This window comes from Cornus florida, unplaced genomic scaffold (assembly GCF_030987335.1).
Source record: "Cornus florida cultivar Cherokee Brave unplaced genomic scaffold, ASM3098733v1 CherokeeBrave_3.0.0_Hap2_Chr07, whole genome shotgun sequence".
Taxonomy (NCBI): domain Eukaryota; kingdom Viridiplantae; phylum Streptophyta; class Magnoliopsida; order Cornales; family Cornaceae; genus Cornus; species Cornus florida.
The window spans coordinates 21220525-21292613 of record NW_026775577.1 but is presented as its reverse complement, the minus strand read 5'-3'; the positions used below and the strand labels follow the sequence as shown (position 1 = coordinate 21292613).

The following is a 72089-nucleotide window of genomic DNA, read 5'->3' as shown; positions in this document are numbered from 1 at the left end:
CAGACCCCACGGGAGCTTTGCAGCTTTACTATCCCATTTCAAGCAGCCAGGAAGCTTCAAAGGAACATGGCTAGAAATGAACTCAGAGAGAACAAAGACAAGTCAAATGTACCTGTTTCCACTAGTAGAACACCCTCCACCTCCTCCCTACCCCAGCAATCTTCCATATTTTTGAGTTTAGGGTATGATTCCATATTATCTGATCTGACTTAGATTATGATAAAATTCAAAGACAAGACAATAACAAAATCATGTAATTAATCCCAAATACTTAGGGGAAAGGGGTATTTTGGTAACATTGTTGAGTTCAGTATTTTTTAAGGTCCTTTTCTTAATCTCCTCTTTCTTCTTTGAACTCTAAATTAAATGAAATCTCTCTCTTGCAAAGTTTGGAAAGTTAAATTTATGATCTATAACATTGAAAAATTATGATCTATAACATTGAAAAATCCACCCTTTTTTTCTTCTTCTTTGAATTTTAGAAAATTTAAAAAATAAAAATAAATAAATTTGTATGCCTAACACTGATCCTAGTCTTTTGGTTAAAAAATCTACCCTTTTAAGTTTAAATTATGTTGCAAATTTCTCAATATTAATTTCTCTTTTATGGACTTCAAACCCCAAACAATGGTGAGAAACAAATAAGAGGGTGGTTTGATGATCTTTTAGAGTCACCATCTCAATAGAGGAACCCTTTCCATGTTTGGTTTCACTTTCCTGTGAAAAAACATAATAAAACCTATCAGTTTTCGGTAGTCTGGAAAATATATATAATAATTCTCAAAACCTTTAAATTTGGAATTAGTAGAATTTCTGCAAATGAGTATATGCATACACATATGCATATATATGTATCTATATGCGTATATATGTTGTGTATGCATAGATGAATGAGGATTAGAGGAGCCTACCTGATCAGGCATGAGGAACACGACGTTTCCCAAGACGATGACCGTCCCTGACTCATCGAGCGTCTTCGCAAACTCCAATCCCTGATCTGTATTCATACAACACTCTACACAGATCTGAACGAACTCTGCATACGATATGTAGCTCTTCCGAATCTGTCTCAGCTTCGACTTCACCATTTCCAGCTGCGACACTCTCAGCAACTTCCTCGCATCCTCCGCCGTCAGCTTCCCTTCCGTCGTCGACGGAGAACTCGGCAGCACGTCCAATCGGATTCGATCTCTGGCAATATCCATCAATCGCAGCTTCTCCAACAGCTTCTCGCCCGTCGGGAGCGACCGGAGCTCCGGCGATGTCGCCGCCGACTTATACATCGGCCGCCGTTGAAGGAATCGACGGAAAACACCGTCGTCTCCGGGATCTAGAGCGATTTTGGACGGATTAGGAGGCGTTAGGGCTTGTATTGCGGGTGCTAATGAGGACATGCGAGAGTTGAAGAGTCGATAAATTAGGGTTCTCTTCAGCGCCATTGATGAAAAACTGAAGGTCTAGAGAGAGAAACAAACAAAGAATTTGTAGAGAGAAGGGATTGTATTTGTTATTGGGAAGCTTATACGTCTGAAATCTGAATTGGTTTTGATGGTTATTTGGATCTCTATTTATAGGTCCCATTGCAGAGGAAGAGGAAAAAACTAATTTTAAAACTTTTTTAAGTTTTGATCAATTTCTAGCTACTCTAATCACCGTACACGTGTTCGGATTATGTGAACCCTTTTTCGGTGAAGGGATGATGTGAACTTTATGAGGGTTGGTCTTCTATAGATGAGGATTGTTAGCCCAAATTGAATTATTGGACTACTTTAATCCAATTCGAATCCACTTTCTTGGATTTGAGTACAGTTTTTTTTTTTTTTTTTTTTTTTAAAATTATATATATATATATATATATATATATATAATTAATTAAAATAAAATACTCCATACATAATTTATAAAGCCATATTAAATTACAAAATTACGACATGACCCTTGGGATGAAATAATAACAAAATTATCACTTAATATCATGAAAAGAGACAATCCCTTCAAGGCATCTCGGGTCACATATTGTACTTGAGATTGTATCTGTATGTTTATAGAGTAGTATAAGAGGCATAATATCATTATTTTCAAAAAAATAAGTAGAAAGAAAAAGTATATATCATGATTTATTTAGTTGACAAAAATAATAATAATAATAATAATAATAATAATAATAAAGGAAAATATTTTTTAAAAAATTGATATTTAAGAATTGTGTCTTTTTTTAGTTTTGGTCCTTGACAAATAAACTCAACAACTTATTTTGTATACACTGTACTTTTAAAAAGTGAATATTATTCCCAAATTTTTTTTTTTTTTTTTTTTTTTTTTTCCCGGAAGGTATATTATTCCCAAGTTTTATCTGCTGAGAGCAGTTGGTGAGAGTTGTGAGTAAATGTTGGCATGTACCTAGCGAGAAAATTGGTGTATATAGATAAGAGCTCCACCTAAAAATACCTGCGCCAGTTCATTTGGAGATTGGCTCCATACACAAAGCTCAGACTTGTTGGGTCGGTTTGACCCATTCTACTTTTTGGGTTGGGTTCAATGTTTCTTTGGGGTCCCAATAAAAGTACCTCAGTTTTTTACTAGATCCAAGTAATTCATAAATTACTAAATCTTCTTTACCTTATCCTAAAATAAATTAATTAAGATTCTTTGATGGTTTAAAATATTAAAAAAAAAAAAAAAAAAAAAAATTAACAAGCAAGTCAAAGAATAAAATAAATAATGCAAATAAATTTTTTATTTTTTTCATAACAACAATTTTAGATTATAAATTAATGGATATGAAAGTTTGAAGTCGACCTTTTTAAAATAACAGGTCAAGAACAATTCTATCGTTAAGTTACAAAGGCCTTGACAAGTAGGAATAATTAGAAGACAGGAACTAAATTAATATAATTGTTCCTTATGTTTGTGCCGTTGACAACTAAACGTGATTACTGAAAACAGATTTGATGCTTTAACAAATATGACGGTGTTTTTGTCACATAATCATAGACAAGGAAATGGGCTATTATTATATATAACTCTGGTCTCCTAAACTATACCCAATTTGTGGATAAGCATATCATACAACAATTGATTAATAAATTCATCCTTTTTAAAAAAAAATAAATACTTTCATCAATAATATAAATAATTAAACACAATGTCAATTAAATGGTATGACTATGCTAATAAGAATCTTAGGATTTTCTTAGTTTACCAAATCACAGATGTTAATTAAATCATTATCTTTAATTTAATAAGTGAGTATGTAAACCACCAGATTTAGTAATTAAAAAAAAATGTATTCATTTATTATTGGCTCACATCACCAGAATGTTGTATATCCACACTAGTGATGACATAAATATTATCCAAATTTCAAACCTAAAAGGATCTTTTCAAAATATACGTTCCGTTGTTTTTTTGTTTTTTTTTTATTTTGGTGGTAAAGCAAACACACACACTTTTTTTGTCCAAGCCCGAGCTCAAACCCCTCCCCTCTTCTTTGAAAATTAGAAGATTATACCATTAGGCCAAAGACCCTTTGGTAGATACGTTCCGTATCCTTTTTATTTTAAAATTTTCCTTTTAGTTGTGTTTGGTAGCAATATATATACACATACACACTTTAGTGGCAAGAGATTTTAACAGAATTTTAAATTTGGACTTTTTGCAAATAGGGGTAAAAAATCTATAAAAGAATTTTATTCATGAAAAATGCTTTATACATACACACACTAGTGATAGTGATGATTGGCAAAAGGATCCTTGTTATAGACACACTTTATTCATACACACACCTTATTGTTTAATGTTTCTCCCATATGTTGCTATGTCACTTTGTAAATGACTATTACCTATTGTGGTCCCATTAATAGTGGAACTTGGGAGGGATGGTATTGCTTGCACAAAGGGCTGCTCTCATACTGAGAAATAAAAGTAGCCTCTGCCCTAAAACTCAAAAATCCAATTTTATTTTATTTTATTTATTTTTTTAGAGCTAATTTTTTTTATTTTTTTTTATATATTGATTATAGTTAGTAGTAATGTCCTTAGAGTCATCATCTTAGTTATATATTCACTTGATGCATTTGACTGTTGAGCAATGTGAAAATGCATTCAAGATTGTTCGATTTTTTTCATCAGTTATGGAAGTCGAGCATTTAAAGAACATTCATGCGCGATGATGAAGATACAATGCTGCATTTTGAACCTTTGATCACTAGAAATGGCGATTGAGCCACACCTTTGTAGGTGGTGGTTCATGTTTTCAGTATAAACCTACTAAGATAGCAATATATAACCCATATAGAACCCAGTCAATTGTACCATTTAATTTCAAACGAGCCCGAAAATTAAGGTTTTAGAGCTCACATTGTCTAGTTCAAATCTCCACTTTACCTTCCAAATTAATGGTTCCATGTGAAATTCAAGACATTTCACTTAGACGCCCTCAAATTCTTTTTTTTTTTTGATCGAGCTAATTTCATTGTTAGGTCGCACAAGAGTCCACGATCATAAGTCCCAATTCTTGATTTTTCAAATTTCTATCTTCCTATTATTAATGTATCAAATTGATGATGATTATGATGAAATTCAAGTCATTTTTATATAAAAATATCTTTAATTTTTTTTCAACTAGGTTAAATGTACGCAACCTTTACCTCAACATGAAAAGACTTCTTTTTAATTTTGAACTCCTGACCTCCAAATCACAATAGAGCAACTTTAACAATTATATCATCAAAGTATCAAATTGATTTTATCTCAAATACCTTAAACTTCCCTACAAGTAGGCTACTTTTACCATGCAATCTTAAAATAAACTCTTGAGATCATCTGATTGTGGTGAATCATCAAAAAAAAAAGCTTTTAAAGGGTCCAAATTTGATCAAAATTTAATTTTATCACTTAATAAAAATGCAAAAATATAGATTAATATCTGCAAAGAAACTTGTATTAGGCGCAACAAAAAAGAAAAAGGAAATAAATAATTAAGAAGGGTGCAAAAATGGTACACCTTGAGGTGTGTGACACAATGGATTATGAAATTTTATTTTATTTTATTTTTTTTTTTGACACAATGGATTTTTTTTACTTTATAATGTTCACATATATATTCATTTATTCGAAAATTTCGACCCAAATCTTTTTATGATGAACTGAATTGTTAAATTTCAAGAAAAGACAGAAGCTTTTGAAATTGTAAAATGTTTATTTTACTCTTATAATGTTTTCGGTGTACATACTCGAAAGTAGGGCATTTAATCTAATTGTAAGGGGGAGGGGTTTGAACCCCCCAATGTGAAAAGAAAGAAAAAGTGTTAGCGGGGTGAATCTGTGACTTTCTTGCTAAGTTAAAAATAAAAGATAATAATAATAATAATAATAATTAAAAAAAAAAAAGTTAAAGGAAATTTTCGAATTCCATTTTTAATCCTAAATTTTTGTCATTCTTGGCACGAATTACACACCCACTTGAGAAAAAACAGAAAAATAAATAGGTTAAAAGGATAATTTTTTAACTCCAAATTCTTTTTCTTTCTTGACACAAAACACATTTATACACCCACTTAATCTTAATTATTAAATTTCAAGAAAGAAGGGATAAAAATAAAAATAAAAATAATTAGAGTGAGAAAAAAAGACACGTGCGTGAGTGAAAAACATACGTGCGTGAGTGAGTGTATTTAAAAAAAGATAAATGATATTGCATAGAGGAAATTGAGATTATTTTCTTGCTTGACACAAACTTTAGAACCTGTTTAGGATTGTTTCTCTCCTATTAGAAAGCACTTTTACTTTGAAAAATTGCTGTGAGATGTGTTTGGTGACAAAAATAAATGTGGTTAGATAGTAGAAATTTCATAAAAAAAAGTGTGTTTACTTGAAGCTACAAATCGTAGCTTTTAAAATTGTGTTTTAAGTATACATAGATTTTTTATGATAAATATATTGTTTTAGACAATTTAATCCCTCTTTACTTTTTATAAATACAATTTTGTTCCTAGTGTTAAAAGAATATACAAATATTATGCAAACCAAATTGTGTTGTCGGATCTATTGTTGTTATCATACCTTTCCCTTTAAGAAACCTATATATTAGAAATCCAATATCTCCTTCCTTTTAAGGGAAAAATTTTGGATTTCACTCTTAGATTAACTTTATTTAAAACTAAACTCACATAAAACTACAATTAGTATATTCATGAAAAAAATCAAGCTATAATTAGTAAAATTAAATTTTGATCTTGAATCTTATACAATTTAAATACGAGTGTTGATGTGCTAAGTGAGAATTTATATTATATAGAACTAAAACAAAATATACATTTTTAGCAATTTTATCGCAGTTCTACCACTAAAAGTGCTTTTATGATTTTAACGGCAATCTCAAACAAACACTTAATTATCCATTCTTGAGAAATTTTTCACTACACCAACCAAACAATATGAATTGTTAACCCTTCCCTTCCCTTTCCCTTTCCCTTTCCCTTTCCGTTTCCTGTAGTAATTAGTTGTCCTTTCTTTTCTTTCCCATTTACCAAACATACTAGCTAAATAGGGCATTGCCTCAAACCCTTCTTTCGCGAGTTTCGTCTCTCAATCGCAAAGGAGAATAGCCAGGTACTCTTCTTCTTCTTCGTCTTCTGTGAAGTCTCATTTGTCTTCTTCTCTTTTCATCCTTCTTCGTTGAACTCTCGTCTTCTCTACATTCCTTTATTTTTTATTTTTGTAAATATATATATCTATATATATATATATATAGGAGTGTACGCGCTTGTGCTTGACTTCTTAATATAGGTTCTGCAGAGGAAATAATGATAGTAATTGTATTCATATACTTCTTGTCTGAAGAACCACAATCCTGATAATTAATTTAATTCTAATAATCTATTTTTTGGTAATTCCTGATGTGTTGAAATTGCGTTTCTCCATCAATTTCTTTGTTGCTGCAGATTTAATTTCTTTCTAGCTAAAACTGTGTGGTTGGGCTGGTTGAATTTATGATTTTATAGTCCCTTTAGAGTCTGTCAACTAGTTAATGGTCAGATTGCTTTAATGGACCAAGAGAAATTAAGCTTGATATATTTATATGGAAATGTATTCTGTACACACCATATATATATATGTATGGGTATATATGTGCTAGTGTAATCAATATATCTATTATTCGCTTTTCATTGAAGAGAGTGAATAACTCTTAACGGTTGCTAGTAATTTTGAATCAATCAACCAAGTTTACTATATTGTTTTCCACTGAGTTGGATTTTTCTGCGTGGAAAACAATCATACAGATGGCGCTGCCGGGCAGTTTTGGGAGCAGCAACTGGCGAAGCACTGAAAGTTGCTAAGAATTTTGCAGAGAGAGCGATCAACTTCGATGAGAAACTCCAAGGAGTCCAATCCCGAGTGAGTGCTGTTAGAGAAATTTTTTGGACGGGGAATCGAATCCTCAAAATCTGAAACTGTTTCAGACCTATCTGCAAGCTCTGCAGATTAGGGATGACAAGAAGATGTTAGCGAAATTGGATGAAATTGGCAAAGGATTCGAACCAGTTTTTGGTCTGAATACGAGGGTTCCCGTGCATTCAGAACTTCTGCGACCCCACAGTCGTATTCAGATCACAAACTGGTTCGAATGCTATACCAATTTCCTCCAATTTCGCAAAAATCTTATTGTTATCCCTAATCTGCAGAGCTTGCACATAGGTCTGAAACAGTTTCACCTGGGAATCCTTCATTTTTTTCACCTTCTTCGAATTGGAAGCCTTCTCAAACATATTCCAACCCGGGGCTTCAGAGCACTTGCGAATAAGCTCATCCGCCTCTTCCAATTGATCGATCAACATTTTGGTTTCCTTACTCGGAGGGTTCAATTCCCCATCCAAAACCTCAATCTCACGGTTCTCTAACAGCATTCACTCGAGATTGCACTCCTTATCCAGCAATTCAATTGTTTCAAGAGGTGTTCCCCCTTGAAGAAGCGTATCCAATTGGAAGAATGGCTTGTCACCTGCTTTCAGATCGATGTGCAATCTACGTTGACAAGAGCTAGCATGGTTACTGACCTGAAACTGAATGAAATAGATGAAATGATTGGAAGAATGTCCGAGTGTAACTCCGATAGTTCGGAATTTTCTAGTTGGATTAGATATGCCTCTTCAAGAATTGAAGATGAAGTTGCTAAACAATGATGAACAGGTGATCGTGCTTTCGGCTCCTGGAGGATGTGGGAAGACTAGGTTGGCAAAAAGGCTCTGTCATGATGTCAAAATTAAAGGTATTGATATAGAAATTATCTTTTCTTCTTCGCTTAATTTACAGATAGGGAAATGCATTGATGTGCCCTGTATATCAAGTTGAATCATGGTAATGCCTAAATTCAGCTAAAGGCCTTTTAAATTTTGTGTCATAACTGATGATCATTTCTTTTGGAAGTTTGGTAGTGTAATTCAGTGGTTGCATAGAGTTATGCAATGGAAAAATTCGGTTCCAGTTCTAAAAATTTAAAAACTGTTGATTACAGTTCTGTTCTCGGTTTGGAATCCAAAAATGAACAAACTAAATCGAACCACTAGTAATAAATATGTGTGTGTATATATGGATATATATATTTTTCCAAACCTTAGAAAACTATCAACCAAATGCATTTGTGGAATTATGTTCTATTTTTCAGTTCTACTCTCAAAGAAATGAAGTAAGTAGACCCATAGTTTCTGCTAGAACATTCCGAACTCCTAACCCATTTGAAAATGCCCTGCTTGGACAGGAAAATGCCCTGCTTGACCAAAATGATCCTTTCAATTTAGAAGTTTGAATGTTTAGCATTTAATTGAACAAGTAGTGCTTCCGTTTACTTATCTGCGATATATTCTGCATGTTCCATTTAGTTGAAGCTCAATTAGTGTTTTTATTTATATACTTGTCTGCAATTCTGGCGATATTTTGTTTTCTTTGCAAGAAAATGCGACTGATTTAATTTGCCTCATTAAATTGCAGATGTACTTGTCTGCAATTCTGCAATATTTTTGCTTTCTTTGCAAGAAACTGTGACTGATTTAAATTGCCTCGTCAAATTGCAGATGGTGAGTGGCTGCAGGGGAGTCCTGATGGCCCTTGCAGTACTTGGTGAATCACTGCAAGGACAACCTGAGGTGATACGGAGATATGCACTGAAGCAAGGATACCAAACTAGCGTAGATGCCTCGGGGTGAAATGGCATTTCTTGAAGATCAGAGGATCCCAGCCACCACTCTTTGATCACTAGCATTAGCGATTGAAATTTGAAATGGCATTTCTGTAAGCGGTTCATGTTTGCAGTATAAACCCAACTACCCAAGTATCAGATAGCAACAATAAGTCTATAACCAATATTCTCTAACCAAGTCCTTGTAGAAACAAGGTTATAGTCCCCCATGTTTGAATCTAGTTGTATCTAATGTAGGTATGTCAATTTAAGGTGCTTATGTTCTTGGTTACAAATTGAGATAGATCTTGTTGTCTATGATATAGATATGTCAATTTTTGTTTGTCTATGTTCTTGGTAGCAAATTGAGCCATATGGTGGAGTGTTTCAAGTCCGTTTTAAACTGTGTAGGGTGGGTACTTGGCCAAGCAGGCTATTTCATTGCTTTACAGACAATGTTGTGTCGAGAAAGTATACAATACTTTGGGGTACCGAGAATATAGTATCCTGGCGGAGCAGGTTAATTTGTTGCTTCCTAACATCAAGTGGGGTTGTCCTTCTCTCTTCCCAACTGAACTGATGTCTCAAGAATTCAAAATCCTAATTTCTCAGTACTCCAAAATTTTATCTACCCTTTCTCAAAATTATAGAATTGTGACTTTTGTTTTGAAAACCCTAATTTACAGAATCGTGGCCATTGCATAAGGTTGATGGTGATAGTTCGTCTGGGATAAGTGAAGTTTAGTTATTTATGCCTTTTTTTTTCTTCCATTGCAGACCATCATTATGTTTTGAATCACCTGTAAATGAATCCGATTCCAGACCAGGCTTGATCTAATCTGAATCTGATTAGACTATTTTGATTCGATCCAATGAATAATTAATAAATAAATTTATTTATGATTTGTTATTAATTGAATATCCGATTCATTAAGGATATTCTTTATATATATATATATATATATATAAAGAAAGTAATGTTAAAAGAGAAGCACAAACAATGATTAAAAAAAGAAGAAGAAACTTGGATCTTTATTCTTGTTAAAGAAAAAAACAATTAAGCTAGTAGATAATATATGTTTAAGATATTTTGTAATGTATTATGTCTGATTGAATTGTTATGTTTCGGAGCACTAATGCTTGAATTTGGAATTGAAAAAAATTTAGTTAAAATTTTGAACTAAATTTTCTACATTTCAAATTCAAAGCACCGGTTCCGCGTTCTCAAACGCCACACGACTATAATTTATATCTGATTTGTTTAGTTAACGAATAATTAAATTTGAATGGTTATCGAATTTCATATTAAATCTTTAATTTATATTCGAATTATCAAATCAAATTCGGATCAAAATCTAGAGACATGTACTCATAGCTCGGGCTCAAGTACTTGCACTCTAAATAATATAATGGGTTAATACATATAATTCGTTAATAGAGTGGTCGATTCCAATCTCTGCCCGCAAATGTACGTGTTGATAAAATTATCAAAGAAAATTAACATTGATAAAATCAAAGGTCACCTTTCAGGGTGACCAAATTTTATACATAACAATTGTCATTCCCTTGTGCAAAATATACCGAGTAATATAAAAGTTAGTGTGGCGACTTTGTAAACGGGTACAAGAGGGTACAAGAGGCACTGATAAGGTACTACACTGGGTGAGCTGCATGTGTATAATCCCACATTGCTTGGATGTGGAAAGGAAAAGTGTTACATACGTAGGTGTGTCACTACAATTAGTATGAGGCCTTTTGATGATAAAACCTAAGAACAAAATCATGCAAATTTAGATTCAAAACGGACAATATCATATCATGTGGGTCAATTGTTACAAATAGTATAACTGTATAAGAGACTGACCCAACCAAAAATGTGCCCACCCAAGGGGGTTGTGATTGTGGCCACCTTGTTGGGGATGTGCCGTGGGCGGGTGCAAAAAGCATTGACAGACTGATACATAACAAAACCAATTTGAGTTCAAAACGGACAATATCATACCATGTGGTGGAATGAGTCGTTACAGTTAGCCTTAGGACCATGAAAACATGATTTGTAAAGCAAAAATAAGAATAATATTTTGCAAAATATAGAAAACATGTCATATGAACACTTCCTTCGAAAAATTTGAATTCTGTAACTTCATTTATAAGTGATCACCGTGGACTTACTTTTATAATTAAAAAAAAAAAAAAAAATGAGATAGTAAAACTAGTCCTAAAGTTTTGACATCCTTTTGAATGGGCTTCTCATATACTGCTCCTAAAATCAAAGTTGTCATAGAAAACATGATAATATTTGCCATTATAGAACAAATCATGATATTTTTAGGGGTATCAAAGCCTGAAAAGAACCTATAACAGGAAGTAATGGATTGAAGAAAAGAAGGAAAACCCAGCCTTTCACAAGCTTCCTGCAAATGAAGCCTTTTTTCTCTTTTGAATCTGGAATCATATTTGTCATGCCAAATCAAATTTCAAAAGAAAGTATCTATTTAAAGAAATAACATGAACCCTTGATCACAATATTCTGAAAAATATAATTTTCGGAAAATAAATACTCTGAAAAGTATCCTGGCATCAGCAAGCTATAGGCTTCTTGTTCTGTATGTATCACGCACGTATAAAATTGTACTTTTTAAATATTAAGTAGTGTTATAGCAAGTGAAATCAGCCAATGATTATTCAGCTCATCACCTCTACATTGTGCTTCTTGGAGGGAAACCGTCATCTATGGCCTTGTTCAGGAAAATGATCTCATACATTCTCCAGTCCCAAATAGTTCTTTCTGAGGAACATTTGTGATTAACAAAGGAATTGTGTTCTCTTACAAGGAGGGTTCTGCTTCGTCTGCAGCAGATGATCCTCTTACAACCTCTGTCAGTTGGCTAGTCTGACTATTCATTGCAGTCCGTTCGCCCACTTATGTACATCGCTACATATCATTTCAATGTAGCATTTTTAATGTAAGAATTATCAAGGAAAAATAGGAGATCCTAACAATTATCTTGGCATGCAACTACGGTTCTGTTGAAGGACAAAGTTCAACATTTTTATCAACATTTTGATACGTCTTTAATTTTCCCAAATATTTCATTTCAGATTGATAGATTTTTTCATTGAAAGGTTGTGTAAAAAGTTAGCGAGACTATTCAAATTTAAGAAGACATAAAAGTGGGTCATATATTTGAATGAAACCCATCATCTGCTCAATATAGATTCTTTCTCCAATTGCATCTATATCAAATGAACATCCCTTTCAAAATAAATGGCCTTATTAGCTTTCTATATGCCATTTTAATGGAGTGTTTTAATGCAAGAATCTACATCTTTCAATGTAAAATTTTGATGTAAGAATCTATATCCACTAGGCCATTGAAGAAAATAGTAGATTTGAACAAATTTATTGTCATTTGACTTCTCTTAGGAAAAGTTCATATTTTTAACATCATTTTGTTAAGGCTGTCATTTTCACAAAATGAATCCAAATTCGTCTAAAAAGTGAATCGGGTAGTTGAAAACTAAGGGGACATCCAAACCGATCCTCTTTGAATGAAATGCGGAAAAAAACTCATGTATCCCATTTACGTTGGTCCCTTTCCAGTTATTCTTCTCTCAAAATGCAAAGTAAAGAAGAAATATGCACAACTTCTTGATGTTGAAACTACCATGTTGTATGCCGTGACTTAGTCTCAGCCTACACCCATGGTGCCTTGAGGCACCAAATCAGACTCCCACCACATGGTCGTTAAGTAGGAATAGCAGACTGGGTTGGCACTGAAACCAACTATAACAAGCTGGGCGCTTGTCATCCGACCCAAAAGCTTAAGCTTTGTTGCTGCGGTGCTGCCTACCCACCCTTAAAAGACCAAGACCCTCCCCATCTATATCCAATGTGGAACAAAATTAGGAGTGCAACTTGGGCAGGTTGGAGGTTGGAGGCTCAACACAGGATCAACCCGAGGTATGAAATCTTTAACCCTAACCTAACTAAACCATCCATCAACCCGCAAATGAAATAACCATATTAGGGTTACTGGATTAGTAACTTGACCCACAAATGAAGTAACCATATTAGAATTACTGGATTAGTAACTTGACTGATATTTTCAAAAGATATGATATCTCATCTGCTACATATTTTTGTCCCCACCAAGGCTTGAACACTCGACTAGGGTATTACCCTTTCCAGTAATTAAAAGCTCAATATTCTATCCAGCTCCTTTATATAAAACATTTAAAGTTAAGTAGTTTTGTAAATCTTTTATGCCCGAGATAAAAAGGGTCTCTTTATGCTAGGGAAAAAAAAACTACTCCTCTCAATCGTATCCATTATGAGCATATAGCTCCAGAGATTGCATGTACAACTATCTGGTTCGGTTGACTAAGCTCTCCTAAGAAGATAATCATATTGTTTATTCTATATACCCTGTCAACATTAATGACTGTTTTTGACACAAACTTTAATTCTTAAACTGTTGGTCTGCTTACGAATCGTACTATGTTTTTCCCAAGCTGATCAGGCTTCCAACTCTTATATGTTTGTTCTATGAAACATATACTTTTTCCCTCCAGAAAATGCACACAAGAGCATTATAGTTAGGTGTGGCGGTGTTGCCCGAGTGGTAAAGGGCCAGGCCTTGAGTGCCCCCACCCCTTATAGTTAAGTTCATGGTTATCAACCAACTACCTAAGTTAACAGCTTCCAAATTTAGTAAAACTAGTAATAGTTTAATTAAATGAAGCATGTGAAATCTATAAAAGCTATCAAGTAATAACCTTTTCTGATAAAGGAGAAATTTTAGGATCTGCATAGCCTAGCTCACAATAAAACTCATCCTATAAATTACTATTGATAAAGGGTCAAAATTAATTTAAATGAACCCAAGTCACATACATTGCTTAAATCATGAGTAATACATACCATTATACCAATGTGTAATCTCAGGTGCTGGGATGCTTGATAATCCTCTGCAAGATCAACGTTCTCGCCCTCCTTATATCGCGGCCACACTTATCAGTATGTTCACTCAAATCCTGAATGGTTTGCATAAACCCACTCAGCTTCTTCTTGATCTCATCTATAGCTAGCATCACAGCCTCATCTTCTCTCAGAGCAAAATCAGCATTCTGCAACAATGACTCGAACTCAATTTCCAATCTATCCACAAGTAGTCTAATGCTGTCCAAGTCCTTAATTGCAACGTAAGTCCCAATATGCAATGAACCCATTACATCCCTCTCTCCTTTCAGCTCATTCTCATACTTCTTCCAAAGGGAATTAATCCATTTACCCATTGACCCCAACGGCACTGCAGCCGCAGCCGCCAACGCAGTCACAACCGGTGGTGCAGCAATCGCCGCCGCCACAACAGAACATATCAAAACAGAAGCGAAAGTGGCCATAAAAATGACATTCGATACAGTTCTCCAAGCCTTCACAGACTTCAACTTCTTATCAAGCTTACTCTTACTAGCTTGCAATTTCACAAACATTGACACTTGCTTTGCATAAACAGATTGAAACAACGAGAAAAACTCATCATTGAATGGGTCACCTGCAGTCTTGAAATTCTTCAATTCCTTCAGCGTCCTCGAATGGGTTTTCGTGGTTTTCGTCGCCTCCCCATCGGACCCTTGTCTCTGTTCTTCCTCGAATTGCTGTAATGCGACTTGAATCATCAATTGGCTGTCGCGGGCACGCTTGAGGCACCTCTCGAGAGCAGTACAGAAATCAAGAGTCAAAAGACTGTTCTCGAAGTAGTCTTCCACAAGATCGAACAGGTCTTTGTTCTTCCAAATGTCCCTTTTGCATTCGAGGATGAGTCTGACCACTTCTTGATTGGTTTCGAGGAAGCACTCCGTCAGCTCTCTGAGCGAGTCCATGGAGAGTGACCGAACCTCGACGCCGACCGCGAGCGTGTTGATGACTCGGCTGGTGCGTTGCTGGAGGCTCGAATCGAAGGTCCGGAGATCTGGGTCCTGCCAGCACGCGGCCTCGTAGGAGCTCAGATCGGGGGTGACCTGTGAATTGGGGTTCATTTGTGTTGGAGTGTGAGCACTGCTTTGGCTTGTTTTGCTACACTGGAGTCCCATTAAGGACCAGAATTAGATTCAGCGAGAGAGAAAATGGGAAACCCTAAATCGAGAATTGAAAGCTTGGGCATGGGTTGGATGGGAAGATAGATGTTGGGTATGAATCAGATCACCATGAGGAGTTCAAATTTTCAGCTGCAACGACAGAGGTTGGACTGAGCGTCAACCCCCAATCTGAGAAGGTGAAAAGACGATGGAAATTGCATAGGAAAGGAGAGGAGAGTGGGAGGCTAGATAGTGTTTGTTTCTAAAGAAAATCAAAGAGGAAAATGTGGTTGCCAATGTCGGAAAAAGACAGTAAATCTATAAATCGTGGAAGGGTCAAAAGGCAGAATGATAATATCAAGGAACAGTGAGTGAGAAGAAGGCAGTGTCGGCGAAGCTGCTTTAAGTACAATGACTAAACTACCCCTATTCCTAATACCCGTAGTTGATTTGTCAAAGTACCAACGACGTGTTTCTTACGGTAAAAATTTTAACAAGATTAAAAGCACCTTAAAAAAATTAAAAGCACGTTTCTTTTTATTACTCAGTGAAAAAGAAAACTTAACCCTCAAGTTTGGTTAATTTTCTGTTCATTGACTGTAAGTCATGGCAAAAGTAAACTAATTTAAAAAATTAAATACCAAAACCATCCTTTCATTAGTTATACAGTATATTGCTTCAAATTCTTGGGTTCACGTTCTTTCATAAGAAGTTGTTTCTCTCTCTACCCGATTTCTACTCTCTCTCCCTACATCTCTCTCGATTTACTCTCTCATTTTCAGATTCGAAAAAAAAAACACATCAACCTGACTGAAACTTACACAAATGTATACATCACTTTGAGAAATCTCAATCCATCAAAATGGTTCTTTAATTTCCATAACCTAGTTAAAAAAAAAAAAAAAACTTACAATTGAATCCATTTCAAAAAGAAATTCTAAATTGAATTTATTGTTAAATCTAAGGGAAGAACAAAAGTGATACATTTGGGGGAAACAAGGCGTAGATATCGGAAAGCGTTCTCTCATCGTTCTTTTAAACTTCTTGCTGTCTGCACCTGACAATCGCTATTGTGCCTTCGCATCCAGTACTTGCTTCTATGTTTATATATATATACACACACCATAACTAAAATAACAAATTCAGTGAAATCCGCATGTGTTAAACCCATCACAATCTCTGTTACATCCATTTTATTAATTTTTAATTGTTTCGTATGGGTTAGGAAAGGATAGGACAAGAAACTCGAAATGGATCAAAATTTCAGTTTTAAATGGAAATATTAAGGGCACCCGAATGAGAATGAGATCATAAATTCCAGATTTAGAGAGAGAGGATGACCAACCAAGGTGACCAAATTTTCAATTCACATCAGTATTTAAAGAAATCATGCATGAACTTTCTAGCACATAATCATGCATACTAAGAAGAAAAGTATTCTCCTTCTCTTCTAATTTTTCAGCTTTATATATCTGTAACTTTTAATTTGACTAGCACTCAGTAAAGTATAAAATTTTATGCTCGGTTAATCCATCCTAACTCTAACTAGTCAATCTTTTATCTGGGTTTGTCTTTAAAGCATCAATCAACACAGTCGTAGAGACAGAGACTGCAAAATTGTCGACCCTCTTCGTCTCCAATGGAAAGTCTGGAGAGACGAGAGAGAGTCGCTGACGGACGAGGTGGTGGTGCCGTCGGTGGGAGGAGACGGTGGTGTCAATGGTGGGAAGGAAGTTTAGGGCTTAAAGTAATATTGTCATTTCACATTTTACCTAGTCAGGTAAGAAATGACGCAAACGTGATAGGTGAATAAAGAGATGGGTATAATAGTCAAATCAATTTTTTGATAAAAAAAAAAAAGTAAACGACCATAAACTTTGATAGGGGTGTGAGAACTGAGATGGTAGTGTCCACGAAGCTGCTTTAAGTACAGTGACTAAGCTACGATATGTCAAGTGTCAACTACGTGTTTCTTACCGTATAATTTTTAAAAACAAGTCAAAATAAAATAAAATAAAAATTAGGTAAACTATAATGCCCTTTGGCCTGCAACTAAATTTAAGATTTTTAATTTTTTGGGATAAAATGCAAAAAATACCTTTAAGTGCATCTAAATTTGTAAATAACTTCTTTAAATTATGGTTTGTATATAAAAATATTCTAAACTATCATATTTAGTTACAAAATACCTTGCTGTCTTACCTATTTTTTATTAGGGTTAATTACACTCACATCCGAGGTTTAATATATGACAGCTAGATGAAAGTTAGCCATTTTTTTGGACATTGACACTCCTTATAAGTTTTTTCCTTTAAAAAACATATGAAATGTCTATATAACCCTTCATTATTTAATTCATTAAAATATAAGAAGTGCAAAATGACCAAAATGCCTATTATAATTATTTTTTATTATTTAATTCATTTTACTACTCTCTCTTTCTAACCTATCACCTAATGGAGGCGCTGTCCTCTGGACACCCACTGGTTGGTTGCATCCCACGGCGAGATTTAGGGGATCTAACCGCAGACGCCGAGTCATTTGAGCCAACGTAAAAAACAGGTCGAATTTGGAGATCTGATCGAGCACCAGAGTGATGACTGAGTTGCCAGAGCAAGCCGTGTTGAAGTGTAGAGTCGACGAGGATGTGGAATCGTGGACCATAAGGCTGTACAAGAATGACGACTCTTTGATTTGAGAAGAAATGAGAACGAGCAGCCGCCGATTTTGAAGACTGAGGATACAAATCCGAGTTGCTTACCAACGATTACAATATTATGTGCCACTGCAAATCGTTGATTTAATGAGGTTTATTATTATTTAAAAAAAAAATTATTGAGTTGGATTTGGCTGGTTTATGGGGATTTGAAGCTTTCTCATCGGAGATTCTCTTTGTAAGCTCAGATCTCATCCTCTCTTTCTTATGATCAGTGTGTTGATTTATTTATGTATATATATTGTATTGAGTTTAACTATACTCTCTCTCCTCTTATATATATATATATATATATATATGATCAGTGTGTGTTGAATTATTTATGTATATATTGTATTGGGTTTCAGTTAAATTCTTCTCATTTTCTCTCTAACTCAAACTTTTTGATGTTTAATTTGCTGCTTGGACGGCCCAACAAGAGGTACTGTAAGTTTATAGGGCAGTTTGATGGTGATCTTGGTTAATTTGATTGATTACCTTTGGAAGGTTTCAGTTTCAAGAGATTTTGATTTTGATTAAGGGTTGATCTTTAATAAGTTGATAGTCTGAGTTGTGTGTTTTTTTTGGGTTTAAACCTTCAAAGTTTCTCTAAAATCAATTTCGATGGATGGTGATGGAGATTGCCAGTGCTTTGTATATGTGTGTGTGTGTATATATATATAACCCTCAGCTTGTCTCCCCTTTCACTCTACACAACTGTCCACCCGCTCTCTATCTTCACCTCTACCACCATGGACGACACCACCACCATCATAGTCCTTCACCACAAAAACACACATATATGTGTGTGTGTTGTGTGTATATATATGTGTGTGTGTGTTTTTGTGGTGAAGGACTATGATGGTGGTGGTGTCGTCCATGGTGGTAGAGGTGGAGATAGAGAGCGGGTGGACAGTTGTGTAGAGTGAAAGGGGAGACAAGCTGAGGGTTAGTTTGGTCCAATAAAATGACATATAAAAGTGAAAGGGTAATACTGTCAATTCACCATGTGACAAGTGACTATAGGGGTGCTTTGTTAATTTTATCAAACTTGAGGGGGCCTCATTGTTTAAAAAGAGGCAAACTTTCATTTGACTGTCAATAGGGCAAACCCCAAGGGGTGTGAGTGTAATTAACCTTTTTTATTAAATGGCCATAATACCCTTTCTTATTGAGTTGTACTTATATATTTTTCTTGTTAAAATAAATTATGAAAAAAATTCATACTAATTTGATGAATAATATCTATTAAATTTGCATAAGTTTGCTTTTAATTTTTTAAATTAATTGTTTAAATAAGAATCTTAAATAGAAAATTTTGAAACAATTTAAGTAATTTCTTAATTTTCATTAATATATTGCATTAAAAAGAAGATATTTTTTATTTATGTAGTTTATTAGTTTTTTTATGGATATTGTTTGAAAAAGAAGATATTTTTTTATATTAATTTTTCTTTAAAAGTGAATATAATAAGTTTTATTATAATAAGTTAATCATTTTAGAAAATGATAGTTACAAATTTATTTTTTTTTTTCACTTTTTGAAATCAATTGATACTAATTGTAAAACTAAAGTAAATGATATAATTAATATTTAAATAAGAGAAAATATAATAAAAAATAATTTAATAAAAAATGACGAATTTAATAACAAAGGGTAAAATAGTCTTTTGTGATAGATTTATTTTTAATTATAACAAATTAATAGTTTAAGGGGGTAATATTTAGTTCAGGAGGGTTAATTACAATAAGTCAATAATTCAGGTTGTTATTTTTTATTATTATTTTTTTCTTTTTATAATGTGTAACCTTATTAAGGTTTACCTGGTTTTGCGAAGAGTTTCGTACAAAAAATATCAGAAAATTTACCATTCAAAAAAAAAATAAAAAAAATCAGAAAATTAGTTTGAAAATATCAAAATACCATAAACTAAGTGAAAAGACGCTACTGCCCATACAATATTATCACATGACAAAAATATATATATTTCAATGGACAAAATTACCCTGTTCTCTTCCTCACTTGCTGTATATGTGTGTGTGTGTGTGTATATATATATAATGAATTCATATATACATTGGATTAACTGTCGTGACCTAGTCTTAAAATTGGATTGGACCAAAAAAAAAAAAATTGCAGAATACAAAATAGGTTAATTGTCACCTAATTATTAGCTAAGTGGAGTCATTTATATTTTCACTCCATAAATTTTAAAATTTGTAATTAAGGTTACTGAGAGTTTGATGTTTAGTGATTCATTACCATTATGGTTAGCAGATTCAAATTTCACACACGGCCGCCGTCCATCCTATTGAGAACATGTTTGAGTTTGATTTTGATACAATTTATTGGACACATTAATATATAATATTGATGCAAAGTCTAATTTTTAAACAAGTATTTTTTTTCTTAAAAAAATGTGAATATTTGGGATCGGAAGTTAACATGTGATAATTGCTTATTGGATGCATTAACTTCAGTTTTTTGAGAAATTATCTCTAGATTAATTCAGTTCAACATAGACGAGAATTACAACCCATAGATGGTGTTCACCATGGAGATTATGTGTGATTGCTTAAATTAATTAGATTAGTTTTAATTATTAAATTGATAGTAGTGCATTAGGATTGAGAATAAAAAAAATGATTTGATAATGATTAAAATTCATTCAATGTGACACAGTTCATAATTATCGAGCCATCCGATGTGATTTTTTTTTTTTTTTTTTTTCAGAAGGAAAGGGTTGACGGTTTTAATCCCACTGTGAGTGTCTGCGTTTCTTTTGAAATTTTTTTTTTTTTTTTTTTTGAATAAAATAAATGTAACTTTGAATAAATTAATGAAATTAATAATATGAATGGCTCGAACAGAGGCACCCATACCAACACCACGAGGTGCGCCACCCAGGTTACAAGGCACATCCTTTCTGACTTCCACTATGAGTGTGCAAAAACTAGGTTATATGATGGATTTCGCTTATAGCACTTGACTTGCAACAAAATAAGATCCATTTATTTATAGTCCTATGATAGAGACCCATTAGAATAGTGGCACTAAGATCAATCATAAGTTATCCTATTACTGACTTTTTTTTTTTTCTTTTTCAAAATTATATGGTTGTAGGTGAAGTTATAGATGTGGGTATGTGAGGCTATAACTAAAGTTGCTATATTTAAAAAATTAAAAATTAAAATTAAAACAAAAATAAAAATAAAAATAAAATTGTTATACTTATTGGTCATCTTCTTTTCACATTGTTTAGTTGACAAAAGTTTTTGGCTTGTGTAACATTGTTATGGTGAAATTCATTTGTAAAAACAAAATTAACTTAGAAGTGCTTATTTCCTTGTCATCCCGACTAATTTTACCAACAAAAAAGAAAAAAGAAAGAAAAATAAACCCAACCGGTTTTGAGCAAATCCTTTTACCCAAAAGTACGAGTTGTTGGACTTAATTGTTTGTAATTTTGAAAACAGTTTTTAAAAATTCAGAGAACAAAAAACAGTTTTCAGAAAATAATTATTTGAAAACAGGCATTTTTATAAGAGTTTTTAGAAAATTGAACCAATCAGAGTTTTTTTTATACAATTTTCTATTTTAAATTTTTTAATGTTTTACTTGTGTCAAACTTCTGTTTTTGGTATATCAAAGAACCAAGCTCGTCAATGTGTAACACTATGATCAAGGAGGCATAGACAAGCCTACATGGACAGTTGCTTCACATTTTTTTTACGTAAAGATTATCAACATGATATTAAATATTTGAGTCCGGTTAGAAGAAATATTATCGGTGTTCCTGCATTTACTTGAACTAATAAAAAAATTAATAATTATCACTTGTGTCCTTTGAGTTTTTGTGTTATGACCAACTTTTATCCATGGGAGAAAGTCCTCTCAATGAGTTTGTGTGGAGTGTGTAATATCATTGAGAAAATTTGGGTTGGTCCAGCTCACCAATGACAATGATTGAGAATGACATTTACTTGCTCCATTGTTTTGTGATAGATCGTCATTTTCACCGTGATTACTAGGGTTTGGTTGTATAAGGGTCCAGAAGAAATTGGGTTTAATGGTCCAAAAATATGATTGGGCTATGACTATGTGGGTCAGGTTCAGTTAGTTTCTACGAAATTGGGTTTGACGAGTAAGGCTTCCTTGTTGTGGAATAAGTTTAGATAAAGTCCACAATATGGGCTCAAAAAATCTGGCCTTTGAGAGGTTTTAACTTTGGGCTGTCAATTGATTTTCATGTTAAATTGGAGTGGACTTCACTTATACAACAATTTTCATCTTCTTCGTCTGCTTATGCTTCAGTCTAACTCTCTCATTGCAGCTGAAAAATTGAACTCATGGGGATCATCGTCATACCCTATATCTATCTTCATACCTAACACATCCCCATTTTGTTTTAGGGTGTGTTTGGCTGCATGAAATTAAAGCCTCTAAATTGAAATTTGTGAAATTTGAGAAAATTTTGATTCAATTTCTTAATTATTTTCCTAAAATTCTACCAATTCTAATCCTAAAACTCTAATTCCATACAACCGAACACACTTTGTGTTTAGCTGCATGGAATTGGAGCATTGGAATTGGAATTGGTGAAATTTGAGAAAAAATTGGTTCAATTTTCTTAGTTATGTTTTTCAAATTCCACAAATTCCAATTCCAATTCCAATTCCATACAACAGAACACACCCTTTAGGATTTTCTAATTTCTCTCTCATTGAATCTAAATTTGCCACCACAATGGGTGTTCATTCCAGCAAAATAAAGGAACAACATCAAGATGCCCCGGCTATAGTGAGCTCAACGAAAATTATTTTAAATAAAACTTAAATTTTAACTTATGGTGCGTAATATTCATATTTTTCTTAAATTTCTATGTTTCGAAAATTAAAAAAAAAAAAGAAAACCTAAAATATAAATTATTTCTAAGAACTTAAGGGTCTATTTAATTTGTAATTCTAAAAATAGTTCTAATAAAATAATCTTTTACCATTCTCTAAAAACAGAGAATTTATAACATGTTAGCCATTTTTGGGATGGGAAATGAATCCAGACCACCATTCCTTCCTTCCATTCTGAGTAACTTGGTTATATGATACAATTGTTGTCATTGGTTTATAGGTTGTGAGAACCTGTATTTTTTAAATATTAATAATAAAAATATATAATTACTAATATAAATGTATGTATATACGTAAAGTGTATTTTATTGCATGGTTTAATTGGCCCATAACGATCCCAACGTTTCATGATTTTAAATATTCTACATTTATTGTACTTTAATTACATAACTTTAAATATTCAACCATAATTACATATTAATTATGCATTCAACACATATTAGTTGTACATTAATTACATATTAATTACATGACTTTAAATATTTTAAATTCACCTATAAATAAATTCAAGCCTGGTAGTTTTGTTCATCCCAATATTTGTGTCCAAAGTCAAAAGCAATTTAATTAAGACTCATATGAAAATAAATAAATAAATAAATGACTCTCTTGATGGTGTTTTGTTTGTTGCACAAGGAGTTTTAGGATGTTTTTATATGTTAAAATTGTACGAGTAATAAGAAAAAAAGACTATGGTTAATGTTAAAAGAATTTATTTTATTTTATTACATATAGTTTTATTTTATTCTCACATTATTTTATTTTATCATGTCTTGAAAATTGAGGTGTGACAAAGTGTTAAAATTGAGTTTTGTTCAGGACCATTTGTTGGAAAAATATATATGTGACTTTTAAGATATAACTAACCTTATACTAATATAACATGAAATAATTAATAATATGCTAAAATAATTAATTAAATATGCGACTCGATATTTAATTAAACATTCAAATTAAAGTAATAAAATAATAGTTACTAAATAAAGAACCTGGACCGAGGTTAGTATTTGATACTATGTCTTTAAGACAATTTACGCCCCGCATGGTGCCGACGGACTCAACGACGTTTGTCTCCCAGAATACAACGGTATACATTAATCAGTAGTAGCACTTCAAACTCGTGGATACGGCGAACCACCTCTGTGTAATATTCTTTCCGACTCAAAAATGCATTTATACTATAGAAAATATGATTTGGGTTCGATTTGAACCTTTAGTTCAGACCAATATAGCTCATTGCTATAGATATTGGGTCTAGTGGTTCAGACCATTTGACTATTGGGTTGAACCCACTTGGGTTCACGAGAAGAGGGAGAGAAGAAATCAGAGAACACGCGAATTCTCTATTTGGAATGAATATTGAATGATAACAGCTTGGGGTATTTATAGTCACAACGATGCCTCTTCGTGAACAGACACATCACTCCAATAGGTTGCAACTATTAGTTCGAAAATGATGCTTCTTTGTAATTAGACGTGTCCCTTTATTGGCATCCCACACTTATTCATTTTGGGTTGCAATGGTTCAAACATAAGTTTGGGTTGCATCTCTTCCTCTCGCAACCCTTTATCGCACCTTTTTTATGCAATGCATCCCTTAACTTTCCAACCCATCCTTAACCACGTTAAATCACGTGTCAAGAATTTGTTGTAATTGCAGACTTTTTGATTAACAACTTCCATTCACACCAAATTTCTAACAATCCCCCACATAAATGGAAATTGGCTGCTAAAATGCAAATGATAATGTAGACACTAGAGAGAGTATAGTCGGAAAGTTATTGCATCAGGATGGGTAGCTTTTGGCTTTGAACATTCCCTAGTGTATTGCTATCGGATTTACTGGTTAACCAGTGAACGTGCTGTCTTGAACTGTTCAGCCGTTTGTGTAAACCAAGACAATAACAAACACACAATACCTTTCTTCACAGAGTTAGTTCTCATTGTTGTGTTTATTTTGGCCTTAAACAACTCCTGGTATTCATAAGTGCTCTAGAAAACTTAGCCTTTATAGTTCTCATAAAGCGGCCCCACTTCACACTCATATAGTTGACTTCTTATTAAGAGTATCCTGTCATACCCTACTTAAATTTTCAAGATATAAGAGTCATTAAAAGTGTAGTTTATCCTAATCCTCGCTGTAGGTAGCACTGTCTCATCATAGAAATGGGTAGAAGATTTATATCTTCCCAGTGCTTCTAGTGAGTCATTCAGAATTTTTGTTGTCCTTTTGAACCTAGATCTTGGGATCTCCAGCCAGCTAAGTTAGGTTTCCATTAAGATAACTCGGTAGCTTTCGGCTTTTAATCCCATTCCCCTCGATGATCTGTACAATAACCCTCAATTTTATATGTGGCCACAAGGTTGTGTTTAGAAATATTACACTTTGCAGAGATTTCTCCAGTTGAGAGCAACTGTATACTTTGTGCCCTAAAATTGCTTATTGTTAGCAATATCCTTTTCTTTAGTGGCACAGGTGTAGAGTTATTTTGAAATGTCCTCTAAGTTAATTCTATTGACTTTTCTGTTTGATTTATTCAAAGTTTCTAACTTTAATTCTTAAAAGAACATATAACTACACCTTAAATATTGAAGACATATCCACTCTTGGATTTGAAATCTTTAATATCCCACATTCAGATTGCATCACTACTACACCTCCAATTTAGTTAGATACTTCAATCTATGTAAAATTGGACTTAGGGTGTATCTCAACTACCCAACCTTTTTTTTTTTTTTTTTTTTCAGTGATCCTATCCTGAATTGAAAGTGTGCAATTCATCATAGTTATTAAGATACCTTGCAATCTCAACCAGTGATATACTTTGAGTAGGATTTATATTTAAGATTTACATCTACAAAAGTTAGCTAAGCTTTTGTTATCATAAATAATATTATCTTAATCTTACTCTATTGAGAATATACTATATTATTTGATGTTAAATCTTTCATATCAAATACACTAGTTGATATATCACTAATATTTTAAGGCATGCAATGCCTTATGTTTCACATTATGTCATTTTCTTGGTACATACTTTAATCCACTTAAGGACTTATAAGCTTGCACACTTACCTCTTCAGCTGGAACAATGAACTCTTCTAATTGTCCCATTAAATATTTTTCCTCATAGGAAACAACATGCACTACTAGTATAATACTATAAATGATTTTTGGTTCTATCCTCCCCACATTTATAAGTATTTCTCTTAAGATGAAGTGTCTCGTTGCAAATTTTATTTATGGATAATATCTCCCCACAACTTTGGGATAATCCTGAAATTTTATCTCTAATATATTAATTATGATTTTTCAACTCTTGAAATACTATATATTAAATACTTCACCTCATCTATCTTTTTAAGGTTTCATATTCGCTTCTCAACAAGCATGTATAATAGTTTCTAGTGCATTTGTACTCACTTTATCACTAATCTCTAATTAATATTTGCTTTTACATTTCTTATATTTATGACTTGAATTATTTATGCTTAGGTTCATGTTAAGTTAGTCATTTTAACATGTCATAACCTTTTATGTATTACACATCACATAACTTAATCATTTAAGCAAACAATTCTCTTATTATTTAAGTTTTGGATACATCACCACATAGTGAGCACTCACTTCTCAGTTATTATTGCTACTTAAAAGTGAATTCTTAGATATCATTACTAGCTTAGATTAAGCACATTATTATCATATTTCACTACTAGATTATGATGAGTACTTACTTCTCTACTATTACCACTAGCTTGAAATTAAGTTTACTCAATTATCAATTCTAGTAGCTCTTAACTTTAATGCACTCTTATCTAAGTTGTCTATATTGGTAATAGAGAAATTTGTTTTGAAAAATATTATATAAAAACTACCACTTTACAAGCAGTATTCTTTCCTCCTACAAGAGCAGATATGACGTATATCTTAGCTAAAATGGTTATTCATCATCCTCTTGTTTTTCCTACCAAGTTGAGAGTTAAAACCAACTAACAAATTGTTATCTTCCTCTTAGGTTCTGTGTACCTCATTAATCATGTTATCTTATAGCTAAGCTGACTAGTTTGCAGTTTAGTAACATTTTAGCTTTTAGCTAACTTGTACATTATAGCTAACTAGCTTGATTTAACTTGTCTCAGTGTACTAGCTTAGTGTATCCATAATATTTTCCATTAAACTCTTTAGAGTTATCGAAAAATCTTTTCTTATTCAGCCTATTCACAATTATACGTGTCTTATACACTAGTATAGATCTTTTTCCCTTGACTATCGGGAGAATTGATATAGCTAGACTAGTCAATTTTTGTCTGTTGTATAAAATATACAAATTAGTAATGAACGAATACAAAATTAATAATATCACATGATTAATTATATCACATAATTAATCTAAGAAATAATAATATTCAGGAGATGACTTTACTTCCTTAAATCTTTGTGACTTGACATTCTAGCCCTCTTACTACGTCTAAGCTCGTCCTTATTTTCATTGTATGATTTATGCACAAGAAAATGATATGCACTACTGTTATGAGCATAACCTATTAAAGGTTTTATGTAACGATCCAATCCACTACATGGTATGATATTGTTCGCCTTGAGCCTGAACCTGCACGGTTTTGTTATTGGGTTTTATCCCAGAAAGTCTTATACCAATTGGAGATAACACTACCATATAAAAACACTTCACATTTCCCTTATCTAAGCGATGTGGGACTGTGCACTTGTAACTCACCTAGTGTGGTAGCCTGACAGTGCCTCTTGCACCCGTCCACGACACACCTATCTAAAGGTCGTCATAATTTAGGTCTCATTTTAACTTTATTAAGAATAGGAACTGTAATCTTAGCTACACACCCCCACACTTTTAAGAATTTATAGGAAGGGTTTCGACCTTTCCATAATTTGTATGGTGTCACATTTATTTTCTTTTGAAGTATTTTATTGAGAATATAATTTGCAGAAAACGAAACTCCCCTCTCACAAATTTTGAGTTAAACCAGAACTTATCAACATATCATTCATCATTTCTTCGTGGATGATACCATGTTCTTAAAAAATATCAGCAAATGGTGTTTCGTATTCACAAACTCTATCATTTTTTAACAAAGTGATCTTTTTCCCACGTTGATTCTCAACATCATTTTTGTAATGTTTACATATTTCTAAGGTTTAATCTTTACTTCATAACAAATATACATAACAGTATCTTTTGCAATCATTGATAAAAGTAACAAAGTATCTTTTTCCACCTCTAGTTAGCACAAATTTAAGATAATATAACATATTACATAATATCATATTACAAAAATAATTAAACCAATATTGAATTATATAATCCAATAATCTACTTATATAACATGTTTTAATTTCACATAATATTGAACACATCAATATTTAGCTTATTATCTTATAATAATATACATAACATTATTATTTAATTATATCTCAATTATTAGTATAATCTATGCTTGTTTATATCTTAAATATAAGCATATAATAAAATCTACAATATATATAAATTGTCTTAAGATTGTTGAAAAAATATATATGCTTCATATGACTTTTAAGATATAACGAATTTTATATTAATATGCCATGAGATAAATAATAATACGCTAAAATAATTAATTAAATATGCGACTCGATATTTAATTAAACATTCAAATTAAAGCAATAAAAGAATAATTACTAAATAAAGAACTTGGATCGAGATTAGTGTTTGATACTATGTCCTTAAGATAATTTACGCCCCGCATGGTGCCGACGGACTCAACGGCATTTGTCTTCCAGGATATAACGGTCTACATCCACCAGTAGCAGCACTTTAAACTCGTGGATACGGCGAACCACCTCTGTGTAATACTCTCTCTAACTCAAAAATGCATCTATACTATAGAAAATATGATTTGGGTTCGATTTGAAACATTTAGCTCAGACCAATTTCAATATGGCTCAATACTATAGATATTAGGTCTAGTGGTTTAGACCACTTGACTATTGGGTTGAACCCCCTTGGGTTCATGAGAAAGGCAGAGAAGAAATCAGAGAATTCACGTGAATTCTCTATTTGGAATGAATATTGAATGACAGCAGCCTAGGGTATTTATAGCCACAATGATGCCTTTTCGTGAACATACACATCACTCCAATGGGTTGCAACTATTAGTTCGAAAACGATGCCTCTTCGTAATTAGATGTGTCTCTTTATTGGCATCCCATACTTAATCATTTTGGGTTGCAATGGTTCAGACATAAGTTTGGGTTGCATCTTCTCATCTCACAACCCTTTATCGCACCTTTTAAGTGCAATGCATCCCTTAACTTTCCAACCCATCCTCAACCACATTAAATCACGTATCAAGAATTCGTTGTAATTACAGACTTCTCGATTATCAAATTCCATTCACACCAAATTTCTAACACATTTCTCTGTCAAAAATGGGGTAGTGTGTACAAAGTTTATGATTCTGTCATCTCACATCGATTAGAAGAAAAGGTTGATGTCACATAAATTTTTATTTTGATGATGAATTTTTTTTTTTTTTCACAAGGGAAGATTGTGAGAATTCAAATTTTGTAAATATTAAAAAACAAACAAATATATAATTACTAATATAAATATGTTTATATATATGTAAATGCGTTTTATTGCATGGTTTAATTGGTTACATGACTTTAAATATTTTACATGGGTTAAGTGCAAAAAAACTCTTCAAAAAAGTGAATGTAACTCCCTCTATTATCATCTTTTGAGCAAATTGCCTCTTAATCATCAATTTTGATCATTTTTTAAAAAATAAAATTCCAAAATACCCCCTTATGGTGTAATAAATTGTGTTTAGGTGATAAATCATCATCATATTCTCTTTTATGGTGCTGATTGTTGAGAAATATTTTAATAAAAGTAAATAAATATATAATAAATTATATATTCAGTTATAATATATTAAATACTATTAAATTATATTTAATCTAATCATTTTAATTTTTACTTAATATAACATTAAGTGTGGATAACCGTTATACTTATTATTCTATATATATATATATATATAGGAAGACTTCTCATTTTTCTATAGAGAAGTGTTTGATGTACGATTGATGATATAGAGTGATTAAGACTCTTCTATCTATTATATAATCTATCTCGAAAACTCTTTCTTCTGTGAGATGTTAGTGTATATTATTTTACATATTGAGTTTATGAGCAACTAGGCTTACATAGACTTGGACCTAGTCTTCATGTGGTCGTGCACATGGAGGAGATGTCGCTATAATCTGATTGGGTTGTATCTTGAAGCTGACTAGTTTCGCCAATACTCGCACGAAGGGGATGACTATTAGTTTTAGCTCAATGTGTTTACACATGCCTCAACAATCAGGCTAGTTCTTTCTTACCTATTTTATTATTATGTTTTCATTCTTAATTTATATTATTAAGTTAATATTAATATTATATTACTGAATTATTTATCTTGTTAAATTCATGTTCATTGTTATATCTATATTGTTCAATTGATGCACTATTCAGTTTAATGAAAGAATCGTTATTATATTTTTCACATTTGATGTTGTTGTTTATTATCTTAAATTAATTGCGTATGAATATTGTACTTTATATTTTTCTATAAATATGTGGAATTTTCACAACAATCTAAAGTTGATATTTCCTTAATAATATATTGCGTGATATTTTCTTGATTTTATTTATTATATTAATCCATTGCTTGTTTATTGCATGAGGTTATTAGAAAGGTTTGAGGTGAGTTAAATATTATATTTACGTTGCCTTGAAAAGAAAAAAAAAATAGAGTTATATATATAATATATGCTGCATGAATTTTATACCTTTCTAAGCATCACTATAAATGTCATGCTTCTACATTATTAAAAGAAATATAAAAGAAACTTTAGAGCATCTCCAACCATTGTGTATATATATTTTTTTTGGGTATAAATCTAATGTGTTACAATAGATTTACACAAAAATTTGGGATTATTTATTTTTAGTTCCAACGATTGTTAAAAATATATCCCCCAATAATAACCAACCATGTGTTATGCTAGGATCCCACATAAATTTTACAAACCTACTTAATATAGGGTTAATTCTTTAATGGGATGAGAAAGAGGGATGAGAAATGAAATATACTGATGTGGTTGTGTAAAAAGATTATGTAAAATACATAACAATTTTACATACTGGTGACGTGGCAGTGTATCTTAACAGACTGTTGGAGATAAAAAAAAAAAAAAAAAAAAAATACACATTATACGTGACAGTGTATATTTTACACAAAATAATATTTTAACAAATTGCTAGAGATGCTCTTATATATTATAGATTCTGCTTTGTTGTTAGCCTATTGTAGGTGTTGTTTAATGTGTATTCTAGTGCCTTATCAGATGTTGTTGTTTTGGCTAGAAAAAATTAATTAAGGAAATTAATGTGTGTAATTAATGTCTTGATGGTAGCAATTAAAGTTAATGTATTTATATTTATATTATAACTCAAAAGAGTCGTTAGTTATATATATAATACTAACATTAAATAGATATTGAAGTATTTATACATTTGATCATTATTACTTCTACATTTTATAGAAGGAAATGGATGCATACAGTTGCCATAGAAATTAACTCCGTCCAATTTCCTACCATTAAGAATATGAAAAATGAGTGGACTGTTTTAGTGTTTGGACAAAAGGGGAAAAAATCCCTTCAAACTATCCCATTGTTGCATAATGCCCCTTTAAACTATTTTTGAAAGCAAGTTGCCCCCTTGAACTATCAAAAGTAAGCAAAATGCCTCTTTAAAGGCCACCGGAAGCTAGTTTCCAACCAACTAAAGAACATAATTACTAATTTACCCTTACTTTTTAATTTATTATAAAAAAATCAAATATAGGCTATCATGAAATGACCACTTTGCCCTATATTCTTCCCCCCCCCCCCCCCCCTTTTTTTTTTCCTCTGCGTTTTTTTTCCATCTCTTTGCTCTCTCTCTCTCTCACTTCCTTATGCCGCCACCTACCATTGCCACCACCCCTCCTCTCTCTTCTCCACTAATGTTTGTGTGCGCTGATTCCTGGTGTGATAGCAAAATGGATTGTACTATATATGCCGGCAATCAATAAATAAGATTGATCCAATCTATATATATAATAAGGACGTTTTGTATTGTATATATCTATCTTCCATGTGTTTCTCTTTTTTCTTTATTTTATTTTATTTTATCACAGAGATGAAACTCGATCTTCAATATCTCATAGTTTCATTCTGGCCTAATGTTATGATTTTCCTGGCTTCTTTGTACAATTTAACTGTATCTTTATCAATGTACGTTTAAGTACCATAACATTTCAATTGATTGAGCAATATGAAGCTGGTGGATAGGTTTTATTTATTTATTTTTTTGTTCAGTTAATTTGTGGACAAATTAATAAACAATCTATAAGATTATTTATTTAATTGTGGCCCACATGATTTGGACATGTGACATATTACTTGGTGGCTAAGTAAATAGATATCAATTAATATTATTTATTTATGGTCAACTTATAATTACCTTTTTGGTAATTATTTATTGGAGAAGTGTTTTCCTTTCTTATTATTTCTTACTTTGATGGAAAGTAGAATTATGTTACTAATAGGAAAACTGGTCCTCTTTCTGCCTTTATAAAAGTGCATATACTCCATCAATTATGTACAATTAATGATACAGCACGTAAAAGTTTTATGTGTGCAAAAGGCCAAGAGAGAGAAACTAGTTTCCACATTTACTTGTTGATCAGAGTTACAGATTAGTTCGTGGTTAAAGGATCTAGACGTTGGATTTAATCTCAACAAGGTTTGATATCATGAATCGAGGTATTTATATCAAACCATTTATTTATGCATTATAGATATGTGAAAATCATGAAGTTCTAAGATCTTAGGATTCATGTAAATATTATGATTAATGATTTGCACAAATAATTATAGTTTACATGTGGTATCAGAGTTTATGATTTAGGAACTCATGATTTTCCTTTAAAGTTGCATAAATAAAAATAAAAAATTAAATGATATATTATATAATTCATTATTTTGAAATCGTTGATATGTTTTGATTGAAATCGTGGCTATGATTGTCTAATGTCCAATTAGTCTCCAGAGTATGTTTTTGATCAGTTTGCTTACCAAATAATTTATTTTGGTTTGTTACCTTGATTTCCGCCCCTGTATATTTGACTTGAAAGTTACTATATACATGTAAGCATATGTATATATAACTTTATTGGTTTGCATGATTAAATAGATGTTTCTTGAAACATCACTTCATTAGCATGTATATTTGACACCCAAAAATTTTCTAGCCCTACTTGTGTGGTGGATATAAATATATATATATATATATATATATATTTGTTTTATATATACAGTGATAATTGATGAATGAGAAACATGTCACTGTACATGAATATTTTAAATAGATTATTAAATACATAATGTACGTGATTTATTTATTTTAGGAATTTGAATTTCTAGAATAATTTGTGAGTTTAGAAATTTAATCTAATATTATTAGACATGCTAATAACTTGTTGTTTTATACCCAAACATACATACATGATGAAGAGTCGATTTTAGATTGATTCAATTATGATCTTTAAGTCCGAAAAATAAAATAATATGTTTTATTTTGTATATAAAATAAAAATATATTTTCGATGAAATTTCGGACTATTAAGTTTTTGAGATCGAAGTTGCTTAAACTTCAATTGACAATTATGAGTATGTGTGTATAATGTTAAATGGGTAAATTAATGATTAATTAGTTACTAGCTAATTTAATATTCATATTATGTGAGGGTTAGTAGTTACCAAAGTGACCTAACTATAATGGTCGATGAATATTAATTTTAGTAGTAAATATAACTTAATGATGAATTAATCTCTGTTTAATTTAATATTCATATTATGTGAAGATTGGTAGTTACCAAAGTGGCCCAATCATAATGATTGAAGAATATTAATTTTTGTACTAGACATAATTAATCATAAATTAGTTACTATCTAATTTAATATTTATATTATATAAAGGTTGGTAGCTACCAAAGTGGCCTAACCATAATGGTTGATGAATATTAATTTTAGTAGTAAACATAATTGCAATATTTCATGAATTATGTTGCTTATTATTTTTTGTGATATTCATGAATATTGAGTTTATTTAATTATGAGAAATAATTCTCCAAAGGGAATTGATTTTCAAGTAATTAAATGAAAGTTAAGGGATTGCATGTATTTTTTAATTAGGTAGATATAGGATATTTAAAGGTAACTTATTTGTTTAATTAAATAATATATCACCAATGAAGGTATACATATAAATACAAATAAGTATCATTATTAGTATTTTATAATTGCCACCCAAAGGGGTACTTTAGTTATACATTGTATTCATATTTTAAAGCTATATATACGTGTTGTTAACTCAAAGCATTATTGTTGTGAGCATTTTATCTTATTATGTTTGTTTTCTTATATTTCTTAATACGCATGCTACATCTGTTTTGATTTTCAATAAGACTAACTTCTCATAATGGAATGAGTAAGTTGAGTTCAAAATTTAGATGTGTTAAATCTTGATTTAGCATTTTAAATTGAGAAACCTACTGTTATTACTGATAAAGACAGTGAGGGAGAAAAGATTCTCCATAAAGTTTGGGAGAGATCGAACAGATTAAGTATTATAGTTATGTGAATAATTGTTTCCCATAGTGATAGTGCTAAGGAATATTTTAACTAGAAGAATATTTTCGTATTATAGATAAATATTTAAAACGAAAATTATTAATTTATATCACTACTATGCAATTTTGTTGGTACTCTTACCATGTATGGGTATGCTTTTTTTTTTTTAGATGACTAATGTTGCTACAAAATTGAGAACCTTATGTATGATTGTGAATGGGAATTTTTTTATTCAATTTATTCTCAATTTCTTGTCTATTCAGTATGGGTCATTTAGAGAATTAACACTATTAAGACAAGTGAAAAGTGATTTAATTGACTATTATATTAATTTAGGAGTATACAAAACTTAAGTAGCAAGGTAATCATTATGTTCATCTGATGAGTCAAGAAGTTATAAATAAGCCTGAAAAGGCATTAAGTGAGCAACACTAAAAATTAAAAGATTTAGGTCAATCTATAAAAAGAAATGAATGTAATAATGAAAAAGTGTCATTAATGTATTGAACACTTTTAGAAAGATTACATAAAATATAAAGAATAATTCGAAAAAGAATGGTAAGCTTTTGCCTTTTGTATATTTCGAATTACTTATTGAAATTCTTTCTAATACATGATAGGTGGACTTAAGTACTAATATCTATGTTTCTAATAGATGCAAGAATTTTTTATGGCCTAAACCACAAATTCAAATAAGAATTTCTTATTTATGATAATTGGGAAAAAGTTTTGTTGAAATCATTGTGACATTATATTTAATGTTAGATAGTGGATTTTATTTAAATTATTTTAAACTTTTTTATGTTTATTCAATTTCCCATAATTTGATTTTATTTCAAAACTTTATGTTAATGGTTTTTCATTGAAATTTGATAATGATGTTTATTCAAGAAATTTTAATTGGTGAGTTATGGTATTATTGTTGATGATTTCTATAAATTCAAATTTGATAGTTTATTTATTAAAAAAACTTTTGATCTTGCATCATAGTATTAGAATTAAGCGTAACTCAATTAATAGAAAATTTATCTTTCTTGTGGCATAAAAGACTAGGTCAATATATAGTGAAAGGTTAGGAAAATTAGTAAAGGATGTGATTCTTCTGAATCTAAACTTTACTGATTTTGATGTGTGTAAATTGTATTAAGGGTAAACAAACTAAACACACAAAGAAATGAGTCACAATAAGTATATAGCTTTTTAAAATTTTTCTTACAGACATTTGTAGACCTTTTGATGTTCCATCTTTTGGAGGAGAAAAATATTTTATCGCCTTTATAGTTGATTTTTCACATTATGGATATATCTATTTGTTGTATGAAAAATCTCAAGAAGTGGGTACTCTTGAAGTTTATGTAAATGAGGTTGAAAAATAAATAGATGGAAAAGTGAAAATCATAAAGTCATATAGAGGTGGTAAATATTATGAAAAATATGATGAAACGGGTTAATACTCTAACCGGTTATTAAACTCCTTGAAATGTATGGCATTTGTGCTCAATACACTTTGTTATACATGCCACAGCAAAAGCGTGTAGCTATAAGGCGTAATCGTACTCTTATGGAATTGGTTAGAAGTGTGTTCAGTAATTCCTCGTTACCCATAATGTTGTGGATGTTAAGTAATCTAAATGGTACAAGTTTTACTATCTTAAACATAGTACGATAATTATTGAAATCGGTAATGTCAGATTCATTAAGAATGGTGAAGTCAGTGGGAGTGATAAAAATAAGAATGTGATCATTTAAGAAGTTATGATACATATTTCTTTACCCATAACTTCTAAAGAATTAATTGTTCCTTCAGTTGTTGAACTGTATAACAACGAAGAATAATTGAATGATCAACAACTCCAGGATGAGATTGTCATCAATGAATATATTGTAAAAGAATCACATGGAATAACATTAAGACGATCTCAAAAAGGAGATCTGCTATTCCGGATTACTATGTGCTATATTTGCAAGAATTTGATTTTGATTGATTTTCTGAATGAGAGTTTAGAAAGAGAAGTCTATATGGAACAACCTGAAGGTTTCATATTATAGAGTAAATGATACATGGTCTGTAAACTTAAGATGTCAATATATGGACTTAAATAAGCTTACCGAAAATGGTATATTAAGTTAAATGATATCATTATTTCTTTTGGTTTTAAGGAAAATATTGTTGATCGATGTATAAACCAGAAGGTTAGTGGGAGTAAGTTTAAATTCTATAGATATTGATGATATTTTGCTAGCTAGTAGTGATCTTAGTTTATTATATGAAACTAAAAGTTATTTCTAAGAACTTTGAGATGAAAGATATGGATGAGTCATCTTACGTGATAGGAATAGATCACGTGAATTTTTAGGATTGTCTCAGAAATCATATATTGAAAGAGTTCTAGAAAGATTTGGTATGGAACATTATTAAACTAGTATTGTTTCATACATAAAAGGGGATAAATTCAGCCTAATGCAATCCCAAAGAATGAGTTAGTTAGAAGGTAAAGAAACGAAAAAATTCCTTATGCATATATTGTGGAGTTTGATGTATATACAAGTTGGTATGGGATAAAAGATTATATGCTCACACTTAGGAAGACAATTTTAATTGGTTATTTGTTTCTTTTGGCTGGAAAAACAATATTATGAAAAAGTATAAAGTAATTTTTTATTACTTTGTCTATTATAAATTTTTAATTTGTAACATACTTTGAGACTACAATTTATTATTGCAGAATTCATTTCAGGATTTGGAGTTTTGGGTACCATTTTCAGATTGCTGAAAATTTATGCTGCAATTGTTGATCTTCTTGTATGAAAAATGATAAGTGTTTTAAAGTTGAAATACTTTATCATTAAAGAAGATGTTTAGAAATAACAAATGTCTATTTAATATATAAGCATACAACTTATAATTGCAATCCATTAACGAATGGACTACCACCCAAATTTATGGAACATGTTAAAAGAATGGGTCTTGAATGTAGTCAATAATGATTATTTTTTTAATTGTGGATTGTTTAATAGTGCTTATATATATTTGACATTTTGCGCTCATTAAATGTGTTTATGATATTTCCTATTAGTTAATGTACATGTACGTATTGCTTTAATAAGTGGTAATAGGAATAGTCTTGAAAAAGACATTATTGTTAGATCATTATTAATACTTCTCATTTATAGACTATGTTGAATAGGTTACTAGTGTTATGGTACATGGAAGAGACTGTGTCATTTAGGGACATACAACCGCTATGACTTACGTTAGTAGTTTGTTTACCATAGTATTTATGATGACTAACTTAATACCTTAATTTGATTTATGGTGCACACTAATGACTATTTTACTAAACTACTACAGAAGTTATCATATGTGCCAAGTGGGAGAATGTAAGATTATTTATTTAATTGTAGCCCACATGATTTGGACATGTGACATATTACTTGGTAGCTAAGTAAATAGATATCAATTAATATTATTTATTTATGGTCAACTTATAATTACCTTTTTGGTAATTATTTATTGGAGAAGTATTTTCCTTTCGTATTTCTTACTTTGATGGAAAGTAGAATTATGTTACTAATAGGAAAACTGGTCCTCACTCTGCCTTTATAAAAGTGCATATACTCCATCAATTATGTACAATTAATGATACAATACGTAAAAGTTTTATGTGTACAAAAGGCCAAGAGAGAGAAACCAGTTTCCACCTTTACCTGTTGATCAGAGTTGCAGATTAGTTCGTGGTTAAAGGATCTAGACGTTGGATTTAATCTCAACAAGATTTGATATCATGAATCGAGGTATTTATATCTAACCATTTATTTATGCATTATAGATATGTGAAAATCATGAAATTCGAAGATATTAGGATTCATGTAAATATTGTGATTAATGATTTGCACAAATAATTATAGTTTACACAATCATCTCATCAGTGTCAATTAAATGTAATCTATGTTAGAATATATATATAGAATGGTCATCAGTGTCAACCAATTCCCACCGAAACAACATCAACATCCTCACTCCTCTCCTCCACTTCATCGACGCCGATCACACCAAGAATCAACGCACATAAACATCACCGGCATCCATCACTCCGCAGGAAAGAGAAGGGAGAGATATAAGAAGGTTGCACCAAATTAGCATTTTCCTTTTCCTATATGGGTGGTGGAGATGATGGTTGGCGACATCAGTGGAGAAGAGAGAGGAGGGGTGGTGGCAATGGAGGGTGGCGGTAGAAGGAAGTGAGAGCGAGAGAGAGTAGAGAGATGAAAAGAAAACGCAGGGAAAAAAAAATATGAAAGGGGAAAGAAGATAGGGGCAAAATGGTCATTTCATCATGTCATATATTTTGATTTTTTATAATAAATTAAAAAGTAAGGGTAAATTAGTAATTGTGCTCTTCCGTTGGTCGGAAATTAGCTTTTAGTAAAAGGGCATTTTGCTTACTTTTGATAGTTCAAGGAGGCAACTTGCTTTTAAAAATAGTTTAGGGGGGCATTATGCAACAATGGGATAGTTTGAGGGGGTATTTTGCTCTTTTGCCTTAGTATTTGCATTGATGTATTTTAATCCTTCACATAACTGTTACGTGTGTGTGTGTGTACGTGTGTGTGTGTGTGTGTGTATATATATATATATAATTTGAATGACCAGTAGCTTGGTGAAAGTGACCGTTTATATATATATATATATATATATATATATATATATATATAATCCATGACAGCTAATTGAGTGTTGCCTTTTGAGTATATTCATTATCATTATATGCTTTGAATAATGAATATAGCTTGCATTGAAATATCCTAATATAGCATTAAGGAAATTTATGTTTTTCTTTAAATACTTTGTAACCGTCTAACTTTAATAATACAAGACATGTAGGTATATTATGCCATGAAAGATGGATGGGAGTAGTATTGTCATGTTTCTGAAATTATCGTTTGTGATTCTTTCACTATTGGAGGTGCAACTAGTAGCTGTGCTCAACAATGGATTCTCAATAAAAGATGAGAACTGCAACAAAAACACATTAATATCAGAATATGTGCCGATTAAAAGGAAGTTTGCAGCAAAATTAATAAGCCATAAGTAGCATTGCCATGAGCAGCCAAAGCCAACTGAATAATTAATCTTCCACGGTAAAGAAAGGAAATGTGGAAAATTTGAAGATGTGGAATAAGCAGGTGCATATTTCTTGTTGGTAGGGTTAATAAGAAGGGCTCAAAATCATTGGCAGCAAGAATTTGTGGAGTCCCTTTAGTTCATAAATGGTGAACGCAGGGCTGCTTTATCTATGCACTCATTCACTGGATAGCAAGCAGATCAAGGAAGGAAGGAAGAAGAAAATAATAATAATAATAATAAATGTAATATGTTGTAATAGGACCTTGGCCACAGCAGAAGTGCTCCCATGGTTGGTCATACTTAATAAAATTAAAAAATTTGTGTGGTGGAGGGAGATCGCACGGGTTTGCTAGGGTTCTCTCATCCGATGTGGTGTGTGTGTGCTTGCTTCTCTCTCAATCTTACCACTTCCTACTTTGCTACTTTGCAATGTTGCAACTAACATAATGGAAAAGCAAATTCATCCGGATGCGCTAACAAATTATCCATCTCTGATTTTTCAAATGAGGTATCATCAGTGATGAATTATTTTGTGAAGAAAAAAAAAAAACATGAGAGAAAAAGAAAGAAGTGGTGAGGTAAGAAAAAAAAATTAATGAAAAAAAAAAAAAAAAAAAACCACCCAAGAGTTTGGTTGTGAAGGAAAAGAAAGAAAATTAAAAAAACCAAGTGTCTTATTAGGACACAGTACAATATATGTCAAGGGGGATGGGCCTAAGCAGCAAGAGACTTAGAGAGTCAGCTACGGAAGTAACCCAACCTTCTTATTGGCGATATAATCACATGAAGAAAGGTTCAATGGATAGAAACAATCTGCACTGCGTGAACTATTGACAACACTATTTTTTAGGAGGTTTCTCGAGGAAATTCTTTCCTGCAGATCCCTATGGCATCAGTGTTGTGATGTGACGTTAATGAAGGGCTTTCCCTTGAATGAATTCGAGGCGAGCATACTCTCGCAGGGTATAGGTCACATATACCCTTGGAAGATTCACCTAAGTGAAAGTCGTTGCGAGGCCACGATCGTGAGAGTTGGGCTATTCTCTAGAGCTTTCATGAGAATCAAGATATCAGCGCATGGCCATTAATCGCGCTAACCCGTCAAACCAAGTCCATCGTCAATACTATGCGTGTGGTATGTTGAAGTTTGGCTCAAGGAACCGAATTCAAGACTTATTTCATTCAAGTTCCTCAAATGGAGACTATCACACTAAGTGTAGGTTCAAGCCTAGAAAACACCTATACCGATTGCATAGTATAAAGTTGCTCAATTATTTATATTACTTATTTTATTAAAATAGGTGGGGATTGTTGAGAAATATTTTAATAAAAGTAAATAAATATATAATAAATTATATATTCAGTTATAATATATTAAATACTATTAAATTATATTTAATCTAATCATTTTAATTTTTACGTAATATCATATTAAGTGTGGATAACCGTTATACTTATTATTCTGTATATATAGGAAGACTTCTCATTTTTCTATAGAGAAGTGTTTGATGTATGAGTGATGATATAGAGTGATTAAGATTCTTCTTTTTATTCTATAATCTATTTCCAAAACTCTTTCTTTTGGGAGATGTTAGTGTATATTATTTTACATATTGACTTTATGAGCAACAAGACTTATATAGACTTGGACCTAATCTTCTTATGGTCGTTCACATGAAGGAGACGCCGCTGCGATCTGATTGGGTTGTATCTTAGAGTTGACTAGTTTCGTACGGAAGAGAGGACTATCAGTTTTAGGTCAATGTGTTTACACATGCCTCAACAATCAGGCCAACTCTTTCTTACCTATTTTATTATTGTCGTTTTCATTCTTAATTTATATTATTAAGTTAATATTAATATTATGTTGCTGAATTATTATCTTGTTAAATTCATGTTCATTGTTATATCCATATTGTTCAATTGATGTACTATTCAGTTTAATGAAAAAATCGTTATTAGATTTTTCACATTGGTGTTGTTGTTCATTATCTTGAATTAATTGTGTATGAATATTGTACTTTATATTTTTCTATAAATATGTGGAATTTCCACAACATTGATTAGATGTCAAATTGGTTTTATGAGGCTATGCTTGTTAAAGGAATCATGGTGGGTAATTTAGGGTTCAAAACATTTATTTTCTTTTTAAAATTGGAAGTGGCAGATCACAAAGCGATGATTGAACATCCTCGGCAATGCTGTTAACAGAGTGAAGCGATGGCGGAACTTGGTGGTTGTGAGGATTCCAGTGGCAACGAGACTACTGGCTATTCAAGTATGAACGGACTGAACTTACCGGCAACAGACGACAACCGCCGAAACGATGGTGAAGCAGCAATGAAGGATGGCGACGAGAATTGCAGTTCTGATGATGACAATGAACGAGGAAACACGCTGGCGAGCAATGATGAACCGACAATGCAAGGAAATGTGAATGACATGAAGTGGATCGACGAGCTTGAACCAATGAACAAGATTAACGATGGTGAGGTCGAAACGATGATGTAGGTTTTGTTTTTCTTGTGTATCTTTATTGGTTGCGATGAGTAAGGTTTACATGTGGAATTACTTAACACAAAGGTAGGAGAATTATTCTTTATTTATATATGCAAGGGATGGAAAAGAGTGAAAATAATATTATTTAATATATATATATATATATATCAGTACATGTGATTATTTTATTTGCATGTGCCCGTACATGTATAAGAATGATCGGAACCTGATGATGCGAGTGGTACGGGTATTATTAATTACTACCTCTGTCCCATTAAAGACGTCTTGTTTAGGGAACCGTGACTCACAAATTAATAGGACATTTATTTTGGGACAGATGGAGTATTTGATTAACTTGTTGGAATCTAGTTACTACATGAATTTGTATTATCTACTTATTTATTTTTTATATTTAATTTTGCTTCTAATTATATTTGGTATTTTATCTTGTATATATATATATATAAATCAATATTTTTCAGATTTGACCAATGTCAAAAGTAATGAACCAAGTGCAACTTTATGGTGTTTATTCCTTACACAAGGAGTTTTATGAAATGTGTTTATATGTTAAAATTGTAATAAAAAAAGAAAGACTATAATTAATAGGTTAAAAAAAAAAAAAAAAATCCCTCGACTTATAGTCATTTTCAGTAAACTCTCGTCTATTTTTTTTTTTTTTTATTTTTTTTTTTTATCAAAGAAGTCCCCTTAACTTGTAGCCTTTTCTCACTAAATATCATTGTTTAATTTTTTACCAAAGAACTTCCCTCAATTATCTAAGGGCGTAAAAGAGTTTATATTTGTACTAAAATGTCCTTTTGTTTAAATTTAAATTCTCCCGAACTTCAAAAATTCATATTTCACAAACCGTATATTTAAAAATTGTAAATAATTTATGCATGAAAAGCTTATGAAATAAGGATTCCAGATATTGATAGCAAAATTTTTAATACCATTCATTTTTATACGGATCAGAATATCTAAAGCCCAAATGGACATGACAACAAGAGAAAAGGAAGCTTGAGGTGTGGGTAAGATATCTAATAGATAACACAATTCTATTGATACAAGCCCTATCAGCTTATCCAATACCCACATCCCTAACTAGTGTTGTGATTGGTTGAATGATAAATTGTACGGTAGAGGAACAGTTGTTTAAATTAGGTGGGCCTCACTCATATAAAACAATTTCTAACTTTTCATACTTGGACTTAGATTGGTGGACAAAAGAGGGTCATAAGAACTCTATCGTTTTTGGATTCGTTGGTCTAGAGGCAGTTGGAATTGAATTTTGGCCCAAATGGACATGACAACAAGAGAAAAGGAATGTTGAGGTGTGGGTAAGATATCTATTAGATAACACAATTCAATTGGTACAAGCTGAATCACCTTATCCAATTCCCATATCCCTAACAAGTGTTGTGATTTCTTGATTGATAAATTGTATGGTAGAGGAACAGTTGTTTTCACTCATATAAAACAATTTCTAACTTTTCATACTTAGAATATCTGAAAAAAATTTAGCCCAACGGAGATCGATTTCATAAGATATTATATTTTGAGTCAAAATATTTTCATTCTTTTATAGTCTCACCATTAAAAAAAAAAAAAAAAAAGTTCAAAATGAATATTATGCCTTTGTGGGGCCTAATTTTTTTTTTATATGCTATGCTCTATATTAAAATGAAAATTTCCTTGCAAAAAAACAGAGTATTTTTTTAAAAAAATAAAATTGGGCTTCACAATGGGGTTAATCTAGCAAAATAATGGAAAAGCATCAATATTCAGACATGGAGTCCCATTTGATATCGTACCAGGCCGATTGTGAACGAGATGCCTTCCTTAAACAATTCGATTTGGGACTCCAACAAAGCACTGGTGCATCATCCACACCCTCAACGAGGGTGTGAACGCTGGCAATTGATCAATCTCTCTGAAGTCGGTAAAAGAGATCACATGTTACTATGTCAAAACAAATGGAGAAGTGGCCGAACACATTCTTAAACAAATAATAGTTTAATGGAGGGTGTTAAGAGTCTATTTTGGTTAAGAAAAATAGTTTGTGTATGGTTGAATTTTTAAGTAAATAATAATAATAATTAGGGAATTTTTTTTTTTTTTAAAAAATAGTTTTGAGACTATAATTACAAATATACAACATATACGGCAGAAATTACGTATAGTTTGTGTTAAGAGTCTATTTTGAATAAGAAAAATAGTTTGTGTATGGTTGAATTTTTAAACAAATAATAATAATAATTAGGTTAAAAAAAAACTAATTTTGAGGATATAATTACAAATACAACATATACGGTAAAACAATTACGTATTAGAGTTACTAAACAAAACTTATTACAAATATGATAATTTGTACAATTATGTTACAAAATACCGTTAGCATGTTAAAGAAAAATGATATTTCAACCGAAGTATTTGACCGGTTACTTTGGCAGAAACTACGTGTCCTATCCAGCTGGGCCACTTCCATCTCTTTCTTTCTCATCTCTTCTCTCTTATTTCTTTCTTTTCTAATTGTATTTCTCTCTCTAATATCTTTTTGAAAAATTTTTAGAGACTTTGAAGAATAATATAATCAAACAAATAAATACGCATATTTATCTTCAAAAAAAAAAATTACACATATGATACAATATCTATAAATATATATGAATATGATATATGATATGAAGTTGTAACCATATACTTTTAAAATCAAAAGTTCTTTCTCTTTTTTTTTTTTTTTTTTTCTTTGGATAATTAAAAGTTCTTTCTCTTTTTAAGTTAAGATGGTAAAAAATATTGTTTGAAGTGATGAAACGAAGATGGAGAGATTTGATAATTATCAGAAAAGAAGAACTTAGCATAAAACTTGACAGCCTGGGAAAGATGAATTTGCGGACGCGTATATTGTTTCTCTTTTTTATTTTTATTTTTTTATTTGTTAAATTTATTTACCTGGACTTTCATATGTATTCTGCCAAAATCATCGCCCACCTATCACTACCCGCATGTTAAATGACCACCATTCAATATAGCCCATCAAATTTAAATTATCCTATTGCAGAAAGGATATTATTCTTCTCCTCTATAAACATGATCCCATGCCGTGTGTTTAGTATCACTTCAAAAGCGAACGGGTATTCCAAAGATTTGTAGGTTCGCTTCTTTCCAAGCCCCTTTTTTTTTTTTTTTTTAACTGCTATGAACCTCCTTTCTTATTACTCGGTATTATTATTATTTTTTCTGACAAATTGGTTTATTTAATCGAACAATATCTTGATTTGAAAACCAAAACAATCCTACACGTAAATAGGAATTAGCACCAACAATGAATCGGCACATGTATCATTCCTTTTTGTTTTTTAAACAAGTCGCCCTCTCTCTTTAGAAGTTTTCAAACTGAAACATCTACTGGGCAACCAATGGCCATCAAAGAATACCACTCTTTCTTTTTTTCCTTTTTTTTTTTTTTTTTTATTTTTTTAAAAAAAAAAAATAAATAAAACACAAGTCCATGCATCCATCTGTCTAATGCTTTACAGCTAGGATGCTTCATCCACAAACTCTTTATTTTTTGTCTTTTTTCTCGTTGACTTTATTCCAACTTTACTTATTTCGCCAAAGTTTGTAGCACGCAACGGTTCAGTCTGCTGGTATCTTTCAGCAATACCTTAGCAGAGAGCGGAACTTTCTTCAAGTTAATGCCGGCGAGCCAATTTTTTTTCACATACGCTTTGGTCAGCGAGATGCATTTTTTATGCTGCCGAAAAGCCAATATTTCTTTCACCAACAGCTTGGTGGAGAGCCGATATATATATATATTTTTGGCAACAATTTGGCAATGACATGAATTTTTTCTTGATGCAACATTTTGACAAAAAATCAATTTATCTTTCAGCAACACTTCAGCGGCGAGCATATTATTATTTTCTTTTCTAAACAAGTCAACCTCTTTAAAAGTTTTCAAACTGAAACCAATGGCCATTAAAGAATATGACCTTTGTTTTTTTTTTTTTTTTTTTTTTTTTTTTTAATACAAGTCCATGCATCCATCTGACTGATGCTTTACAACTAGGATGCTTCATCCACTAACTCTTTATTTTTAGTCTTTTTCTTTGTTGACTTTATTCAAACTATACTTAATTCGCCCAGCATAGAAGGAGAGGTTTCTTTAGTAATATATAGGTCCAAAGTTCGTTGCATGCAACGGTTCAGTCTCTGCCAAGGCATCTTTCAGCAATCCCTTGGCAGAGAGCGAAACTTTCTTGAAGTTAATGCCGGGGAGCCAATTTTTTTTCACATACGTTTTGGTCAGGGAGATGCATTTTTTACGCTGCCGAAAAGCCAATAATTCTTTCAGCAACAGCTTGGTGGAGGGCCAATAATTTTTTTGTTTTTTGGCAACAATTTGGCAATGACATGTATTTTTCTTGATGCAATATTTTCACGAAAGGTTAATTTATCTTTCAGTAACGCATCAGCGGCGAGCATAATAATTATTATTTTTTCATTCAGCAATACCTGGACAGGGAGATGAATTTTTATTTTTATTTTTTATTTTATTTATTTTTGATGCAAGACCTTGACGGAGAGCCAACTTATTGTTGCAGCAACAGGCTTTCAAATTATTGTAATTTCTGTCTCGTTGAATCCAAGTTTGGGCATCACAATGGAAAAGCATCAATATTCAGACATGGAGTCCCATCTAAAAGCCTACCAGGCCGAGTGTGAAGGAGATCCCTTTCTTAAGCAATTCGATTTGGGCCTCCAACAAAGCACCGGCCGAGTCATCCACACCCTCAAGGAGGGCGTGAACGCCGGCGGCGATCGGTCACTCCCTCTGGAGTCAGTAAAAGAGATCACAGGCTGCTTCGTCAAGACAAATGTAGAAGTGGCCAAATACATTCTCAAATTCAAAGAGGAGATATTGAGGGATGATGACCTGTACGAGATAGTGAAGGACTTCTTTGACAAGAGTCTTCAGATTTTGGAAGTCTGTACTGTTCTCAAGGAGTGCATCAACCGTGCCCGAGACGACCATTTGATTATTGAAGTCGCTTTACATAAAATCGAGACAGAGGATAGAGAATCCGGGTTAAACTTTTTGGAGAAATTCAAGGCTGCAGGTAATCCATTTACAGAGAGGTTCTCCTCCTTGTTAAAATGTGTTCGTGAAAACCAGGATTCAATGTTACAGAATTTGAAAGAAAAGAAGAGTAAGCTTGATGAGAAGTTGAAAAACGTGCAGACTTGTAGGACTGTGTGGAATGTATTGTTTGGTTTTACTGCTGCTACTTTTCTGGTAAGTTGTTGTGTTGCGGCTTTACCGGTGGTTGTAGTGACCTTGTCTGCTGTGGCATTGGTGGGGGCGGGTGTTTGGATTGATCACCTTTGGAAAAAGCATGAGGATGTGCTGAGAGCACAGGGAGACATACTAAGTTCATTAGATGTGGATTATAACATTGGGAAAATTGAGTTGGGGGAGATTCAATCTGGTGTGGATGATTTGAAAAAGGAGATAGAGTCGGTGTTGGATAGTGTTGATTTCGCTCTTCAACTTCAAGATGACCAGAGTGCTGTGCGGCTGACTATGGATACGATCAAGAAGAAGCTGAATGGGTTTATGGAAAGCATCGAGGATTTGAGTAAACATGCTTCTAAATGTGAACATGAAGTCAAGGATGGGATGGACAAGATCCTGGACAAGATCATCAAATATCGCAACTGAAATAACACCCTAGCTGGTATGTATTTTTATTATTACTAGTGACTTTATCAAAATTATTTTATAGGATGAGATGAGTTTTATTGTGAACTAGGCTATGCAGCTTTATTTATTTATTTATTTATTAACAGAATCTATCAAATATGGCAGCTTCGTTTAGTTCTCTGTTCTTCTTTAATTTATACTCTTTGATTCAGTCTAACCTTTATTTCATTTTCTTTTCAGGTCCACAACTCATGGAAAAATTTTGAAGAGACTTGAGGGTGATTTTTATGGAATTTTATGTAATAATGTAATTTGGTTTGGTATGTTGAAATAATGTAATTTGGTTTGTTAAAAGAATGTAATTTGGTTTGGTAGGTTGAAATAATGTAATTTGGTTTCTGCATTTTGGTATGTTGGGAGAATGTATTTTGGATAGTTTATTTTGGTATTCTATGATTTGGTTTTTTTTTTTTTATCCCACTAGGGACATGTTGTGGGTGTCTCTGTTTGTTTTGAATTTTTTTTTTGAAAAAACTAAATGTACTTTGAGAAAAGAAAAAAAGAGAGGACTGTGAACCAACAAATATTGAACTAGTTAATGAAGAAAGGCAAAGTAAAAAAAAAAATTTATGAAGATAGCATTTTGTTGGCCCGGGAAAAAAAGGATCCAGACCACCATTTCTGATTTCTATTCGGAGTGTGAAAACTAGGTTATATAATGGAATTTATTGTCATTTATTTATAGCACTTGACTTGAATATGGAGTCCTCATATTAGCCGCACTAGGATCAATGATATTTTTTTGAGAAACTTACAACCAACTTGTTCTTTTTGAAACTTGAACCCACACCATCTACTTTAGGTGATATAAGAGATACAATTAAACCACATGACCCTTAATTCTTACTTTTAATATAAGTGATAAAAAACTAGATTATATGATAGAATTCATTGTCATTACTTTATATCACTTAACTTGCAACAAAATAAGATCCATTTATTTATGGAGTCCTATGATAGAGACTCATTCAGAATAGTGGCACTAAAATCAATCATATGTTTTTTTTTTTTTTTTGCTGACTTCTTTTTTTTTCCCAAAATTATATGGTTGACTTCTTTTTTTTCCAAAATTATATGGTTGTATCCAATTGATAAAGTTAGGATTCAATTTACAATCCAATTGTCCCCAGGGTTTGGATGAGTTGGTAAGTAACAATTTAGGTAGTCACATGTTTCAAGTTCGAATTCATTCATCTCCATTATAAATCTTGAATTACTTGGTGCAAACTATGGATCGGCCGCTGCAATCTTAGTTTGTAGCTTAAGGTGGGTCCAAAAGGCCTTACATAGGGGAGCTATGAGTTTCAAAAAAAAAAAAAAAAGAATAGAATCCATGATGTCTCCCATCTACAGTTTGTTCTATACAGGACAAGGAATGAAATTGTAATTTTACTTTTTCTTTAAAAATAAAAATAAAAAATGGAAGTTTTAGTTTTACTCACTTTCCTGTCTATGTTAAAGATGTGGGTATGTGAGGCTATAAATAAAGTTGCTATATTTAAAAAATTAAAAATTAAAAATTAAAAATTAAAATAAAACGAAAATAAAAATAATACTTATTGGTCATCTTCTTTTCACATTGTTTAGTTGGCCAAAGTTTTGGGCTTGAACAACATTGTTATGGTCAAAGAAACACACTTGAGTGTCTAGGGTTTGGTTGTATAAGGGTCTAGGAGAAATCGGGTTGAATGGTCCAGACTCCGGATAGAGTTGAAACTAACTGGGCTTGGATGATATTTTTGCTCAGGAAGATAAGATTGGCCTATGACTATGTTAGTTTCTTCGAAATGGGTTTGAAGAGTATGGTTTACTTGTTGTAGGATAAGCTTGGATAAAGACCACAATATGGGCTCAAAACATCTGGGCTTTGAGAAAACAGTGGCTTTAACTTGGTTTTCATATTAACTTGGAGTGGAATTCACTTATGCAACTTTCATCATCTTCAGTCTGCTTATACTTCAATCTAAGTATATACGTAGTATATAATTATGTATATATATATGTAGATAGGGAAGTGCCTTTTATTGCATGGTATAATGGCGCCCCATAACGATGCAGACATTACATGATTTTAAATATTCTATATTTATTATATATTAATTACATAACTTTAAATATTAATATACCTTAATTACACATTAATTATGCATTCAATACATATTAATTGTACATTAATTACATGACTTTAAATATTTTGAATTAACCTATAATAAATTCAAGGCAGGTAGATTTATAAGCACTCGAGAGAATAAAAAAATTAAGAACTATTTTGTGTATATTGGTTGGTCTGCTCGTGTAATTATTCAACAGAAAGGTAGGGGTATTATTCTTGATTTATATATGCAATGGATGGAAAGGTTTGAAGTGTCTAATAAACCAAGTTCAATACATATATATCAGAATTATTTTTCAAGCCTCCCTGTTCGTATAAGTAAATGAATAGTACTTTATCATTTTTTTTTAATTCTACCTCCACCGATATTTGAACCCCCTACTTCCCTTTAAAGAGAAAAAAAGGATACCGCTAGGCCAATTAGTCCTCGGTATAGTACTTTATCATTGTATTAATATAACATGTGCTTCTTGTAATATTTAAAAACAAATCAAGAAATTAACAAAATAGGTAACTCTTCAAGACGGCAAGCATCTGGTGAGTGTCGGGTCTTCTTTAATTCTCGGAAAAATAAAAAATAAAAACAAAAATTGATCTTTAATATATATATATATATATTGTTGATTCTGGACCATTAATTTTCTTAATTGGGCCAGCGAGCCTCTGCGATCCAGACCAAGACCAGGCCATTAGCCTATCAGGTTCAGGCCTCGGACTTTTTTCGGATTCTTACCATGTAAAACTTGTGGATATGTCAGATAATAACTAAAGTTGATATATTTTAAAAATAAATTTTTTTTTATTTATTTTTATTAAAGTTGTTAATATTTATTGGTCATATTCTTTTCACATTGTTTAGTTGGCCACAATTTTTTGCTGGAATAACATTGCTCTATTAAGAATTGTCATATTATTTTTTTTTTTAAAAAAAAACCAATTATACTATCAACTAATTTGAATCCACAGGTAAAACATTGGATAAAGGCCACAAATTCGGCTCAACAAAAATGGGCTTTCAGAAAACAGCTAACTTTAACATTTCCCGTGTCGTTTTTGGATTATTTTATCATCTTTTCGAGCGCTGCCGTCCCTTTGCTGGGACTTGGTTGTACCCGCTACATGGACCACACCAACTGGGCTCTCACTTTACATTAGGGTTGCAAATGAACCGAGCTGTTCATGAATAACGAAGGCTCGGCTCGCTAAGGACTCGTTCGTTAAGCAAATGAGTTGAGCTCGAGCTCAATTTCGAAGCTCGTTTACTAAACGAGTCGAGCCCAAGCAGTGTTGAGCTCGCCTTGTATAAGCTCGTGAACATAAACTCGACTTAGGCTCGTTTGTGTTCTTAAACACAAGCTCGTATAAAACTCGTATACATTATAAATTACAAACTCTTACAAATATATATATCACTAAAATACATCAACTTATTTTTAAAAAATAAAAAATAATAATATACAAATCTAATTTGAAAGCCTTCATCTTTAAAAAATCGTGTCACCTAACCTTATCTCTTTGCAATCTTTTTGCTATGTACTTATAATGCCATGCGTCAACCTTTATTGCTACTTGGCAATCTAGCAATGAAGCATCAGATTATCAACCCATCACTTTACCAAGTTAGGAATTATCGTTGATCAGTTTGCACTTTCACATTCTCTCTCTCATCTCTCTAGCCAAGACCAGCTGTTAGGGCAGTAAGCTTGGTATTTGGTAATGGCATGATTACAGGAGCCCTCTCAATCGCAGATCCACTTAATCTACGGGTGATTGATGCTATAAACTTGCTCTAACAACAACTCCTTTGAGATATGTCTTCATCTCTCTCAACTATATTCTTTTTCTTCATACCCATTTTTTTTCTTACTTTTGATGGAGTTATGAGACGGTGAAGAATATAGACTGGTTTGAAGAGATGACGATGATAATGTAGACTGATTTGCAGAGATGATGATGATGATTAAGAAGAAATTTTTTAAAATGCAAGCTCGAACCGAGCCGAGCCCGAGCTCGTTCAAATATTGGCGAGCCGAGCTCGAGCTTATCTAAGTCAAGCTTGGACGTGCCCAAGCACCATTCTACACTTGGCGAGCTGAGCCCGAGCAAGCCAAAGCTTGGTTCGGCTCATTCATTTGCAATCCTACTTTGCATTATGTGGATGCAATGATTTCCGTATAGCTTCTTGCGACGTAATTTGGACCGCAAAAATTAAAGTTTTTTGTATCATTTTTCATATAGTTTCTACGCGACTTAATGAGAGAGATTTTTGCATAAGACTTGAGGAGCTGAAGTCTTCTGTATCATTTCCAAGAGATTTTCGCAGAAGACTTGAGCTCAAGTCGTCTATATCATTTTCATATGGTAAGTAATGTTGTATGGAGTTACATTTAGCTACACAGTTTGAGACAAAAATTTCCACAGAAAATTCTTCTGTATCATTTTTAGGACAGCTTCTACCAATGTGGTTTGGATGGAGAATGAAGTTCAGGTCTTTTGTATCAATTTCAAATGGTAAGTAATGTTTTATGGACTTGCTTCTAGCGTTTTGGAACAAATTTTTCTATTGAAAACATTTGAAGTCTTCTGTATCATTTTCCACCGACACGTTTTGGAACAAATTTTTCTATTGAAAACATTTGAAGTCTTCTGTATCATTTTCCACCAAGTTTCTAACTACGTGGAAATTTACTAGCTTTTTTGATCATGTTAAAAATGTGGGTACGATAGGCTATAACTAAAGTTGCTATATTTTTAAAATAAAATAAAATTAAAATTAAAGTTATTATACTTATTGGTCATCTTCTTTTCACATTGTTTAGATGGCCAAAATTGTAAGCTTGAATAACTGTTCCTTTTTCTTTTTTTCTTTAATAAAAAGTATTATTTAACCAATTATGCTATCAGCTAATTTGAAGCCACAGGCAACGCATTGGATAAATTAATATTTCAACTGGGGTGTCCATGCATACTAAAGATTAGAAATTCATTTGCAAAAGCAAAACTAATTGAAAAATATTATTTCATTGTAACTGTTATGATAAACGTAACGAACTCAAATTGAATTAAGAATCATGATAACAAATTAAACATGTCGTACAAAGAATACAAAAATTTATACGTGATTGGATAACAATTTACGTCCACAATTGAAATCGTGCATGGCAACAAACTTACTGTACCCATTTCACTAGAGCTTGGTACCTTTAACTTTGAAACTTAGCTCCGTGTAGATTTGCTTGTCAACTTTAGCAATAGCATAACACATATTTTCATCTTAGGGTTATAATCGAATTCGGGACATTTATTTGCCTCATGATGAATTTGATAGAATTTAATATTGAATCAATCAGCAAGCAGGTTTTCATTTATTAGAATTTGATAGCTTCTAGCCTTCTAGAAATGGATAAAAATTATATGAAGAAAATTTAAAATAATACAAATTAGAATGATCGAAGAGGCATAGGACAAGCTTATATTGTCTGCATGTTTCACATTTTTTTATTTTTTATTTTTTTATGTACGGACATTATTCAAAAGAGAAGTAGTTAATGCTGCATGGACGAAAATCGAAGTTTCCGCGGATGGATCCATCTACTTTGACTTAAGATTTCCGAGTAGGGTGTGTGTTTGCTTTACCATTTAAAAACAAAAAATCCGGAGAATTGTCTTTTGTGTAATTGTTTATATAATTTCTAGTCAAGTGATTTGGATAGAGATTTTTATAGACTACTTCAACCCCAACTTTTCTATATCGTTTGAAATATTGATTTTTGTAGCAATTAACTTTTACATTAAGTAATGTTATATGGACTTACTCCTAGCATCTTGGTTTGGAATAAAAGTTTCTGTATAATTTCTCATAGATTTGCTTCTAACCATGCGATTTAGAGTATCTGCTGAAGTCTTCACCTAAGTAGCATTTTTCATATTTAAATTGGAATGCATTGATGATGGGTCCACTTACTTTGATTTATGTAGATACAAATTTCTGCAAAGAATGCGTGTTTGCTTTACCATTAAAAAAGTAGTCTTTCGTGTAATTTTTTATATAATTTTTAGTCGCTAAAGGCGGCTATACCTTTAGGCGACTTAGACGGTTGCCTAGGATCTAGCCAATAGAAATCCCTCATTTTTTATTTTATTCTAAAATTTGTATTTATAAAGCACCAAAATTTGTATTTCTTTATATTATAACTTTCAAAATCTTTTATTTGATTATATTATAACCTTCCTAGAAATGTTATTTGTAATACCCCGTGCTTGTTTATTATTGATTGACTGATATTTTTTTATTTTGTGCGCGGACTTAATCAACCCATGTTTATTAAACTCTGTCTAATAGAAAAGCCCCAATTTTTTTTTTCTTTTTTTTTTTTTAATTTCCTTATATTATAACCTCCTTGAAAATTTTATTTATATTGATAATTAGACCATAACCAATAGAAATTTTTAATAGGGGTCAAAAGATTTCTATTTTTATCTTTCCTCTTTTTTTTCTCTCCCAACTCCTCATTCACATTTTTTTTTTTTTTACAGAATTTGTAAAACTTTCCATATTCTTATTTTAACTTTTATCTTTTTTTTTGTTTTTTGTTTCTCCTTCTCATTTCTGACATATTTTTTCCTCATTTTTCATTAAGTATAAGTTGTATGGATTGACTATATATATATATATATATATATATATATATATTAGATATTAAAACGCTACTTTTATATTTTGCATCTAAGGCGTCAAATTATATTGACCCATTGTTGTTAGTCATGTGGCTTGGATAAAGATTTTTATAGAATACTTTAACCCGAGTCTTCTATATTGCTTTTAGCAACTTCGTTTGGAATAGAAAATTCTGTATAATTTTACGTAGACTTGCTTAAATCTAACTACGCAATTTGGGGTATCGCTGGAGTGTTCGTCTAAGTAGCATTTTTCATATTTAAACTGGGATGAACTTCATTCATATACACAACATTTTCCATCTTTTTTTCATATAGACTCTTGTCTAACTCTCTCTCATTAAAGCTAAAACATTGAGCTCATGGCGAGTATCATTTTTAAAATTTAAATGGATTCATTTACTGGGGAAAGAGCAAATATGAAAGATGGAAAAGTAAAAAGAACCAAAATAGTTGCTTAATTGGAAGGATTCAATAAAGATCAGTGAACTTATACTCGGCTCCTAAGAAATTTACGCTTCCCATGTTAGCATTTTGTTGGGCTATAAGCGTTCAAAAAATGACACTCTGGAATCCATGATGCCACCATCTAGTGTTATGTATTTTGTTCTTTACAGGACAAGGAAGGAAATTATAATTTTAATAATTTTAGTAGCTTTTCTGACCTTTTAAAGATGCGGGGAGTAGTGATCTCTTGCTCCCCATGGAGCAAGAAAATTCTTCCGCACTTTTTATAATAACCATTAGATTAAATCTAATGGTCACATTCTAAACCTACGTTTTCCTTTTAATACAAAACCACTATCATTATTTATAGTTTCCAAATTTAATATTTACCAATACAATTAATTATAACAATAAAAAGTAAGTACTAAAAAAATAAAAATAGAAATCTCTTCACCTTTTGAAATCACGTCTCACCAATACTAAAGTTGACATTGTCTGTTTGAGTGTGCAAAATAAATTAAAATTTACACTATTGACATACAAAACAATGAAACATCGACTAAAAAATAAAATTAAAAATTAAAAATAAAATCTCTATTTTTTTATCCACTTGATCAACTTAATGTAATCTATGATTTACATAAACTTCACCCATAAAAAATTTAATAGATTATAATTTAAATTATTGTATACCTCCCCAAATACATGTTATTTAAAACTAGAAATTCAATCTATTTTTCTGTCACACAATATATTTTTTTCTAATTATACTATAATAACAAAAATTTATTGACGTAAGGATGAGATTCACGACAAAACATGCTATTATTATATGAAATTTCATATTTCCTTTGTAAATTAGTTGTTTTTTTTAGTATTTTCTTTAATACTGCTATTATTATACTATCATTATTTTTATTTTTTTAGTACTTACCTTTTATTGTTATAATTAATTGTATTGGTAAATATTAAATTGGAAAGTAGAAATAATGATAATGGTTTTATATTAAAAGGAAAATATTTAAGTGGGTTTGGAATGTGACCATTAGATTTAATCTAATGGTCACTATAAAAAGTGCGGAAGATTTTTCTTGCTCTATGGGGAGCAAGAGATCAGTACTCAAGATGCGGGGTATGTTACTTGTTAGGCTATAACTAAAGTTGCTATATTTTAAAAATAAAATAAAGTTAAAATTAAAATTAAAGTTGTTATACTTGGGTCATCTTTTCAAATTGTTTAGTTGGCCAAAAATTTTCGCTTGAATAATTGTTCTTTTAAGAATTGTTCTCTTTTTTTTTTTTTTTAATAAAAAAATTATTTAACCAATCATGCTATCAACTAATTTGAAACCTAGCTTGAATAATTGTTCTTTTAAGAATTGACTTTTTTTTTTTAAATAAAAAAATTATTTAACCAATCATGCTATCAACTAATTTGAAACCATAGGTAAGATAAACTATAATTATTTAACCAATTATGCTATCAAAATTCAAGACCTTAGCAGAAAAAGAAAAATATTAATATAGAAAACCAACTGAGCAGATCTTATGACCCATGATTACTATTTCATAACTCTTCTACATTTCCAATGTGTCAAACAATTTTTTCTAGCATATCAAATAATCAAAACTTGTCTATGTGCAACACTATGATCAAGGAGGTATAGACAAAACAACATTGTAAATTGTTTCAACATTTTTTATATTGAAGCATTGTCAAAAAGAGATTGAAAGTTCGAGTCTGATTAAAATAACACACACGCCCAAAATTCAATTCAAACACCCTCTAGGCCACTGAACCCCAATCTCTTTGTACAAATACAACCAAATCCAAAGTTTCTAAAGGAGAGTAATCACTGTAAAAATGTCTCACGGAAGAAAGAGCAAAGGTAATTTTCATTATAAATCATTGTCATTGCTGGACAACACCAGCCAAAAGATGCATGGGATGGGGCCCACTTTGCATTCCGGAAGTTTTCTACATCATTTTCCATATGCCTTTTAATGATGTGATTTAAACACGGAGATTGTTTTGCAGAAGACTTCAGCTCAAGTCTTCTGTATAATTTTCCATATGCATGGTAAGTAATGTTGTATGAACTTTCTTCTAGCAACGCGATTTAGGACACAAATTTCCACAGAAGACTTCTAAAGTCTTTTTGTATCATCTTGATTTCCACATAAATTTTATATCATTTTCCATGTAGTTCCTAATGACATCTCTCTCATGCTCTCTCCAAAACTAATTTGAGGGCTGATATTAAGACACGTCATTTGCCACATCTCTCTGAATATTTATCTCTCTCTCCTCAACCTCTTTCTCTCTCTATTTCTTAGATACAAGATCAAAATTTTTTTTTTTTTGCCCTTTTTAATAACTTTCATATGTACCCAAATTTCGCTTGCGGGAATCCGCTGCCGGGTTCTTCTTGTGCTAGAATGATTAGTTTTGGAAACAAAAAATAATAATGAAATAAATAAGGAATGGAATTGGCAACGATGTCTCCGACTAGTCTTTAGTGTTACCGTCTCCGTGTCGGGTTTGGACATAGATTTTTCCCCACCGACCATGTCCATTTTAGGTGTTCAACGGTTTTGACTATTGTGGATGTGGATTGTTCTAATATTAATTATTACGTGGGACAAACGACTTCTACCAACGCGGCCCAGGTATTACTTTTCTTATTTAACTCGGGATGGAGGGACTTTACACATACAACAATTTCCATTTTTTGTCTGCCTACACTTGGTCTAACTCTGTTGTCACTGTAGCTTAAAAATTGAGCTCACGGCGATGATTGTCCTGACCACTATCAATCTTCTTATATAGCACATCCCGAAGCTATAAAATTTTGTTTTACGGGTATTCAAATTTCTCTCTCATTGAATGCAAATTTGTCACCACAATCATATATCACACATCCCCAAGCTTTCAAATTTCGTTTTAGGTATATTTTAATTTTTCCCTCATTGAATCCAAGTATGGCATTGATTCCCGTATCAAATTTCGCTGCTCATTCTAGGAATATAAAACCACAGTACCTATCTATATATAGGGACGTTCAGTCCGAACTGAGCTCCTACAAGGCCGCGTGTCAAGACGACCCATTTCTCAAGTCATTCGATTGTACCCTCCAAAAAAACACCAACGGAGCCATCAACACCCTCGCAGATGGCATCAAGGGTCAGTCATCCCCCGTGACATCACTGAAAAAGATCACAGACTGCTTCGTCGATTCGAATCGACAAGTCGTGAAACTCCTCCTCCATTGCAAAACTGACATATCAAAGAATGATGGCATGCGAGATCTTGTGAAGGAGTACTTCGATTACAGTGGTGAGATTTTGAATCTCTGTGATAAACTCCAGGAATGCATCACCCGCGCCAAAGACAGCCAATTTCCGATTCAAGCCGCTCTAGACCATTATAAGGAAGCAAAGAGAGACAGGATCGGTGATAGGACGGAAGTCTATTCAAAGACGCTAAAGTCGTTGCAGAAATACAAAACGGAAGGTAACCTTTTTACGGAAGAGTTGTCCTCCCTGTTTGATTCTGTCTATAAAACTGAACAGTCAATGTTAGAGAAATTTCGAGTGAAGAAGACTGAGCTTGATAACAAGTTGAAGTCAGTGAAGACTTGGAGGACTGTATCGCATGTAATTTTGGGGGTGACTTGTGCTTCTCTTCTGATATGTTCTCTTGTGGTGATGGCAATTTGTGCACCTCCGGCTGTGATGGCCTTGGGGGCTGCCATCATCCCGGCTGCCGCTGCAGGGTTGGAGGAAATGGGTGGTGGATGGATTGATTACTATTTGATGAAGTATGAGAATGAACTGAAATCACAGAACGAGAAAATAAGTTCATTAGAATCGTCCACTCTCGTGTGGAAAACCGACTTGGACCACATTGCATCAGATGTGAAAAATGCGAAAAATAAGATTCAGTCAATGTTGCATATTGCTGAGTTTGCTCTTAATGAAGAGGCTTCTGTGACGCTGGTTATGGAAGAGATCAAGATGAAGATGATTGGGTTTATGGAAACCATTACGGATTTGAGTGAACATACTGATACATGTAGACGTCATGTGATACATGACAGGAAGGAGTTCTCGGAGAATATTATCAAATTACGCAAGGAGAAGTGAAATAACACCTTAGGTATGTATTACTCGGCTTAATTTTGACCCTTTCTCAAGATTATTAATTTATAGGATGAGTTTTGTTGTGAACTAGGCTATGCAGATTCTATATTTCTCCTTTATCACAAATATCATTACTTTAATTGCTAGCTTTAGTAGATCGATTTCACTTATATGCTTCATTTAATTAAACTATTACTAGTTTCACTAAATTTGAAAGTTGTTTTCTAACTATAGGATGGTAATCATGCACTTTACTATAATGTTCTTGTGCTGAATTTTCTTTTACGCGTTTCATTCAAAGTGGACCCATTTGGATGTCTTTACTGCCTGATTCACTTTTTAGATCACCTCTCAACTTAAAATATATCATCTTGGATGGATTCATTTTGGGAAAATGACCGCCATGACAAGATGATGTTAAAAATAGTATGAATTTTTATTATTTCATGGAACCAAAAAGAAAAGGTTTCATGACAAGAAATTTGTTCAAATCTTCTTACTTTTTTTAATGGCCTAGTGTTATAAGATAGTTGTCCCACATCCGATTTGAATGGAAAGTAAAATGTTTATAAATTCGTGGGTATGCAGCAATATCAAATGACAACTTTTCAATAATGAAAATTAACATTTTTTTTTTCCCTCTTCCCTTCTTTCCATGTTTTTATTTTATTTTATTTTTTATTTTTTATTATTCTCCTCCATCATTATCATTACACAAACCCTTATTATTGAATACTTATATATTTGAGCCTAATGAAAATTGTAAAACTTTCCATATTCGAGCTTTTATCTTCACTTTCTCTCACTACAAAATTTTCCTTTTCTCTCATTACTCTTATTTTATCTTCACCATTCATCACAATCTCACTCCATCTCAAGTTTTAGTTGAGGAATTTTTTGAAGTATTGGAACGAATTTTTTTAAATCAAGTTAAATTGTTATTTACCTTAAATTAGTTTATAGTCTTATTAATTTTTGTTATTGTAAAATTATATATTTTGTTTGTGAGTTGTGACTATTTTCATTTATACGATTGAATATGTCTATTAGAAAATGAAGAAAAGAACAGATAAAAACATTAGGTGAAAATTAAATAAATGAACAACTAATCCACGTAAAATAAATAGAAAATTTACAGTAGAGAAAAGTCACTTTTTATTTTTCACCTAACGCCTCTAATTAAATTGAGCCGCCCTTTTCCTTGAAGCTTAGTGAATTAGTAGTTATATATATAATTTATATGTAATAGATAGAAAAAAAATTAACAAGAAGAGACTCAAAAAACGATAAAAGAAATAAAAAAGACAAGAGGGAAAAAGGGAAAAAGCGGTAGAAAATTGGAGAAAAGCTCAAAGAAGTAGATATTCTAACTTTCTCAACTTTGGAAAATTAATTATTAAAATTTGAAGTTTTTTCATAAATTTATTTTCACATGAGAGATGTGGATTTAAGTTGTCAAACTACTTTCTTGAGCATGAATTAGTTGAAGGTTTGTTAGATTTTTAAGTAAATTCTTATGCTGAAAAACTGAACTGAACAATATGATTTTATGACTGAAATTTTTATAATTTGACTTGTAATTTGTAAATGAAAATTTGAGATATTAAAGTACACTTGTTCAAGAGTTACAGGTTTTTATTTAGTTCCAAATAGTAGAGTTTTGAGTTTATGGTGAATTTTAGAAGTTGATGGTATTGTGATGTTAAAACTAATTTGTAGACAAAATTTTCCTCTACTTTTCTTCCCAAAACGGACTTAATCAATAATAACCCTAAAACTAAATAAGTAAATAATATATTTTTAAAGGGTATTATGAAGGATAGTACTGTAATTTAAAATTTAAATAATAGTCATTTCTTCTTCCTATTTGTATGGTTGTAAATTTGTAAAGGGGAAAAAATGACTCATGTATTGTATTATCATTTTTGTCCTTGTCTTCTCTCTACCGAATGAAGAAAATGTATTTATTCTCATCTTCCCTCCACATCTCTTCCTTCCTTTCTTACCACCCTCCCGTGGTGCTATGTCCTATGCTCAGTGCTCTCACACACAATCTCTCTCTCTCCCACTCTAGCTCTTACTTCTTCTTCTCCTTCTTCTTCAAATTCAAAGACTTCTGTGTATGGTAGGGCTGCAACTCAAGCGGGTTGGGCGGGTTTGAGGTATAACTTGAGCCCAACCCACCATATGAAACACTAAACCCAAGTCCAATCCTAACCCTATCCTCAACCCTAACAACTTAACTCGAGCCCAACCCATCCTTCTACTTTTAAATTCGGGCTTGAATTTCGTGTTAAAACTTCGGGTTAATTCGGGTTACTCATATGACTAATCTTCACACCGAAAATTTAATTTGATCTTGCATTAGTTTTAGATTAAATTACTCTTAAACCAAAAAAAAAGAAAGAAAAATTCGAAGACTTTTTATAGATTTTTAATAAATTACAAACAATAAGTTGAGATTTGACAAAGTAAGTTGAAAAAAAAAAGGTAATCATAGTTTAAATAATATATAAAATATATTTTAAAGTAAAAATATATATAAAAATAATATTACAATTCGGGTTCTGGTTAGCTCAGGTTGGTAGCACTTCAACCGAAGCCCAACCCTAATTCAATTCGGGTTGATATTTTTCAACCCAAGTCCAACCCTAATTGTAAAAATAATTGCCCAAGCTCGTAAAAAATTGGACTGGGCTCGGATTGGGTTCGGGTTTCCCAACCCAAGTTGCACCCCTAGTGTGTGGGTGTCCATTTATCATCACCATGTGTGTGGGGGAGTTTATAAATCACTCTGTGTGGGTGTCTATAAATCACTGTGTGTATGGTCTTTAATTTGGTGATTAGATTTAAAATTTTAGTACGTTGATATCTCAATTTATATATGTTCACCGACTAGATTGAATTTTATCTTTAATTGACTGGTTGAATTTATATATATTCTGTAAGTAGATTGAATTTTATATTTAACAGATTGATTATTCAATTGAGTATATGAAATTGCAAATGATCTCTCTTTTATGTATTTTTTTTATTGTCTATTCATGTGCCTTTATATTTTTCACGAGAAACCTTTTGGTATTCTTTCAATTATATTAATCATCCCCATTTTTAAGGCATAGTAGGAGCTTGATCCAGTGTTATTTTAACTAATCACAAACCAAAACATAAACTTATGACTTGCCCCAAAAAAAAAACACATAAGCTTATGTGTTATATTTACTAATCAAAACGTGAGCTCAGAATGAGCTCGATTATTACGATTACTAATTTATGTAAAAGTTTAGTGTTCTTTTTGTTCTCCGTTTGTTTTTCAAGAACATTCTTCTTTAATTTATACTCTTTAATTTGTTCTAACATTTATATCATTTTCTTTCCAGCTCTGCAACTCATGTGATGTAATTCTCATGGCCGGAAAGCCTTTAAAGAGACTTGAGAGTGGTTTTTAATGTATTTTATGTGTGAAATATTTATCTCTGTTTTAAGACTTTTGTACTTTGGTTTGGAATAATGTAATTTGGTTTGTTTAGTTTGGTGCCATGAAAGAATAATGTAATTTGGATTGTTAAGACTTGAGAGTGGTTTTTAATGTATTTTATGTGTGAACTATTTATCTCCGTTTTAAGACTTTTGTACTTTGATTTGGAATAATGTAATTTGGTTTGTTTAGTTTGGTGTGATGAAAGAATAATGTAATTTGGATTGTTAAATTTGGTACGTTGGAAAAATATAATTTGGTTTGTTTAATTGGTTTTGCATTGAAAGAATGTACTTTGGATAGTTTATTTCGGTATAGAATGTTGAAAACTTTGGAACTTATTAATTTTTTTAATTTGGTATGAAGAATGTTTATTGATTTGTACAAAAATATTTCCATGAGTAATTTTGTTAGTTTGAATTTTTTTTATTGAACTAATGACCATGAGTAAATCTGTTAGTTTCAAGAATTCTTATTTTATATAGTGATATTAAGTCATGCACTTGTTGAGTTATTGGCAAGTCTGGACCTCAACTTGGGGCGCCACATAATTGATAAAGGTATTTGTTAAAATAAATAGGTAACATTAAAATATACTACATATTTAAACTTTCAATTGATTTTGGTTTTATGCAAATTAAATTAGAATTCCATTTTTGGTGAATTATATATATATATATATATATATATATATATTAATATTTATATAAGTTCTTAATAAGAGTACACTTAATTAATTTTAGGGTAAGTGTAAAAACAAAGCCTCAGAACTATGTATAAATTTGCAAATAACTCATTTGAAGCATATTTTGTGCACAATACCCCCTATCTATCACATTTTGTCGCAAAATTCCCCCTAGGCTATTTTGTTAAATGACCATAATATCCTTTTCTTATTGAATTAAACGTAATTCATTTTTCTTATTAAAATAAATTATACAAAAAAATCATACTAATTTGATGACCTATTCTTTATTAAATTTTTGTAAATTTACCTTTAAGAGAGTTGTGCACTTTATCAGTTAGACTATTAGGGTAATGCCGCCGTTCATTACTTGGTCATGCAATCGAATTCATTGTCATTGGTTTATAGGTACACTACTTACAACTAAATATGATCCATTTATCCATAGAGCCTTTGGTATAGACTCATATGTCATTACTGGCATATTGCCAGAATTATATGGTTGTAGACTATTGATAATGTTATGGGTTGACTGACAATTTAGAATCATAATGTTTCCCATCTACCGCTACCCATTTTGTTTTATACACAACAAGGAATGAAATTGTAGTTTTATTTTTATGTTCATTTTTTTGAAAAAAATGAAGTTAGTAATTTGTACTCATTATTCTAACTTTGTTAAAGATGTGGGTAATTTTTTTTTTTTGAAAGATAGAATTAAACAAAACCAGAGAAGTCAATATCAATGAGAAGGCGGAGCTAAGAACTAAAGGTTCTATGTTTTAAAAGTAAAATAAAAAATAAAAATAAAATTGTTATATTTAATGGCAGTTTCTTTTCACATATTGTTTACAGCTTGAATAACATTGCTCTATCAAGAATTGCCCTTTTTTTTCACTGGTAACACATTGGATAAATTAAAATTTCAATGGTATGTCGACACACACTTAGACTCTGTTCGTTTCGATGTAAAATTTTTTTTTTAGAAATTTTTTTTCTTTTTTAGGTAAAATATTTTCTTTCTTTATTTTTTTTTTTTTTTGGTGTTTGGTAAAGAAGTCGGTCGAGGTTCATATCTAACCCAATGGGCAGGACGTGTAAAATAACTTGCCTAAAATTGATAAGTAAGTTATTTTTGTTAGATTGTAATTAATTTTTTCTTCATAAATATTTTACGACAACCAAATACTAGAAAATAAAAAATATATATATTTTTTGAAAAATATTTTACGTCCAAACAAATGAAACCTTAAGATTAGAAATTCTTTCGCAAAACCAAAACTATGAGCAAATCTTGTGAAGAAAACCAACTTGTTAAGAGCAAATCTTATGACTTCATAATTACCATTTCACAACTTTTCTAAGTAACCAATTAGTTATGAGCAAATCCTATAACCTCCAGAATTAGTATTTCACGACTTTTCTAAGTTGCTTAATACTTTACTTGTGTCGAACAATATTTCTAGCTTATCAAATAACCAAACTTGTCCATGTGTAACACTATAATCAAGGAGGCATAGGTAATAGCTTATCTTGTACGCATGTTTTACAATTTTATTATTATTATTTTTTTATGTATAGGCATTATTAAAAAGAGATTAATTGTTCGAGTCCAATTAAAAGCAATATTGTGGATGTTTACTCGAATTTTTTTATAAATATATATGCATCACTTACATATTTTGAGTTTTTGTGATATTACCATGTTATTACAAAATTTATTAACAATGCTCGTTTCATTTTAAAGACTTCAGCTCAAGTCTTTAGTATCCTTTTCCATATGATAAGTAATGTTGTATGGACTTCGAGTGACGCGATTTGGGACAGAGATTTCCACAGGCGCCTTTTGAAGTCCTGTATTATTTTTCATATAGCTTCTAGCAACATGATTTAGATATAGATTTTTGTAGAAAACTTTAGCTCAAAGTCTTCGGTATCATCTTTCAAATAGTAAGTAATGTTGTATAGACTTTCTTCTAGTGACGCGATTTGGGAGAGATTTTTATAAAAGACTCCCATATAGTAGTAAGTAATGCTATATGGACTTGTTTCCAGTGACTTAGTTTGGGGCCTCCGTCGAGTCTTGTGCCCAAGTAATCTTTCAATATGGAATGGACTTCACTCATAGAACAATTTTCATCATTTTCGTCACCCTAGACTCTGGTCTAACCCTATCATTGCGGCTAAAAAATTGAGGTCATTGTTATTATTGTCATACCCATTGTTTATCGTCATATCTAACACATCCCTAAGCTTTCAAATTTTGTTTTAGGGCACTCAAATTTATCTCTCATTGAATCCAAGTTTGCCACCAGGATGACATATATCCCTAAGCTTTCAAACATCATTTTAGGGTTCTACTTTCCCTCTCATTGAATCCAAGTTTGGCACCACAATGGGTGTTCATTCTAGCAAAATAAAGGAACAACATCTAGACATCGCATCTGAAGTGAGCTCCTAAAATGAAAATTATTTTAAGGAAAACTTAAATTTTCTTATATTTCTAAGAAGGGTATTTTTGTAATTATAACGTCATTCTAATGGTGCTTAATATTCAAAATTTTCTTAATTTCTATGTGTTGAAAATTAAAAATAAAAATAAAACAAAAAATAAAAATTAATTATTAAAACTACAAATATTTGTAGTAACTTTTATGTTATTCAATACAATTTGCTTGAATATATTTTCACCTTAACCAAATACTATATACTAGGATTGTGTTTTTGTCGACTTTTTTGCTGACCGGTCGTATTGATTCCCCTTACGCATCAATGTGTACACCAAATGGATAATCTATTTTGTAAAGATGATATTCATTTCCTTTGCTAGTCTATTTGACATGATCGAGGCTCAAAGTTTCACAACATGAAGTTTGGAACCACTCTTAGAGAATTCTTTCCCACAATTGGTTCTGGAGTATGTTTTAACTTTTTCAGCTTTTGGACAACTTAGAATAAACAATAGACATGGGGTTTGGTGTAGGGGTGCACAAAAGAATCGGTTCTCACGGTTTTGGTTCTGGTCCCGGTTCTTAATTTTGGCATTGTGGGTGTACGATTCCGATTCCAGTTCCAGCCCGTGGGAACCGGTAAGAACTGGAACCGTATATATATATATATATATATATATATATATATATATATATATATATATATATATAGTTATTCTAAACTAAAGGCCTACAAGCAACCACGTGGGTGAAAACTCATCTAACCATCTAAACCAATCACCTCCATCTCTATTCTCTCAACTCTTAACTTGCCCTCTCTCTATTTTCATTCTCAGATCTGAACTTCCCTCTCTCTCCCTCTCTCTGTGCAATTGCAAACACCAAAATCTACAAGAATTAGAAGTTCAAAACCCATATATTTCAGATCTGTCTACAAGAATCAAAAGTTCAAAACCCATATTGGCATATCATTTCAGATTGTTCAAAAAATCAAAACCCATATCTTTCAGTTTCCATCGCCTACTGTTCCAGTTCGGGTTCGCAAGCTTCAGCCGCTGTCTCTCAACTCTCAAGCTTGCCCCTCCCTCTCTCTTTGCAACTGCTAAACTTGCCCTCTATCTCTGCAAGTGTAAACTACAAAATCTACAAGAATCAGAAGTTCAAAACCCATATATTTCAGATTTGTCTGCAATAATCAAAAGTTCAAAACCCATATCGGCATATCATTTCAGATTATTCAAAAAATCAAAACCCATATCTTTTAGTTTCCATCGCTGCTGTTCCAGTTCGGTCGCAAGCTTCAGCCGCTGTCTCTCAACCCATGGTTAACAGTTTTCATGGAACTGAACCGGTTCTACGGTTAGGTTCCATACTATACTGTTCCGGTTCCATTTTCAAGGAACCGTCGTGAACGGTTCTGATTCCGGTTCCGACTGGAACCATGAAAACCAGAATCGTGTGCACCCCTAGTCTGGTGCACCTACATCAAAGGTACTGCAAAAATTAATGCTACTTGGACCACGCTAAGTGGTTTTGCATTCAAAATGGGATGGGTCTCACTTTGTATTATGTGGTTGCAATGATTTTCGCATACCTTATTTGAACTGCAAAAATTAAAGTCTTAATTATTACGTGTGACTTGGACATAAATTTTTGTAGAGGACTTCAGCTCACGTCTTCTGTTTATATATGATAAGTAATGTTTTATGGACTTGCTAAATGCGATTTGGGATAGAAATTTTCACAAAGACTTTTGAAGTTTTTCATAAAAGACTTCAAAAGTCTTTTGTATCATTTTCCATATGACTTCTAGCTACGTGGTTTGGACTTTGAATATAGATTTTTGCAGAAAACCTCGAGTCTTCTCTATCATTTTTCATATGACGTCAATAATGTTGTATGAATAATTACCTTTACCTTTTAAAAAATAAAAAACTTAGTTCCAGCAATGTAGTTCGGGACAAAGATTTCTACTGAAGATGTGACGTCCTTGATTTTTCCGACATTTTTTTAATTTTCTTTATTCATTTATTTTTTATCACGTTTTGCATGCCGCGCAACAATTGACAAAGATTTTTACATAAGACTTCAACTCAAGTCTTCTGAATCATTTTTCATATAGTAAGTAATGTTATATGAACTTGTCTCTAGCGACGCAGTTTGGGAGAGATTTTTGTAAAAGACTTTCGTAGTAAGTAATGTTATATGGAGTTGTTGCTTGAACAATTTTACCACAAAGTCGAAATTCAAGACCCCAACAAAAAAAAAATAGTTAAGAAGAAAATCAACTAGTTATGAGCAAATCCTATGACACCAGAATTACTATTTCGCTACTTAAGTTGCCTTAATGTTTCTTTACATCACATCATATTTTCTTATCATTTATAAGTTTTTATGTTATTACAATTAAAATATATAAGGAATAGGATAAGAAAAATAGTTTATGTATGATTGTATTTTTAATCAAATAATAATGGGACATGACAAAACAAAAAGGCGTGGGTCCGTATTACCTTATCCAATACCCACAGGCCACATCCCCACCACTCATCCAAGAGCTCGTAAACTCACTGCACATATGACCTTATACATACACCATCCATAAACCAATGTCCACCATCACTAACAACTTCCTCTCTCCATGCCTCCTCTATGGTGGCCACGGCAATTTACGCTTCCCTCTTCAACCCAACTCTCTCCGCCCAAATATCCGGATACCCTGTAGCACCGCGGACCGTTAAGGTTGCAGGGAAAAATTGAGATGGCCCCAAAAGAGACACCAATTGTATCAAAGGATTTGTAGTCCAATAGTATAAAAGAACAGCACTTGATTTCACCCCAACTTAATTGGACCCAAGCGGCCCCCTCACCTATCTTTGGTGGAAAGAGTGGTAGGCTACTAAGAAAGGCCCAAGTGGGGGAGTTCTATATGATCCACTTGGGAAAAAATATTCGAAATGGTCAGTGGTGGTGCTCAAATTGGATAGGAAAGATCCAATTGGGTTCAATGAAGGTCCAGAGGAGTTACAATTGAATTTTTGGCCCGAGTGTTATTTTAGCTCAGAAAGATACGTGGGTCATGCTCAGTTAGGTTCGTACGTACTTCCTAGCTTATTGCTCATCTTCTTTTCACCTTGTTTAGTCAACAAAAAATTTCTACTCATCCACAATAGTCTTTTCCTCTCCCATAGTTTGAAACCCCACACACACACACACACAGAGATATATATATATATATATTGGAATTTTAAGCAAGTTGTATAAATGAGAATAGTGTACATGATTCCAGCTTTTGCTGAATAATACAAATCAGGCCTTGGCCTTATAGGCCCAAAACCAACAAATGAAATATTACAACAGCCCAAATGAGCTAACAGGCCCAGAATGGCAACAGAGTGTAATACCCTAATCCCTGTGTCTGAAATCGGGAATTTTGTAACCATTGGCAACACATTAGATAAACTAAAATTGAATAAAATTTTAATTGACAAAGATGTTGCTTATCACGGAATAATGATATCCAAAATTCAAAGAGTTATTGAAAAGTATTTATTTTTAATTACTACATAAAAATTTCAGCACTTAAAATTCAACTCTTTGAAATTTTCATTACTTAATTTTCGATTTTATAAAACAACACCTAAATGTAAATGAATGATTTTCTATTCACTTAATATATTGGATAAATTCAAGTGTGGAATCCATTTACTATATCAAATGGATTGAAATTAGTTCGCTATTCAAATAGGTTTGAGAAAATTATTTAATAATCATTTTCCTGACATCTTCTTCTAGTGTTACGTAATGTTAGGGCGGATGTTGCAACTTTCTTCTGTCCAACTTAATAAACACGACATGAAGACGAACTTAATAAATACAATAAGAAATAAAAACCGTGCTTATTAAGTTTTGACTTATGATATTGTATCCAATCAATGTATGTGATAGGACCCTTTTGAAAGTAAACTCGTCTTAGTCTCCTTTATTATTTTTTCATATTTAAGCCTGACACACTTCACACGTATTTAAAACAATTTCCATCTTTTTCATCTCTTTAAACTCTAGTCTCTTGTTTAAAAAAATAAAATAAATAACTCTAGTCTCTCCCAAGTCCCATCATCATTGACCCATCTATTTTGAGTATTTTCATATCTAATCATTTAAATTCCAAGTTACTAATAAATCAAATGGATTGAAATTTCTCCCCGAAAAAATTATTTAAGAATTATTTTTTGATATTTTCTTTTAGTGTTAGGTAATGTTAGGACGAAAAGTCGAAAACTGCGACTTTCTTCTACCGTCTTCGTCTTCATTTCATACCGTATTTATTAAATTTTGAGTCTTCTTTCCATGCCGTGTTTATTAACACCTTTTTACTCATGACTTTGTCAATATTAATAATATATTATAGGATGAGTTTTATTGCGAACTAGGCTATGCAGATTCTATATTTTATCCTTTTATCAGAAAATATCATATCATTACTTGCTATCTTTATAGCTTCACTAAATTTGGAAGACGTTTAAACTTAGGTATATAGTTTGTTGATTGAAGAATTTTTTTTTTTTGAACTCGGAACTCCTTTGCTTCAAATCGAGAGTGCTGTAACCGGCCCCACAACGACAACACCATTAAATCAGAGGTCATAATAGGAATGTTTGGGTTCGAAACAACAAGGACATATTAGTGTTGGGATTTATATGCCCTGGCATAGCAAATTCCTATCTGGATTGTATTGACATATGTTCCTGACATATCTGAAATATTTATGATTTATATAATTGGTGAATTCAATGTATTATGTTTCAATTCACTATGAAATTGATAGTGTCCAGTTAATTACAAGAAATATTTATATATATGTATGTGATGACAATCAATGCATGATATATAAATAGTAATTATAAATTGTTCATAGTCGGTAATTATGGATGGACTCATAATTAATTAAGACTTGAACTGGATCCGCGTTAGGTTGAGATATATTGCGAGAGCCGTCGTATGCAATTACTCCCTATTACCGTCATGGCATTTGACTCTTAAGCATGAGAAAAGTATAGACTCTTTTATTAATTAATAATTACTTTGATTTGTTCGGCGGATTCTTCGGGATCCTTAGACCGACACTTTGGGTAGTTATGTAATTAATAGTTAGAGGGTTATATTTTCAATATTTGCATCATTGCTACTTGTATTTATTTTGTATTGATTATGGTTGATCACAAAGTAAATTCGAAGGCCTTCGTGTGTTTTTAGACAAAATGATTTATTATATATTTATTTATTTAAATTATTATTTTTGTCAAACAAATGTTTTATTGTGATCGAGCCAGAAATAATCAAAGGTACCAAAATAAATATATTAATTAAGTAGTCGGATTGATGGCTATATTTATCCGATAACTAATTATGCATAGAGGGGTCAAAGTGCAATATTGACTTAGAGGTTATTTATTATTTAATTGGAGTTCAATTAATTTCTTTTAGTGGAGTAGAAATTAATTTATGAATTAATTGAATTGGGTCCATGGATCGGGCCAATTATTAATTCATTGTAGCCAATAAAATAATAGGCCCAATGGATTCTCACTCATAGCCCAGCTTGATATTGGAATCATATTAGATTTGAGACATATGAATTAGAGATGGAGAAGGATTTGTTGTTTCCTTTCCTTTATTTTTATGTTGCCTATAAATATACATGGTCTATGTATATTTTAAGGGGTGATTTTTATGAGAAGGAAAAAGGAATAAATTTTCTCTCTCTAGAAAATTAGGGTTTATGTTCTCATCTAATGGAGGCTCCCACAAGCCTAGTTTTCCAAGGTCATTCAAGGAGGCTTATGAGTGATTCCTAAAGGCAAGACCATTACCAAGAAGATGGAGATCCATGGAAAAGATGTCTAGCAAAAGGGATTTACAATAAGTGAGAACATTCACTTTAGAGGAGAGATCTGAGGTTTACTCAAACCTTGATGTAAGTATTCAATCTTTTAGTTGAATAATACATCATATTTTATTTTATTTTTTGCATAAAACTTGTCTCTATGTGATGAATCAAGATCTATGAATTTAAATCCCTCGAAAAGTTTTTAAA

The 72089-nt window shown here is 31.9% G+C and overlaps 4 protein-coding genes and 1 long non-coding RNA gene across 7 annotated transcripts in view; 3 read left to right on the top strand and 2 right to left on the bottom strand.

Annotated features, from left to right (window-relative positions):
- Window positions 1-1576, bottom strand: part of LOC132266764 (calcium uniporter protein 2, mitochondrial-like) — a 2403-nt gene extending 827 nt beyond the window's left edge. Inside the window, exon 1 of the mRNA XM_059767750.1 lies at window positions 912-1576. Coding sequence (XP_059623733.1) covers window positions 912-1439 — 528 coding nt within the window. The 5' untranslated portion in view covers window positions 1440-1576. The remainder of the gene's footprint in view (window positions 1-911) is intronic.
- A 4948-nt stretch (window positions 1577-6524) lies between these two features.
- Window positions 6525-9520, top strand: LOC132266762 (uncharacterized). The gene is made up of 3 exons (XR_009468710.1): window positions 6525-6612; window positions 7284-8269; window positions 9072-9520. It is a non-coding gene; the product is annotated as an uncharacterized LOC132266762 (long non-coding RNA).
- A 2130-nt stretch (window positions 9521-11650) lies between these two features.
- On the bottom strand, window positions 11651-15589 carry LOC132266761 (UPF0496 protein 1-like). The gene is made up of 2 exons (XM_059767749.1): window positions 14100-15589; window positions 11651-12110 (listed from the first exon to the last, which is right to left on the bottom strand). Exon 1 carries the CDS (start codon window positions 15269-15271, stop codon window positions 14120-14122), a length of 1152 nt encoding a protein of 383 aa, XP_059623732.1. The 5' UTR covers window positions 15272-15589; the 3' UTR covers window positions 11651-12110; window positions 14100-14119.
- A 29694-nt stretch (window positions 15590-45283) lies between these two features.
- Window positions 45284-48387, top strand: LOC132266760 (UPF0496 protein 1-like). 3 transcript variants are annotated; one of them, XM_059767748.1, is made up of 3 exons: window positions 45284-45381; window positions 46840-47973; window positions 48180-48387. In XM_059767748.1, exon 2 carries the CDS (start codon window positions 46899-46901, stop codon window positions 47955-47957), a length of 1059 nt encoding a protein of 352 aa, XP_059623731.1. In that variant the 5' UTR covers window positions 45284-45381; window positions 46840-46898; the 3' UTR covers window positions 47958-47973; window positions 48180-48387. The 3 variants fall into 3 exon arrangements, with proteins under 3 accessions (XP_059623731.1, XP_059623729.1, XP_059623730.1); XM_059767746.1 differs by having other exon boundaries at window positions 45284-45385; XM_059767747.1 differs by lacking the exon at window positions 45284-45381 and adding an exon at window positions 45414-46682.
- A 9581-nt stretch (window positions 48388-57968) lies between these two features.
- Window positions 57969-63048, top strand: LOC132267552 (UPF0496 protein 1-like). The gene is made up of 2 exons (XM_059768702.1): window positions 57969-59395; window positions 62760-63048. Exon 1 carries the CDS (start codon window positions 58219-58221, stop codon window positions 59380-59382), a length of 1164 nt encoding a protein of 387 aa, XP_059624685.1. The 5' UTR covers window positions 57969-58218; the 3' UTR covers window positions 59383-59395; window positions 62760-63048.
- The last annotated feature ends 9041 nt before the right edge of the window (window positions 63049-72089 follow it).

Excerpts from the sequence above, each read along its gene's own strand:
- LOC132266761 (XM_059767749.1), bottom strand. The coding sequence starts at position 15,271 with ATGGGACTCCAGTGTAGCAAAACAAGCCAAAGCAGTGCTCACACTCCA.
- LOC132266760 (XM_059767748.1), top strand. The coding sequence starts at position 46,899 with ATGGAAAAGCATCAATATTCAGACATGGAGTCCCATCTAAAAGCCTAC.
- LOC132267552 (XM_059768702.1), top strand. The coding sequence starts at position 58,219 with ATGGCATTGATTCCCGTATCAAATTTCGCTGCTCATTCTAGGAATATA.